General features: G+C 39.2%; 1 protein-coding gene across 3 annotated transcripts; it reads left to right on the top strand.

The window, feature by feature from the left end:
• The first annotated feature begins 19,570 nt into the window (after window positions 1-19,570).
• dnajc10 (DnaJ (Hsp40) homolog, subfamily C, member 10) lies at window positions 19,571-69,009 on the top strand. 3 transcript variants are annotated; one of them, XM_063052034.1, is made up of 23 exons: window positions 19,571-19,676; window positions 27,906-28,281; window positions 35,358-35,520; window positions 35,793-35,843; window positions 37,072-37,154; window positions 37,267-37,398; window positions 37,843-37,936; window positions 38,578-38,655; window positions 39,212-39,255; window positions 40,488-40,619; window positions 41,350-41,439; window positions 41,541-41,654; window positions 43,138-43,252; window positions 44,845-44,972; window positions 46,833-46,949; window positions 51,651-51,752; window positions 51,843-51,998; window positions 57,644-57,777; window positions 59,195-59,248; window positions 60,688-60,835; window positions 65,010-65,132; window positions 65,935-66,048; window positions 67,338-69,009. In XM_063052034.1, exons 2-23 carry the CDS (start codon window positions 28,063-28,065, stop codon window positions 67,347-67,349), a joined length of 2,403 nt encoding a protein of 800 aa, XP_062908104.1. In that variant the 5' UTR covers window positions 19,571-19,676; window positions 27,906-28,062; the 3' UTR covers window positions 67,350-69,009. The 3 variants fall into 3 exon arrangements, with proteins under 3 accessions (XP_062908104.1, XP_062908103.1, XP_062908105.1); XM_063052033.1 differs by having other exon boundaries at window positions 19,624-19,696; XM_063052035.1 differs by lacking the exon at window positions 19,571-19,676 and adding an exon at window positions 20,978-21,247.
• Window positions 69,010-72,089: the final 3,080 nt, after the last annotated feature.

Raw genomic sequence — 72,089 nt, 5'->3', positions numbered from 1 at the left:
AAACATCAATGCCCTTGAACGGGAAAACCTACAAAATGTAGTGGATACAGCCCAGTCCATCACAAGTAAAGGCCTCCCCCACCAACCAAGCCATGCTCTATTCTCGCTGCTGCCATCACGAAGGAGATAGAGGAGCCTCAGGTTCAGGAACAGTTATTACACCACAACCCTCAGGCTCCTAACTTCACTCACCCCAACAATGAACCGATTCCACAACCTATGGACTCACTTTCAAGGACTCTGCATCTCATGTTTTTAGTATTATTTATTACTTCTTATTTATAATATTTTTTCTTTGTGTTTGCACAATTTGTTGCATTTTACACTGATTGTTTGTCATTCTTTACTTGTGTGTAATTTGTCATTTATTTTATTTTTTTATATTTACAGTGAATACCCACAAGAAAATGAATCTTAGATTAGTACATGAAGACATACACATGTATCCTGATAATAAATTTAGAGAAGTCAGGAAATAGCTGACGGCAAGAGACAGGGTTTTCTGAACCCAACAGCTCATCAGGAAGGAGATGGTGCCACACGTATCTGCAGCAGCCAATTAGTCAGTGCCCAACAGACTCTGAAAATGACAGCATACTGTTATGTACCAGCAGCAATAGATTATACACTGAGTCAGGTTTTAATGTTAAAACCACTATCTTTATTAGTAGCTACTTAAAATATAGTAACTTAAATGAAGTAAACAGAAGTTAACAGTGCTATGCATATATACGTGTGCGTATATATAGCTCCCAAATTATCAAGCTTAGGAACAATTCTTAAAGTCTTAAGATGGCAAGTTAATAATATTCAGTAATCCACGAAATAAGTGAGTGAGGGGAGAGATTTGTAATCCAGGATATAATGTAGAGAGTAGGCGATTACATCAAATTCCACAAATTCCCTCTGGGTAAATGCAATAACCGAAGATCTTGTCTGTCGAGCCGTTCCAAAATCCACTTAAAAATATCACCCGGTGACCATCACAGGAATATCGTCTTCAAGTGATTACCACAACACCCCAATTCCAGGTAAAGGGCCAACAAAAGTGGTACCACAGGATACTCCAACAAATCCACACATATGGATTATACGAAGTGACAGTCACACATACTTTGTGCACTACGTGCCGATAATCAACCCAACCTTTTGGGCACCAAAGAGTTCCAAACCATAGCAGTGACAAGCTGAAGTTCCAACAGCTTGTCCAGTCTCAGTCTCTCACTCTCTCTCTGTTTAAGTCCACAGCAGGCGCTCGTAAAGTAACACTCACAGTACAAGCCTGCGTTTCTCGTAACAATGCTCAGACCCAATTTCCTTCTCACAATCCATTCCCCCCCCCAACTAAACTTCAGAGTCGCAAACTGCAGACGGCATAAAGATGCTCCTATAACTTGTTCCCCTTCTCTCTACATGTGGCTGCTTTCTTTCAGGCCTAGAAAGGCTACACTAACAGAACAACAAGGCACTTGCAGATCTCAGCACTTTGCACACTGAACAGTAGCTTGATATGGTGCTTGTACATAATAAATTCCCATCCTCAGAAGTATCATAAGCAAACCAGGAGAAAGAGGATAGCTCAGGAGCTCACTAACTAGAAAGAGATTCCTGCTTTGGAGAACTAAGGATGACTGAAAGATCAGCCTGCACATGAAGGCTACACCATGTTCTGACCGTTGATAGGACTGCATACATTCATGTGAAATGTCAGGGAGTCTGGGGGTGGGGGGCGGGGGGGGGGCAAGTACACAATTTCAACATTTCACGGGATATCTGTGGATCTGAGAATATATTCTTTCCAGCACCAAAAGGATAATGAACATCATTACAACATTTGCACATCCAAAACATCTGTCAGCCGACATTTCAATTCTTCTTGTCTACAAGGTATGACATATGACAGAATGCATCTTGCACATTTAATGTTCACGAAGACCTTCTTTACATGAACTTTAGAACAAACAGATGAAATGAAATAAGTTGTGGGAGGCAAGTGCCCCATAGAGGTGGGTGTGGTGAAAGCAGGGCATCAAATTGTAGACAAGGGAAAATTGCAACCTGGAAATTTGGGTCAGAGCATCAGAAGGAGTAATCACAATTGGATGTGAAGTTGTTGGGGGTGTAGATGTGGTGGATGCAAAAGCAGCAACTCATAATTAAGTGAGAAATTGGAGATACACTGAGGAAGAGCCAAACTGAGGGATAAAGGACCTGACGGAATGCACCCTCAGGTTCTGAAGTAGCTGGAGAGATTGCAGAGGCATTAACAATGATCTTTCAAGAATTGATACATTCTGACATTGTACCAGATGACTAGAAAATTACAGCTATTACTCACTATTTAAAAAGCATGGGAGGCAGCAGAAAGGAAACTGTAGACCTGTTAGCCTGGCATCAGTGGTTGGGAAGTTGTTGGAATTGATTGTTAGAGATGAGATTATGGAGTACCTGGAGGACATGATGAGATGGGCCAAAGATAGCATAATTTCCTGAAAGGAAGATCCTGTCTGACTAACCTACTGCAATTTTCTGAGGAAATTACAAACAGGGTAGACAAAGAAGATGCACTAGATGTGCTGTACTTGGATTTTTAGGAGGCCTTTGACAGTGTCTAATTGGAGCACACTACTGGACTCGAGATGCAAATGGGAATAATGGATTTGTAGCTAAATTTGCCAATGATACAAAGATAGGTGGAGGTGTGGGTAGTGTTGAGGAAACAGAGAGCCTGCAGAGAGACTTAGATAGTTTAGGGGAATGGGCAAAGAAGTGGCAAATGAAATACAATGTTGGAAAGTGTATGGTCATGCACTTTGGTGGAAGAAATAAACAGGCAGACTATTACTTAGGTGGGGAGAGAATTCAAAATGCAGAGATGCAAAGGGACTTGGGAGTTCTTGTGCAGGATACCCTAAAGTTCAACCTCCAGGTTGAATTGGTTGTGAAGGCGGCGAATGCAATGTTGGCATTCATTTCAAGAGGTATAGAACACAAAAGCAGGAATATGATGTTGAGGCTCGAGAAGGCACTTGCGAGACCACTTGCGTGCAGTTTTGGGTTCCTTATTTTAGAAAGGATATACTGACATTGGAGAGGGTTCAGAGAAGAAATATCTCCAAAAATAATTCTAAAACATCTATAACAACTTTTACAAGGGCAAACCCTGAACTTGACAATTGTCATTGCCTGTGAGGGGCCTACTGGGGACAGGACCTTCACACAGTGCTGCCTGTGAGACAGTCTCTAATTGGAGCACACTACTGGACTCAAGATGCACTGGGTCAGCAAGGGAGACCAAGATACCTGGCCAAGCAGTTTCATGCATGTAAATTATTTTGGTGACTTTTTAAAATCGGAACCAATGCAAGGCCACTGACCTGAAGTATTAATATTTACAAGGCTGCAGAGTCAGCTCCTCAAACCTCTCTGCATCTGGCTCGTCTCCTTTAAGCATGTTTCTGGTCACATTTACTTGGAGCACAATATGTGCTGCACTCAAACTGTGCAGTCCATCCAAAATAATGTTCTTCACTTTATCCAAAGGTCTCTAACAAAGCAGGGAAATAGGTCATGAGTTACTTAGCCCTGATTTTGGATGGCCATCCCATTCATCATTGTGACTGCCTTGGACAAGTGGCAAATAAAAAATAAGAATTTTGTTGTAACCTGTGACAACTCAGAAGATAAGCAAAATGTTATAATATGAGTGCAAGAGTTAAGCAACTTGCGCCCCCCCCCCCCATTCCCTGGCATTGTGAACAATCCATGGAATCACTGTCTGAACCGGGCATCAGGAATCTCAGACAGGGACTACCTACATATCAATATACTGGTTTGGAAAATATGCTAAACTGTAAAACTAGCCAGACATTTTAGTTGGTATAGGAATACACAGCTGCATTCATTAAAAAAAAATAGCTAAAATATTTTTGGATACCTCTGATATGAAACCCAGTGTTTCATGTGGCAGATGATCTATACTGTATAACAAGTCACTTTTTATTGTCATTTCAACCATAACTGCTGGTACAGTACACAGTAAAAATGAGACATTTTTCAGGACCATGATGCTACATGAACGATACAAAAACTACGCTGAACCACGTAAAATAACACAAAACTACACTAGACTACAGACCTACCCCGGACTGTATAAAGTGCACAAAACAGTGCAGGCATTACAATAAATAATAAACAGGACAATATGCACAGTAGAGGGCAGTAGGTTGGTGTCAGTCCAGGCTCTGGGTACTGGGGAGTCTGATGACGTGGGGGAAGAAACTGTTACATAGTCTGGTCGTGAGAGCCCGAATACTTCGGTACCTTTTTCCAGATGGCAGGAGGGAGAAGAGTTTGTATGAGGGGTGCGGGGGGTTCTTCATAATGCTGTTTGCTTTGTGGATGCAGCATGTAGTGTAAATGTCTGTAGTGGCAGGAAGAGAGACCCTGATGATCTTCCATTTCGACATCCATGGGTTTAGGTCACCCAGTTCTCTGTTTAAAGTTGTGATGATTTTTATTACCCAGATTTCAATTAAAATTTATAATTCAAACATCAGAAGTGAATTGTCCAGAATGAAAAAAAAATTGCATCAATGTTAGCCTTGTCCTGGAACAGCAATACACCATTGAACACCAGTACATTTTGAGGTCATCACTATTCTCATTGTGAAGTTATGAGGAGTAGTTAAAGTATTATCCTTAACCCACCATTCTCACTTAGTGACATACTCATGTTTCCCCCAATCTTACTTATAGACAACCACAAAAAAATACAAGCAGAACTACTACAGTGAAGAACTTTGGAAAATATAGCTCTAAAATTCCTGTCTCTCTCACATCTGAAGTAACTCATTGTTTATCAGAGTATTACTTTGTGAAATAAATCTATTTTGCAATAGAATCATTCAACACTTGCCTCTTGCATTATCTCTCGAAGTTTATTCCATGGATTTAATACTTCACAAGTTCACTGTTGAACTTAAACATGGATCACTCACAATTCACCTGACCTAGGTAAACAACCTGAGAATTTCTCCATTGATCACATGGAACATGTGGTATTCTCAGTCAAGGCGAAATGTGACAGTGACTGCTTTTTGATTTACACCTCATGATGTACTCATCTTGCAGACTGAGCTCAAACCTGCTCCTGGGACCTGAAAAACCAGTTCATAAATTGTCACACACACACAAAATTTGTTATCCCTTTTATCTACTGACAGAATTCACCTCTATCTTGTCAGTAGTCCAATGCTCTTCTCCTGCCCGACCAAATCTGCAGAGTGGTGAACATAGCCCTGTCCCTGGTCAGCTTGTCACTTCCTTCCTTCCATCCAATCCATCTCCACAGTGCATTGCTTCAGGAAGGCTAGAAGCATTATCAAGGACCACCCTCGTCATTACATTTCTACCTTTTAGAAGATGATACAGGAGTGTGAAAATCTGGGCATCCAGACTGAAGAACAGCTACTTCCCCTCCGCAATTAGACTCCTGAACCAATCACCTCTTTCACATTCCCTTCCCAGTATCAATCTCATTATTTTGCTATTGTTTCTTTAGTATTCTTTGTGTTCTACTTCAGATTGCACTATTCTGCTATTTTGCACTTGTCATTGTATTGTTACATTTATTCTTACCGTGTACACTGTTTACTCTGAGATTCATGCAAGCAAAAGAATTTGACTGCACTCTGGTGTATATGACAACAAACTAATATAATCTAATCTAACCAGTTTTCGATTTATCCTTTCTGCTTCAAAAGCAAACCCTCACATTCTGCTCTTCCGAATTATATGAAGCTTGTAATGATCTAGTGTTTCTATTCACTTTTAAACATAACACAGCTATCACATGATATTTTAGCCATTTTTTCACCAATACTTTTGAGTCCAATTTACATAATTACTTCCCATAATTTAATCCTCCATCCACTCAATTATACTGGTTGCTGCTCTGTTCTTTCACAGTTGCTACACTGCTTTTGAAAACATTAAAAAAAAATTGGTTGTGTATGATGACAACATTTTAGCCAGCTAGAGTGCAGATGACTGGATAACTTCCCTGTCAATCAAACAGGCTTACTATTCTGTGACATTTGATTTTATGAATGTAATTGGTAAGTAATCCTGCTTTAATCTGCATTAACCCATGATGTTTGGTATGCTATGGTAGCGTAGCAGTTAGTGCAACGTTATTACAGACCAGGGCATTCCAGAATTCAGAGTTCAATTCCGTAAGGAGTCGCCATACATCCTCCCCATGGAATGCATGGATTTTCTGCAAGTACTCTGGTTTCCTCCTACAGTCCAAAGATGTACTGGGTAGATTAATTGGTCATTGCAAATTGTCACATGATTAGGTTAGGGTTCATCAGGGTTGCTGGGGCAGGTAGGATTGAAGGGTCAGAAGGGCCTACTCCACTCTGTATTGCTAAATGAATTAAATAGATAGAAGAAATTGTTGTTGCTCATTTCATCTACTCATATAATAGACTACTTACAAAGCAAATTAATTTTGCTCGCTTTATAAAAAACTATTGAGTCATAGACACAGCTCCGACTCCAACTCAGTGGCTGACACACCGTTGGCAATAACCACTATTAAATTATTTTTCAATAAGGACACCCAGATTTGTTTTCCATCCTCATTCATTTCAGTCCAATCAAGTAGTAGCCCCTTTCTGATAGTTTTTTTCTTAATTTGCTAGTTGAAACATTAGTTTGATAAAGTGCCACTGGTATAAACTCAAGAATAAATGCATTGAGACCAGTGTGTATGAAAGGAAAAATTATTTTGACCTGTAAGCTGGAATGTTTTTTTGAGAGTGCAACAAGCAGAATACATAGGAAAAAAAATTACTGTGATGTATTTGGAATTTGATGTGATCTTCAATAAAGTGCCATGCAAGAAATTATTAAACAAAATTACTGTGCACAGTCTGGTAGGTGAAATATTTCTGGAAATTGAGGATTAATGGTGAAATAAACAAGTCATTTTCTGGTTAGAGATTGTAGCTAGCGGTGTGCCACAGTTCAGCGCCTGGTCCCAGATGATCACAATCTATTAATGAATCAGTGATTTTGTAACATATGTTTTGGTGACACAAAACTTGGAGGCAATGAGGAGGATACAGAGAGGCTTCAGGGGCATATGAACAGGTTATTTGAAAGGGAAAGATGTGATTGAATAAAATATGGAAAAACTTGAATGTATCCACTTTAATAGATAAAATATACATTTTAAATAGTAAGAAACTAGGAGGAGTCATTCAGAGGAACTTGGGTAAAGGTAACATTGAGATTCGGCAAACAATCGCAAAGGTAAATGACACTTTAGCCTCAGTGGCAAGAGAATCGGTGTAAAGAGTAGAATCATCTTGTTCTCATTTCATAGACTCCCAGTGAGATCACATCTGGAATATTGTGTAAAAGTCTCTCTTCTACCAAGAAAGAATGAGCTGTGAGAGAGGGAGTACAGAGAAAATTCAACAGATTCATTCCTAGATTGGCAAGTTTGTTGTCAGGACAGATTTGAGTGTATATGCAAGGAGCACTCAATGTTTACAAGATGTGATCTCTGTGGTATATAAAAATGCTTAAGAGATTTGACAAATTAGATGCAACGTTGATATTTTTCATGTCTAAAACCAAAGGTTACTGTCTCAAAATTTGGGGATGACCACTCAGTCGGGAGAAGGGCAGAATCTGTCCCCAAGGGAATAGTAATTTATTTTCAATTATCAACACAATAGCGTAGAGCATTTTGAAATATTAAGGGAATCAAGTGATTAAGGATTAGTGGAAGAAAATGAGTCTGGTGCAAAATAAATTAGCAATTATCTTATTGAAAGGAAGCAAAACATCGTCTTGTGTTCTTACGTCATGATTCCCAGTGCTGTCGGGATAACTGGGCGGCTCACATGCAAGAGACAAACATCAGAAGTACTGTTACTGGATTGTCCCCACAGCAGGTAAACATCGGGAAACTTACTCCACGTAAAGGGTCTGATAACATAGCCATATTTCGAGTTCAAATTAATCTCATTGTCATTTGGTTTTTCGTGTTTTTACGACTCAAAATACTGCTGCGTATTGGACTATAATATGACACCATTCAAACACTTTGATTAAGCAAAGCGGAATCTTTGGCTTGAAAGTTTACCCTGATCGCCAGTAGACGAACGTCTTTTGGGAATTATACCCCCCTCAATATTTCTGCGCTTATGTTCCTCTCGGGGAGTTAAAGCGCTTAGCGGGAAAAAGTGTAGGAGACCGATAGAATATTGTCAAATATAAGGAAATAACATCGAATGATCTAACACATAGCATACAAACGAATTGTCAATGATTTTTCAGCAACCCCGGGCATTATTTTGCCCGATCTGTGAACACGTTTATTCGGGGATTCCACAAAAAAAACCTCTCTTGGAGTTCCGATCTCCCGTCGCCAATGATCGTGATAACGACGGTGAAGATGCTATCGTGATGTTCCTTACCTGTTTGCTGGCTGGCGACTATTCCACAACTTGGAGCAGTATCCCGGGAACTGGAGGCTCTTCTCCTTCCAGGGTCTGCTTGCCATGAGGGACTGAGACATCCTTTCGCTTTTCCGCCCTTCCGTGCCTCCTGAGCTACGGACGGGGCCCGTCTTTCGCTCGGACCCAGTCTAGCGCGAATAGACGATACGGTGCCCATACGGAGAGAAGCAGAGGCTCTGTTGTCAGCTCCGGATTCATCAACATCCACACCGGGCATCTCTCACACTAGACTACCTCAGCACATACCCCTGTGGGAGATGAAACTGTGATCACGGTTCTCTTTTTATTCCACTAATCACCATTAGCCTCTGATAGGTAACCCCTGTTAGTTATTACTGTGTAGAATGTCCTACCCCGCCCCCACCACCGCCAAAATTCATAACGGTCCACTATTATGTCATCTTTTCTCTGCACACCCAAGCATAACTTATTCAGTTGGAACGTTGCAAGAAAAAGGTGAAGTAACGCCAAGCATCATCTGCTCCTACCCTCGTGCGTTAATAAACGACAAATTGCGCACGCAATTTCCCTCAGATAACGAGCTTTTCCAAGGCGTTGCACAGAACATAAAACAGAAAGTTATCCAGGGAAAGGAATTCTCATGCAGCTCGGGAAGGGAGTGAATTGGAAGAGATACTAATCCTGACTGCATTGCTGGAAATATAGATATATGATTCAAGGGTTTTTTTCGCGTTTGTTTTACTTCAGATGATCAAGTGCACCTTGGAGTTTAGAGAGATGAGTTCAGGGTAGCCAGAGATTATTCGCCCGATCTTCAAAATATCCCTACGGGATTTTTAATGCTTTCAGGGACCTACCTGGACATAAGATTCATCCAAAAACAAAATAGACCCTTTAATTTAATATGAGAATGGCTGCAGACATTCAAACTTGATCGCTTTTGGAGATGTGAGAGCGTTGATCACAAATGTACACGTTTAATAAACTTCATGGTTATGGGAAAGGCAGTGGGTGAACTCACTGCTTCATTACCATTCCGCTGCCAAAGTGCAGAAGGGAGTTTTAGTCTGTGTATGTCAGTCATTTCTATAACCACGGTGGAAAGTTCTATGATGGGTAATTTCTATTACATGAAAAGTGGTTCATATAGCTCCACTGATGACGTCTACATAACCATTAATTAAATTGAAAAGTAACTCAATAATTGGTCTCTGTCCAACGTATTATTTTATGTTTTCAATTTCAGGACATCTTGAAAGCACAAAAGGTGCCAGGAAACATCATATTTCTGTTAACGTAGATCAAGAATGATTTGTTGGTTCTATTCCGGGGTTGACCAGCAGGGGCAGGCAAACCCTAAGGGTTTTTTTCAAACTGAATGAACTCTTGTTATTGATCATTGACTGCACATGTTCCCAATTTATGCCTATTTACCCTGCTTCCTGAACCTCACTTTGCTCAGTCTTAAATAGTAATCTTGTAAGTAGCAAGAGCTTTTGATATGTGTGTGTGTGTTTTGTTTTATTGTCCACTTACTGCCTGCTAGTTCTGGATCTTATTTGTGCATCAAGATTTTAATTACTGAATTTGTGTTTGGATTATTGCGTTTTTGACTTGGACTGGTTGCCTGTTTTGTCATCTTGGCTTTTGAATATGCACGTCAGCTCCTGTCTGCAGCGTGGTTTCTACAATTGGGTTCACTCACAATTCTCAGTGGTAGATTGCTGGCCATTTAACCCAGCAACCTGAGTTTTTGATTCCTGATCTGGCCATTTTCCTTACAGATGACTGATGAGCCCAAGTAAGATAACTGCAGACTCTTCCACTGATAGGGCAGGAGGAAACTGATGGGATATTTAACCTGGGGCAGGGGCAGTGAACATGTGAGGCAGTGTGCTTCTTTAATGTTTACCTAGGGCCTTTGTGTACATCTTGTGCATGAATTTCAGCCTCTCATTGCCATCGAAGCATTCCTTCTTCATTTTGAGCACTCTTAGTTCAGAGATTCGGAAGAGTTAGGGTGGATGTTGCATTTCCACAAGCCTTTGAGAACATCTTTGAATCTTCTTCTCTGTGAGACAATCATTTTCTAAGGCAGAATTTGAGCAGCATAAATATTCTTAGAGCAACAAACAATCTAGTGAAGGAGTTCAACCGGTCAACCAGCATCCACTGCTCCTGATTCCAGCAGCTGTGGTCTTCTGTGTATCCTGAATATATCAGAGATTTTGCAGATAGGCATCCAAATAACATGGCCTGCCCAACAGAGCTGTAGGAATGCATACAGGGTCTCAATGATAGGGATGTTGCTTGGAAGAGTACACTGATGGTAGATCATTTGTCATTCAAATTAATTTGGAGGATTTTGCGATTACAACGTTTTTGGTATTTTTCCTGTGCCGTGAGGTGTCCGCTGCAGGTAGTCCAAGTCTCAGAAGCACATGGAATCACTGCTGCACAGGAGATTTTGACTTTACTTCTAGTTTGAGATTTCAGTCTTGGAACACCCATGTCTGAAGGCTGTACTGCATATGATAGTGAGAGATGGGAAATAGCCCTTGTTTTCCAGGGTCTTGTTCAGCAGGGGCAGGTTGGTGTTGGTAACGATTGTAGCTTCTGGTCAACATACTGCATGCATTCAACTTCCCAATTATCTTGTGCGAGAACAAACTGCGAAACAATAGTTACAAATGGCTTGGCTCCACGAACATATGAAGTTAATCATTGACCTAAAGAAGTGTAATTTTTATCTGCTGATTGATACTTAATATTGCTTCTTAACTTGTTTCGCCTTTACAAGGCTGATGATGGAAATGCAGTAACAGTGGATTCTGGTTAATTGGGCCATTGGTTAATCAGGGTATCTGCTTATTTTGGACGACTCTTAAAGAAAAAAAACTAATCAAGAAAATAGCCAGGACTCCCTTTGTTTATTTGGGACATTTTGCCACTTAATTGGGACAGGAGCCTGTTGCTGAACAGCTTCTAACTAGAATCAGTTGCATGAGCTTATGTTGCCATTAGACACTACATCGTGCTGAGAGTGAAGTTTTAAATAGTTGCATATGTTTGTGTTCAAAAAGCAATGATTTTTGTCACTGTAGTTGATGAGATGTAAGCAGTAAGACAATTTGGAACTGTTTTGCTCACTGTAGTTTCAAGCATTCAGGCTTGAAAATGCCAGAAATGGCTAGGAGTAAAAACAACAATTTCACTACTTCAACAAGTTACTGAAGTTATTGACATTCATCTTGAAAGTTACCTTTGGATGCCTCTGGACACACAGCTCTCCCTTGTGGCTACAAGTAGTTGTTTGCATGTGACAGTGACCAGATCTTGGTAAACTGCTTCAACAGGCGGGCTACTAGCTGAGGGTAGCCAGCAGGTCTCGTAGCCCGGTAAGATAGGGACATGCCTGACTCAACATACAAAGACATCTCTGGCAGACTGGGTGGATGAGATTTACAGTGAGATGCAATGGCCAGGATGGCAGTTCTGCAATGCTGTGTGGAGAGCGAAGAGCATGACAAGGCACAGAAGAAGTCACGGTCATCCACTGCAACCAGGGAAGACCCCAGTTGTGAGGTCTGCTCACACTCACTGGACCCAGACTTGCACGATCCAGCAAGTGAAACTGCCCCAATGCAATGGCTTTTCCACTTTTTAAAAACTCTTACACGGGTTAACTGTCATCGTTGGACATGATGGACAACCACCAGAAGTATTGGTAATGTTCTAATTTGTTCTGTATTTCATTTAAATACATAACTTCTTACTCAGTCAAACAGTACTCTTGACTTTTTTTATACCTTTGTAACTATTTCCATGAAACTTCAGATAATAGGGGCACATGCTTAATTGAGCCAAAATATACTCATCCCAATGTGTCCCAATTAAACACAATCCGCCGTATTTCCAATGCATAATTATTGTCTATTTGAATATTAAGGAAATCTAGGCATATGGTGGTTATGATAGGAAAGTGGCATTATGGTAAAACACAATCATATTCTTGTTAAATAGCAGAGTAGGTATGATGGGCTGAAAGACCTACATATGCCTCTGTTTCCTCTAACCATATATTGAGTTTAAAGGAATCAAAGCAGATTGTATTGTACCAGAATAAACAAATGTTTTCAATAAATCTACTTAAAACAAAAGAATATAAATTTCTCAGCTGATATTAGACCTAACGTATGCAAGCAAGCTGGAGAAAATGTGCAAAAGGAATCCTTAAAAATCAGAGTAGCTTTGAATGCCTTGCTCATATCACACACAAGTGAGCCAGAATTCCTATTCCCACATTTCCAGCTGGCATTGCATGTTCTCCAGTCAAGACTGTTGGATATTTTCAGATGTATGATGTACGAATTGAAAGACTGAAAAGGTTTTGAGAGAACATTGGACAAGAATATCAAAATACACTGGAAAATATACTTACGGTTAAGATAGCACCTGCATACAATGCTCTTTTGGGTCGACATCTTCTGGATAGATCATGAAACCATATATTTCACTTCTTTTGTCTTTTATGTTTTTTTTGGTCTTGGATGTGATTCTGGGACTGTTGGAGCCTATGATTTGCAGTTTGGAGAACCTTTGGTTGTTTCAGTCTCCAAGAGGATTCCGGAAGGCAGAGGCAGCATGCACAAACCTCATGGCGGGTAGGCTGTTGGACAGGACACAAGCGAATGTTCAACTCCATTTCACTGATTACAGCTTCCATTGTTTGCCAATTAAAACCATGAGGGAGAATGAAGCATCGAGGTGTATGCAGAGCGTAAGCTCTGACTGCCTGTCTCTTAATTGCTCTGCTAATGGAGAGGGGAGAGCCTGCGGCTGTGCCCAGAGAATGTTACCCAGGTTTTCTGCGTTTTGGATTTGGACTTGGACAGTGGACTTTTTTTCATTCTTGTGGGGTTTTTATTTAATATTCTGTGTTTTTGGTCCAATCTTTCACATTTTTCTGTGCAGAGAGGAGGAATTGGGGGTCAATGAGCCTGTTCTGTTTTTTTTTGTGGGGGAGAAGGGATTTGGGCTTTGATGTGCCTGTTCAGTTTTGTTTGTTTTTTTTTTGTGGAGGAGAATGGATTTGGGGGCTGATGTGCCTGCTCCTTTTTTTTGTGTTTTTGTGTGGGGAGGGGGCAGGTTTGGGGGCTGATGGTAGTGCTGCCTTTATTTTTTTTTGGTTTCATAGCTACCTGGAGAAGAATTTCAGATTTGTTTATTTTGATAATAAATAAACCTTCAAACCTTTGAATAGTTACACTGGATGACAATCAATATTCCTGGCTTAGTGAAAATAAAACATCATAATTAGCTGTTGAAATCACTTGTCAAAATTAAAGTGCCCAGTAATTCTTTGAAAAATATTTAAAGTACTAAACTGTGAGTTGCAGGTATTCAGAAACATTTGACTCCTTTTCAATCTACAGTTGAACCACTAAGAAGGGCTGGTGTGCAAGGAAGTTTGATAACATCTTAACCAGTCTTAACATCATTCATGTGATAGTAATAAGTCTACTTAGAAGTATATCTTTACTTTATTACTCTTTGCTGGTGAAAAGCACACAGAGGAATTGAGAGAAAGGTTTGCTTCTGAAGAAAGCATATTCAAGATTAGTAATAGAAGTGGCTGTGGAGGAGCTGCAGAAACAAATGCCAGTACCTGACATTTGACGATGACGCACTTGTAAATAAGAAACTTCTCTAAACCAGCTTGAGATGGGTAACCTATGTAAATGGATTGCTTCAAATTCCAACAGTTATTGTGTGCGATAGATGAAATAGACATAGGCCAGTTGACACATTGAATATGCTCCAAATGCAGCAATTAGGCTCTTCAGAGAATCCTTAGTATCACACATCACTTAAAAATGTCATGAACTGATTTTGGTCATCATCCTTCGGTAGAGAATGTTTCTTTTTGCCATGATTATTTGTGAACAACAGAATTCTCATACTATATTGAAACTAACAATGCCCCACTAATCATTAATTCAATCTTCTATTTGTCTCGAATTCTTAATTTGACCAGAAGTAAAATTATCTGAACACTGTAATCATAAGAGGAGTGCATTTCCTTTTTGCTGTCATCTTGAAGAATTTTGCTGGTATATCTTTTTTTTAATGAGGCTGAATGCAAAACTGTGGGAGTGCTATGCTGCTGAAGGTGCTCCCTTGTGTGAAGAACTGCTTGTCCACTCACGCAGTTGTAAATGATTCTAAAGCACAATTTTAAATAGGGAAGTTGTCCTCATTGTCCAGTTCAAAGTTCAAAGTAAAATTTATTATCAGAGTACATGCATGTCACCACATACAACCCTGAGATTCTTCTTCTGCGGGCATACTTAGGGAATCCATAGAACAGTAACTGTAAACAAGATCTGTAAACATCAGGAACTGTATCAAACTGTGCAAATGCAGATAATAAATAAAGAGCTAAAAATAACGAGCATGAAATAACAAGATAAATGAGTGTAGTTATCTTCTTTTGTCCAAGAACCTGATGGTTGAGGGGTAGTAACTGCTCTTGAACCAGCTGGTGCCAGTCTTGGGGCACCTGTACCTTCAACCTGATGACAGCAGCGAGCAAAGAGCATGGCCTGGGTGGTGAGGATCTTTGACAATGGGTGCTGCTTTTCTACAGCAACTTTTCATATAGATGTGCTCAATGGTTGGGAGGGTTTTACCTGGGGTGTACTGGGCCAAATTCACTACCTTTTGTAGGATTTTCGGTTCCTTGTTCAGGCCATAATGCAGTCGATATGCACACTTTCCATTGCACATCTATAGAAGTTTGCCAAGGTTTTTAATGACATGCTGAATCTCCACAGACTCCCGAGGAAGTAGAGCCGCTGTTGTGCTTTCTTCATAATAATATTTATATGATGGGTCCAGGACATTCTTCTTAGAAAAATAGAGGGCTATAAGTAACCCTAGGTAATTTTGAAAGTAAGTACATGTTCGGCACGGCATTGTGGGCCGAAGGGCCTGTATTGAGTGGTAGGGTTTCTATGTTTCTAGGACAGGTCCTCTGAGATAGTGGTGCCCAGGAATTTAAAGTCACTGACCCGCTCCACCTCCGATTCTCTGATGATTACTGGCTCATAGACCTCTGGTTTCCCTCTCCTGAAGTCTACAGTCAGTTCGTAGGTCTTAATGACATTGAGTGAGAGGTTGTTATTACACCACTCAGACAAATTTTCAATTTCCCTCCTGTATGCTGATTCATTGCCTCCTTTGATACACCCCATAACAGGGGTGTCATCAGCAAAAAGGAAAATGGTATTGGAGCTGTACTTACCACACAGTCAGAGGTGTAAAGTGAGAGGAGCAGGGGACTAAGTATTCATCCCTGCAGTGCTCCAGTGCTGATGGAGATTGTTTTTGCCAATCCAAACCAGCTGGGGGGCTCTACAAGTGAAGAAGTCCAGGATCCAATTGAACAAGGGGGTATTGAGGCCTAAGCCTTGGATTACTTTAGAGGGGATGATGGTGTTAAATGCCAAGCTGTAGTCAATAAAGAGCATCCTGATGTATACACCTTTGCTGTCCTGATGTCCTAGAGTTGTGTGAAGAGCCAAAGAGACAGCAGCAGGTCTACAGCAGATGCTTCGGTAGGCGAATTGGGGAGGATCCAAGACATTACTCAGACAGCTGATGTGCTTCAACACCAACCTCTCAAAACACTTCACTGTGGATGTAAGTGCCACTGGGCGATAGTCATTTAGACAGGTTACCAAGTTCTTCTTGGGCACCAGTACAATTGAAGTCTGCTTGAAGTAGGTGGGTACCACACACTGCCGAAGTGAGAGATTGAAGTTATCTGGGAATACACCAGCCAGTTAGTCAGCACAGGTCTTCAGTACTTGGCAAAGTACTCCATCCCCACTGGATGCTTTCCTTGGATTTACTCTCTTGAAGGCAGCCCACACGTCACCTTCAGATACTGAGACCAAAGGATCATCAGGAAACATAGTTCCTCCCTGTTCTAGTGATTAAAGTGAGCATAGAAGGCATTCTCAGCAGGCCAGGCAGCATCTATAGACAAAAGTACAGTCGATGTTTTGGGCCTTCGGCAGGACTGAAGGCATTGAGCTCATCTGGAAGTGAATCTCTGCTGTCCCCTACATTGCAAGATTTAACTTTGTAAGAGTTTATGGCAGTCAACCCCTGTCACAGCTGTCATTGACTCCTGTCTAGTATGGAATCTCCACTTTGCCCGAGAGGTTGCTTTCTGGACATTATACCTGCACCTCTTGTAGTATTCTTGATCTCGAGAATTAATTGCCTCTGATCTGGCTCTCAGCAAATTTTGACCACGTTGTTCATCCAGGGCTTCTGATTGGGGAAAACCCTGGACGATTTCATGGGGACACTCTCATCCACAGCTGTTCTAATAAATGACCCTGGTATGGTCATTCAGGTCCTCAGATGAGTTCTTGAACATGGCCCAGTCCGCTGACTCAAGGCAATCCCGTAACCGTTTCCTCCTCCCACCACCCCCTCTTAGTTCTGTCTGTCTGCAGGTAGGAATACAGCCAAATGATCCAACTTGCCAAAATGCGGTCTCAGGAAAGAACGATAGGCATTCCTTATTGTAGTGTAGCAGTGGTCTAGTGTGTTTTCCTCAATGTCTAGTCCACTACTTAGTCCTCACACAACATTAAAGGAAATCTGAAAGCAGATAGTTCTTGGGTGACAAACAACTTCCATTTTTCCAGACATCCTTGATTGTGTCTATTAGTCAGAAAATACACAGAAATCATTCAATATGGTAATCACAACTCCGCCACATTGTAATGAATAGTCTCAAGAATATACAATACTCCAAAGAAGCAATTACTAAAAGTAGGTACGATCTCCAGAAAGCCATTTCACAGGCAAAGTGGTAATTCCTGACTAAACTTGAGTACTATCACCTCTTATAAAATTAAGCAACATAAGTGACAGCAGGGTGTTTTTTTCCAAATGAGCTCAATGTCTGCGATGCTCACTTTCTCTGTCAAAACATGGAGGAACCATCACAAACACCCACCGCCTCTGATTTCAGTCTCTGAAGCCAATGTGCGAGCAGCCTTCAGGAGGGTTAACCCACAAAAAGCAACCAGCCCAGACAGGGTATCTGGCCAAGTACTAAAGACCTGTGCTGATCAACAGCTGGAATTTTCACTGAGATCTTTAACCTCTCGCTTCCGCAGTCAAAGGTACCCACCTGCCACAAATAGGCTTCAATTATACCGGTGCCGAAGAAGAATGTGGTGACCTACTCCAATGACGATCATCCAGAAGCACTTGCACCCACAGTGATGAAGTGTTTTGAGAGGTCAGTGATGAAACATACCAACTTCTGCCTGAGAAGTGGCTTGGATTTGCTCCAATTTGCCTGTCAGAGCAATAGATCCACAGCAGATGCCACCTCATTGGCTTTTCAATCAACCCAGGGCAAAGGTATGAACATCAGGATGCTCTTTATCAATTACAGTTCAGCATTCAATACCATCATCCCCTCAAAACTAAACAATAAGCTCCAGATCTTGGCTTCTGTACCTCCTTGTGCAATTGGATCCTGGATTTCCTCTCTTGCAGACCCCAGTCAGTTCGGATTGGCAACAACACCTGCTCCATGTTCAACATCAGCACAGGAGCACCACAAGGCTGTGTGCTTAGCCTCCTGCTCTACTCGCTTTATACTTATGACTGTGTGGCTAAGCACAGCTCCAATGCCTTTTTCAAGTTTGACAACACCACTGTCAAAGTGGTAATGAACAGCAGATAGGAGAGAGAACGAAAATCTGGCTGAGTGATGCCATAACAACATTCTCTTACTCAGTGTCAGCAAGATCAAGGAGCTGATTATTGACTTCAGGAGAAAGAAACCAGAGTAATTGCAAAGAAAGCACGGCAGCACCTCTACTTCCTTAGGAGTTTGCGAAGATTCGACATGACACCCTATCATTTTTTGATAACATTCTATGGATGTGTAGTGGAGAGTATATTGACTGGCTGCATTACAGCCTGGTATGGAAATACCAATGCACTTTAAGAGTAAGTTCTGTAAGTAGTGGATAAGGCTCAGTCCACCATGGATAAACCTCTCCCCACCACTGAGTGCATCTACATAAAATGTTGTCACAGAAAAGCAGCATCCATCATCAAGGACACCCACCACCTAGGACATGTTCTCTTCCTGCAGCTGCCAATGGGAAGCTGGTACAGGAGACTCAAGACTCACACCACTAGGTTCAGGAAGTTACTACCCCTCAACCATCAGGTTCTTGAACCAAAGGGGATAACTCAACTTGACTTACCCCATTATTGAAATGTTCTCACATCCAACGAACTCACTTTCAAAGACTCTTAAATCTTATGTTCTCAATATTTATTTATTTTTGTATTTTCCCAGTTTGTTGTGTTTCGCACACTGGTTGAATGCCCACATTGGTGCGGTCTTTCGCTGATTCTTTTGTGGTTATTATTCAAACAGATTTCTATAGCTGTCTTGAGTATGCTTGGGTTGAATATGTTGACACACATGTACTTTTATAATAAATTTACTTCAAACTTTTAACAAAGCTAGGAAAATTGTTCGTAGGTACGAAAGCATATACATGGATTTCTGAATTTTATATCATGAGTTAATTCGTAAGTACACGTTGGACATCGGTAAACACAGAACAGTTTGTATGCAAATTGATTTCTGCATTTCCTGTATAGCTACACCTAGAAATACTTGAACGGCTGCAAAACTCTTTGTAAAGTTTTTTAAGAGGAAATCGGAGTAGTTGTATATAAAAAGATTTTCTTTCACGGGCAAGTAGGTTCTGACCGTCTAGTCATTCTTCCTCTTCCGACAGGTGTGATCAGTATTTAGTATTTCAATTAGCTTTTGCGTGGGTGACATGTCCCGCACCAGTTGTCAGTCTCACCCATCGCCGGTGAGGGCTGTTACACCAACCTGCAGCTGTGCGCCATGAGGCGAGTCCGTCGCCCGCTGCCTGGCGCCCAACCATTGGCCGACAGGCACCGCCTCCCTCCACGTGGCGGTCGGCGGTGGGCTGACGTCACTGCCACCGTCGTGCGTGTCCTGGAAATGCATCCGGCGTCCGGCTGTATGTGTAGCGGGTAGATGTGTCCGGGGGGGTAGCTGCGGAAAGGAGATCCGAGCGGCAGGTAGGCAGGCTGGCTGGCGGGTGAGTGAGTGCTGTCTCCCATTATTTAAACATTTATTGCTGGTCTGTACTTTTAGAGGGGGTGAGAGGGGCATTCTGCTCTTGCGGAGAATTCTTTTGATCGCGACGTCTTTCTCCAGTTGGAGGGGCATCAGCGCTGCCGGAGGCCGGCGAGTGAGCCGCTTCATCAGGATTGCAGCCACCCGGCGTCGCTGACAGAGTAACAGGAGAATGCTGGGGACACTTTGCGGGCCGGACGGCAACTGAGTTGGCTTCTCAGCTCAGTCGCCTTTCATCACAACTTGGGTCGATGGGGCTCATTCAATAGCTGAGTGATTGTGTAAAGTATAAACACAGAGCAGGTTCATGCTGCTTCCTCTCAAAGACATGGAACAGTGCAGCACAGGAACAAGCCCTTCGCCCCAGAATGTCTGTTTTGAGCGTAATACTAATTTATTTTGTATCCACGTGATCCGTATCTATTTCCCTGCATAGAAGCTTCTTGAACGCCTCGATCATTCTTTACTATCCCCTGCCACCTCTGGCAGCATGTTCCAGACACCCACTACTCTTTGTGGGTGGGAGGAGAGGGAGAAAACGTCCTCGCACATCCCTTTAAACTTTCTCTCATCTCAAAGCTGTATCTTCTAGTATTTGACACTTCTACTCTGGAAGCTAAGATTCTGGCTGCCAACCCTATTTATGCCTTTCCTAATAACTTCTATCAAGTCTCCCTTCAGCCTTTGATACTGCAGAAGAAACAATCCAGTTTGTCTAACTTTGTAGCTAATACCTTGCAGGCAGCTTCTTTGTAAAGCTCTTCTGACCACCCAGGACTTACCAATTGTTGCCATCAGGAAGGAGGTACAGAAGCCTGAAGGCACATACTCAGTGCTTCAAGAAAGGCTTCTTCCCCTCTGCCATCTAATTTCTAAATGGACATTGAACCATGAATACTACACTACTTTGTTTTTACTATCTAAGCTACATATATATACTTTAATTTAGTTTTTTTCCTATATTTATCATGTATTGCATTGTACTACTGCAAAGTTAACAAATTTCTAGGCATTTGCCGGTATTGAACTTGATTCTTATTCTGAATCCTCTCTAAAGCCTCCACCCCTTCCCACAATGGGTTGACCAGAACTGCAGGACTCTAAGTCTAATATATAAATGAGAACCTCTGTTCTTTCCCTTAGATACATATCCAACCTCCTGTTAAGTGTGTCTACTCTTCACTTCAACCATATTCCATGATAATGTTAAATAATTTTACCTCTTTTTTGCATAGAACTTTGCAGGCAGAATGTGAGTACTGGTTCCAAATGTCTGGCCTCTGTATGGCTCTGCTCAAGCATCGTCATTTTGTAAAGACTGGCTTTCCTAACAGTCGTTTGCTAGTGGTCTTATATTGATCGGAGCTAATTCTGTTCTTTGCAACAAGTCGATGCACGAAGGTTATCCACTCCTTTTGGATACTGGTGGAGAATTATGAGAGGAAGCAAGCTGGATGGAATTCTTGGATAAAAGAAATCTAAAAAACAGATGGAAATGAAATAGAAAAGTAAGGTAGTGATTGACATTTGTCCTTGAAGTTATAATGTCATCACTCGGTCCCGGAGCTGGAAAAGGTGCCAAGAAAGATCAGGAAATCCTGTTTCTGACTCTTATTAGTATTTCTATTTCCTTTCCTTTCCCCAGATAAAAATTGTTGTCATGAGTTTCAGATAATCTATTTGTAAGTCATTAAATGTTTTTCGGTACTGTATCTGATACTTGATTCCCTTTTTTTTGCTCCTCCCCCACAAGTCTTAAAGAGTATGCATCTTGTCTGAATTTATCCTGACATAGGATCTCCACATAAAATACTAACTTCTCAGTCACTGGACTTCTCAAAAAAACCTCCTTTATTAATTTTTTTTAAGTGTATAACAATATAAAGAGCCAGTGTCTATTGGCATAGAAAACAGTTAAATTGTGGATTCTGCTTTTGAACCCAGAAGCCCAGCATATTTTGGTATTAGTTGCTAATGCTTGGATATTTGCATGTACAAACGTTTGTAGTATGCCAAACTTTTTGTTATTAGCTCTGTGAATGTGGATACTTCAGGAAAATACACATTTTTTATGCCTGTTTTAACAGTTCATTGGGTTAGCAGTTGTACAGTCTATAGAATATTTCATGAATGTTTATGAATGTCACATTAGATGAACTCACTGCTTTTTTGTTTAACAAAAGTTGCATCTATAGAAGCCAGTGAGCCCACAGCCATTATGGGCTAAGTAATCTGGTAAAACTGTTTTTCTCTATGTGTCAGCTATTCTTGAGTTGGTGGCCTTTTTGCCTCTGCTTGAAGGTTGGTGGGCTTTTTTCATTCATATTTTAGGATCTTCAGTATACTAGAGGTCACAGTCAACTGTTCATCCTCAATTGCCCTTGATGGCGCTGGTTCCTAGTCTTCATGAACTACGAGTCATTCTAATGACAGGTCACCCAGTAGACTGTTGAAGAACGAGCTGTGGGAGTTAGATCTAGCAATCGTGAAAGACAGGATGTATGCATCGTGGGTAGGGAACTATGAGGGGATAAAGTTTCCGTTCACCTGCTGCCTGTTGTCCAAGCCAGTAACACAGTAGTGGTGGTGGATTTTGGGCACCATTAGAGTACCCTGGGTGAGTAAATGCAGTACATTTTATAAAAGTGACAACTACAGCCACTGTGTGCTGACGATGCTTAGAATAGGTGTTGGGCTGTTGATGGAGTGCCAAGCTAATAAACTAGCTTATCTAGGATGGAGTGAAACTTAGAATTGTTGGGGGTGAGCACATTCCATCATATGCCCAACTTGGGCATCATAAATGGGGAACAGGCCTTGCCATCAGGAGGCATATTGTAGGATACCAATCTCTGACCTACTCTTGTAATTCATGGCATTTATATGGCTGGTCCAATAGAGCTTGTAATTATTATGACCCTTCTCTCCCCCACCCCCCCGCCCCGCCCAGAATATTGATGGTGGAGGATCTGGCCATGGAAATGTCATTAAATGCCAAGTGCTATCTTCTTAATTGGATGCCCAGCTCTTTTTGGAGATTACCTTTGAGAGTCACTTTTATGGCGTCTTTGTTACTTGTTATTTGCCTCTCTTGTTTTGGTCTTGTTCCATGTAGGCAAGAGCTGTTTCATTTACTGAGGAACTGTGAATGAAATTGAACATTCTTAATTCAAACTTCTGATGGCAAAAAGATCATTGATGAAGTAGCTGAAGACATTTGGGTGTAGGACACTACTTTGAAGAACTCTCCCATTAAGTTCTTGGCATTTTACTCTTTGATTCAATTAATCCAAAAAATATCAAACTGTGTTTGTCCTTAAATTTAGATTCTACCTTGTGAAAATATTTTCCCTGTCTGTTTAGCTTGTTCATTTATAGTACTAGTGTTTTTCCCTTTAGAGTTGTGGTGAACTGCTAGCTTGAATAACTCTTGTAGAAATTATGTACTGCAGCTACTGTGTACCTGTGGTTGAGGGATGGGATGCATCAGTGAGTTTCTTTGTCCAGCATTATATCAAGTTTCTTGTGTCATATTGTGCAGATAGTAATACTGAACTGGGATGATAAATTGAACATCTCATATAGTAATTTAAAACATAAATAAAGTTCATTTTTCCACATGAATTGGAACAGTAAGATTAAATGCAGACAATGTTTTCATTTGGGAATTGAAGTCTTGATAAATTTGTAAACATGAGAAAATCTGCAGATGCACTGCAGAGAGTGGTGCGGACAGCTGGCACATCTGTGAATGTGAACTTCCCTCTATTCGGGACATTTACAGCAGTAGGTGCATAAAAAGGGCCTGGTGGATCATTAGGGACTCCAACCACCCCAACCACAAACTCCTTCAGCTGCTTCCGTCTGACAAACGGTGCCGCAGCATTAAAGCCAGGACCAACATGCTACGAGACCACTTCTTGCACCAGGCCATCAGATTTATCAATACACATTGATCTGATTGCATACCTGATTGAACATGTATGCAAAACAATTACGTATACAATCTTGGTGTTTGGGCAATATTCTTTTTTTTCCCTTGTTGCTTGTACAAATTGACAGAGATGCAACATAAAGATTTTTACTCCCTCATGTTGTGAGATAGATGTAAGAAATAAAATTCTGACTCTCAATTGTAAATGCTGGAAATCCAAAGCAACACGCACAAAATGCTGGAGAAACTCAGCAGGCCAGGCAGCATCTCTGGAGATGAATAAATAGTTGACGTTTCACGCTGAGATCCTTCTTCATTGGTCCTGAAACGTTGACTCTGTTTATTCATTTCCATAGATGCTGCCTGCCTTGCTGAGTTCCTCCAGAATTTTGTGTTGCTTTTGATAATTTTGTGTTTGCAGTAAGTAATCCAATGGATTCTGTTCAGTGCTTATTATACAGCCTTACTTTAATAATTTAGGTAACATTGTCAAAATGCTTTGTGTACATTTAATATTTGTATTGAATTGCACAACATTTTTGTTAAATAAGCTAATGCACTCAACTCGTTACTTTCATAGTGAACTTTTTTACTTCATAGAACATGGGCATGTCTGCCAGGTCCAGCATTAATTATCGTTTTCCAATAATCCTTCAAATTACTGATTTTCCAGAGTTTTATTGAGTATTTCATAATCCATTGTCTAGGAAATGTTTTAGTTGTGTCCAAAAGCATTCTGTATTTTGTTTTATGTTAAAAATGATCTTAAGTTGAGTTGTAAGATACCAATCAAAAAAAAAGGTACTGGGATATTTAAATGTTACCCTCCTGTTTAAAGCCAATTATTTTAGTTTTGTCTTTTTAAATGCTCCATACAATATCTGTTGTACCATGAGGGCAAAAGTGTGTTGTCAGTGAAAGTCAACAAGTCATATCAAAATAATTTGAATATATCTACCATAAAATTACTTGGTAACCTGTGTACAATGGAATCATTTTTGCAGAACTTCCCTGGAATAGATAAAGTCTTCAATAGAATATGTTAAACATTCTGAAGTAGTTAGTAACTAGATTTTCACCACTGCCACCTCAAGCATTAATTTTTAAATTTCAATTCCCAAACTGATATTTAGAGCTCCATTTAGAACTTTGTCCTTTATTATTCCAATAGCTTAACTTCAAAACAAAGGAATGTCAATTCTTTGTTTCACATTTAAGCTTATTTACTCTGCAGAGTTACTCTATGTAGTTTCAGATTTGTCCTGGGAGAAGGACACAGGAAACAAAATGGAATTACATTTCCCAGTTTCTCTTGAAACTCTGGTAAATCTGATCAATAAATGAAGCTGGAACACAATTTAGTCCGATTTATTTACAAAAATAAACAAGTTATCTATTAGTGTGTTGTATTTACTGTATTATGACACCATTGCATCTTGCAGAAACTATTTGCTGTCGTTCACCTTCTCACTGGCAAAATGAATCATTTTGTAACCTGATCAGTATGCCATATAATCAACATCACATATGCTGATCAATTATTGCATTACTGTTTGTAGGAATTGGTTGCCTCTCTACCTATATTGCTGGAAAGACTACAGTGACTGCTGTATTGGCTGCAAGCCAGTGTGGGGCATTCAACTTTAGTCACGTTTAACAGAAGAGTCCAGCTTGATGCATTCTTCCAGCCAAGGTTCTTTAGTGTCCTGCATGACTGTAAAAATGCTGTCAGAATACATAAGCTCCTTGTTTGAAATCAGTAATTATGGGGAGTACTAGACTTGTCTCTAGCTACTTTCATCCCTAAATAGAAATAACATGTTTTAAAGTTGAACTATAGACTGCTACTTTTACAATCATAGGATTATTGTGGGCCATCTGGCCAGACTCTTGTTCCTCTAAATGTCATAGAGAAGTTCAGCACAGAAACAGGCCCTTCAGCCCATCTAATCCATGCCAAATCCATTTAAACTGCCTACTCCCAATGACCTGCACTGAGACCATAGCCCTCCATATCCCTACTATCTATGTACCTACCCAAACTTCTCTTAAATGTTGAAAAGGAGATCACATGGACCACTTGTGTTGGCAGCTCATTCCACACTCTCACAACCCTCTGAGTGAAGAAGCTTTGCCTCATGTTCCCCTTAAATCTCTTATCTTTCACCCTTATGGCCTCTGGTTGTAGTCCCACCCGACCTCAGTGGAAAAAGCATGCTTGCATTTACCCTATCAATACCCCTAATAATTTTGTATACCTCTATCTCATCTCCTCTCAATCTTCTACGTTCTAAAGAATACGGTCTTAATCTATTCAATTTTTTTCTTGTAACTCAAGTCCTCCAGACCCGGCAACATTCTTGTAAATTTTTTGTACACTCTTTCAACCTTGTTTGCATCTTTCCTGTAGGTAGGTGACTAAAACTGCACACAATTCATGAAATTAGGCCTCACCAATGTCTTGTGCAACTTCAACATACCATCCCATCTTCTGTACTCACTACATTAATTTATAAAGGTCAATATGCTAAAAGCCTTCTTTATGACCGTATCTACCTGTGAGGCTACTTTCAATGAATTATGTACCTGTATTCCCAGATCCCTTTGTTGTACCTCACTCTTCAGTGCCCTACCAAGGAGTGATATATCCAGATCTTTATATAGTTGTAGCACCAATTAACCCCTGTTATATTCCCTATCTGCACATTTAAAAATTGGAATTTTGTTCTTTATTTCCGGTATCAATTAGACAGTTGTGTCATTATCAGATTCAATGCTAGTGGCTTGAATTGCTGACATCAAAACTCATTTGCTGTCACTGAAGTTACTATTTAACACAAACGTATATTAATGTATCTTTATTTTCATCTCTACTGTTCACAACATCATTGATAGTCAAATTCAGGAGCAATGTTAAATCTTGAAACTTCCTCTGTAGTGTTAATTGTATTGGATTTCATCAATGATCTACAGTCCAATTAAAAGTATTGGTGTAAAAATTATTTTACTGCCACATTAACTATTCAATTATTGTGGTTGTTTTACAGAATATACACAGGCAACACTGGACTTAACCAATTAGGTCAAATATCACACTCAGTGATGTTATGTTTAAAATTTCCTCCTGCTCATCCTTTATCATAATCCAAATATCACAGCAGTCACTAACATTGTATTGATAAACTCATTGCTTTCCTTCATTTTTTCCCATTCTCAGTAGTAGTAGTGCAATCACTCAAGTTGAGTATGTTGTTCTCCTAAGGGGTTGTCTATTGGTGGCTCTTCAGGTGGCCATAGAGACCGATTCGAGATTCTGGTGCAGTGTGGGCAAGAGTAAGTGACTGCTGTCGTTAAACAACAGGAATTCTGCAGATGCTGGAAATTCAAGCAACATACATCAAAGTTGCTGGTGAACGCAGCAGGCCAAGCAGCATCTATAGGAAGAGGCGCAGTCGACGTTTCTGTCCTGACGAAGGGTCTCGGCCTGAAACGTCGACTGCGCCTCTTCCTATAGATGCTGCTTGGCCTGCTGCGTTCACCAGCAACTTTGATGTATGTTGCTGTCGTTAGTGGTCTTTGGTTGTTCATTCTCTCCTTTCACTGCTGCCGCTTGTTCTCTGTGGCACAGTAGACATTGTTCTCATCTAGCACAGCTCTCTCCTGAACAGATTTCCTCCACATATATCTTCACAGTATGATTATACCCTGATAGTTGATGTAAAACATTTAAAGATTAGTGTTCATCTACGCTGATGCATTTCTCTGACAAGCAGGATCTTTGACTAATATTTTTTCTGCTCCCTTGTTTGGAGGGACCAAGGCCAAAGACAATATCATTAAGATACAATTGGTTAAGTATGGGCAGTAATTGAACGGGGAATTTTCTAGAGCACATTGCTGACATGGACAACAAATAGTTGAACAAACAATTTGAAACTCCAAACATTATTTTAATTTTCATTGCTACATAAGACAACTGATTGAATATTGTGTGATGGGGGTAGTGGAGAGGAAAGAAAGCAATCAGTTTACTATCTAACTGCAGAACTGATCGTATAGGTTGAATTCCATCTTTATAAAGACTGATGAGAAAATGTTAAAGCTGCTGTTCCAATCTGTCCTTTTCACATAGAAGTCTATAGTAAGTCTATCGTGCTAATATGTAATTTCTTTGTTTCTTGTAATTGCTGTCTCCAAAGTATGTGAAGGATATAAATGCTTTTTTTTTTGCTTGCAGATTATTTGAAGACGTCTTGAAAACCTGTTGTTAAAACTTGATGATATTGGTACTATTCTAAACGAAGATCAAGAACGATGCTATTAATTTATCAAAACACTTCCAGTACCAGAGTTATACAACAACCATAAAGTGAACTGGAACCTTATTCTTCAAAATGGATCATTTTAATTTTATATTTCATGATTCAAAGAGCTGTAAACAATCTTCAAACAAAGTAGTTCTGTTTCTCTTTATTATAACAGCATTAGCAGTTCTAGTGTGCACTGATGGAGACTACTATAAATTGCTTGGACTGTCTAAAAGTGCAACTAATCGACAGATAAGGCAAGCATTTAAGAAGCTTGCACTCACAATGCACCCTGATAAAAATCCAGTAAGTGGGATGGTTTTGATCCACGGCTTCAAATATAGTGTGAGAGATACCTTGTGCTGGATCAAATATAGAAATGATCTATCAGTTCAGCACTAAAAGAAAATGCAGTGTAATACACAACGATATATCCCCAATTGTTTTTTAAGTAATTTAATGTATCTAGATTGAAATGAGTACTTTGCTCTTGAACTATAAAGTCACTAAATTTCATGCTAGCAACAAGTTACCCTTATTTGACACTCATTGACTTACCTGGTAAGTCTCTACTCAACACTTGTAGTTCCCCAGTATCAACTTTTGTCAAAGTGTTGACTTGATCCTCACTGCCTGTGAAACAGCTAGAGAAAAACTTTGCCCAACCTTCAGGAAATATTAAAATTCAAACAATCAGAAGTCAAAAAGTTAAATTTAAAGCAAACTAAAATATCGGAAAATGACAACAACATTTTAATTAAATGTACTGCCAAAAGAATGCAACCTCCTTTTGTTACTCGTAGCCATTCCTCTCTGTTATAGCTCATTTAGAAACTGCTCAGATCCTAACTGGAGGTGTTCTTTTAGGCAGGTTCCCAACTTGCAAGTGCTGAAGAATTGTCACAGTTGCCAAAACTTTCCTAGATCATAATATTCTGATATCAAAAGTCTAGAGCCAGCCATGTTAAATTTGGCTAATAACTGAATTTTACACATTAGCTATAAAATGAATGTTTAAAAATGCCCCATATTCTATCCAAGATGGAGGCACATGTATCCTAAATGACATCATCATGATGTGATATATCCATTTAGAGAAACATCCACATGCATAATATGAATTTTTAAGGAGAATGGTCATGTTCCTAGCTCGCCATGCATACAAGCTGAAAAGGACTTTTACTTGACATTTGGCTTGTAAAGGTTCAGTGTCTCGAGGTTTTTGTATTTTTTGATATGAGTGAGACTTGTATTAGAAAAGCTTCAGGATCTTCAGGTGAATTAATTTACCATCTCATAGTTCTTTCAAGTTTGGCTCTGCTTCTCTTACTACATCTGGTATCACATGATTCCTCCTTTCTGGATTATTTGGAGTCAAAGTTGATATGTCTTTCACTGCCCATCCTGGAACTAGATGTTACTGTTGATGCCTCATGTCCGAACAATTCTGTCAATCTTCCAACAGATTGTTTCTGTGGAAGTCTGAGAATTCTCGACAGCTGGGTCAGGGCTTGAATGCTATCAACTCTTACAAAATGTAACCAAGCGATCATAAGGCTTCACAGCCTTCTATGCTTGTTTTGACTGTCAAAATTTGCAGAGACCTTCACAAACTCTCACAGCCCCCGATGACTGTGATTTCAGTATCTGAGACTGACGTGAGAGCATCCTTTAGGAGGGTGAAGCCACAGAAAGCATCTGGCCCAGACAGGGTACCTGGGCGAGTACTAAAGACCTGTGTTAATCAGCTGGCTAGAGTGTTCGCCTAATAATTTTTAACAACCTGCCTCAGCAGTCTGAGGTACCCACCAGCTTCAAGCAGGTTTCAATTATACCAGTGCCTAAGAACATGGTAACATGCCTCAGTGACTATCATCTGGTAGCACCTACATCAAATATGATGAAGTGCTTTGAGAGGTTGGTGATGAAACATAACAACTTTTTTGAGCTTTTTTTGACTTAGATCCATTCCAATTTGCCTACCATCACAACAGGTCAACAGTAGGTGCCTTTTCATTGGTTCTTTGCTCAACCCAGCAACTTTTTGACTCTGAAGCTGCATACATCAGGATATTCGTCACTGACTACAGCTCAGCATTCAATACTGTCATCCCCTCAAAACTAACCAATCTAGACCTTGGCCCCAATACCTCTTTGTGCAACCAGATCCTCTATTTCCTCACTGGCAGACCCCAGTCAATTTGAATTGGCAACAACATCTCCAACACAATTTCCATCAACACAAGGTTGTGCTAAGCCCCCTACTCTATACTTCTGACTGTGAGGCTAAGCACAGCTCCAGTGCCATATTTACGTTTGCTGATGACACCACTGTTGGCCCAATCAAAGGTGATGACGTTTCAGTTTATAGGAGAGAGATTGAAAATCTGGCTGAGTGGTGCCACAGCAACAATCATTCACTCAATGTCAGCAAGACTAAGAAGCTGATTATTGACTTCAGAAGAAGGAAACCGGAAGTTCGTGAACCAGATCTCTCAGAATCAGAGGTGAGGAGGATCAGCAACTTTAACTTCCTCAGTGTTATCATTTAAGTGCCATTATGGAGAAAGCATAGCCGTGCCTCTTTATTAAATTTTTGAAGAACTTCAGCATGATATCTAAAATTTTGACGAAATCCTGTAGATTTCCTATAGATGTGTGCTGAAGACTGGTTGCATCATGGCTTGGTATGGAAACATTAATGCCCTTGAATGGAAAACCTGACAAAAGATATTGGATATGGCTACATCCATCACTGGTAAAGCCCTCCCTACTATCGAGTACATCTTCAGGAAGCACTGTCACAGGAAAACAGCATCCATAATCAAGGATCCCATCCTGCTGTAATCAGGAAGAATGTATTGGAGACTCAAGACCAACACAACCATGTTCAGGAACAGTTATTGCTGCCCAACCATCAGGCTCTTGAACCAGTGAGGATAACTTCACTTGCTCCATCACTCCAGCATTTTATGTCTGTTGGTCACTCCATCATTGATCTGTTGCCACAACCTATGAACTCATTTTGAAGAACCCTTAATCTTGTGTTCTCTACTGCTTATTTATTATTATTATATTTGCATAATTTGTTCTATTGTGCACTTTGGTTGTTTGTCCTTTTGGTACAGTCTGCTTCTATTATGTTTCTTGTATTTGCTGTGAATGCCCATAACAAAGTGAATATGAGAGTTGTATGTAGTGACATGTATGTACTCTGAACTTTGTACTTTAACTTCAGTCTCTCTAAACGTTCTCATTTTTTTTTTACTGTTTCCTTTAAGATCCACATTTGGCAAGCTTTTATCACCTGCCAACCTGTAGCATAAACAGTTTGCTTTGCTATTACAGTTGGGATGGTACAGTAGAGTGAATATTTGTTTCACCTGTTACTGTTTACATGCTCTAGACCTATGTCCAAATCTAATTGACATGCTTCTTAACACAGCTAGAGCCAGACACTGCAATCTCTCTTTCTGGGCTTTTCAACCCTCTTGCTATGTTCTGCTTTGCTGTCAATTATTGTCTTCAATAGTGAAGTGTTCTGTGTTTACCTTGCCAAGTTTATGTGCTCCTTCATTTCCTGCGCTAAAGACTCATCTGCTAAGGTTCAAATGACTCTGAGTGAATATTCCCAATTATTCTGATTTTAGTTCCATTTTCTGAAAGCTCTATTCCATTCAGAAGTCTCTGTGTCTTTTCTGGTGCCTCCTCTCCTGAATGATCTTCAGAGTGAATATATTTTTGCTTCTGACCAAGGTCTTTGGTCCAAGTTCTTCACCTTCAGTTCGTTCAGAGATTTGACATAATGCACCAATTTTGTTTCAGTTACTGTTTTATCAGCTTTCTGCATTCCTATTTCCCTCGTCACAAGTGCTAACCATTTGATCAACTGCATCTCTTGGTACCTGAGATGACAAGAAGACTACTATCAGCTGCATTCTCTGGTTTATTAAGTACCTTAAATGAATTCCTATTGCTACTAAAGGGAAGAACAATGTAGCTACTTTTGACTTATTATCTTGTTATCCCATTTCTATGTCTGCAACTACGTACTTCGCCTTCAAACTCAATAAATGCAGTACCTTATTTCTCAATTATCTGCGGTAGCTGGTATGTTCATGTCAATGATTTCTTCAAAAACCTCTTGCAATCTTGTACAACAGATTGTTAATGAACTGTGCTCCATAATCTAGTTTTCTCTGAGAAGAATAGTTCCACTTTGCCAATTCCTTTTGTGTGTCTCATCGGAATGCTTCCATTGCCATCAGTGATCTTTGTATTTCTTCAGTCTCAAAGTCTGCATGGCCAGACTTCCAGTTACTATTCTGCTGACTATTACTGATTTCTTAAGGGAAATAAAGTGTTCAGTACCTCTTTCAGTTCTGTGAACTTCTTCCATTTGTTCAAATACCACACAGGTAATAAAAGCACTACCTGCCCAGGATCTCATTTTTCTGAACTTTATTCAAATTTAGTTCTTTTCATGGGGATTCTATTCTTTGCCTAGTATTTTGCAGTCTAAGTACTTTCCCAAATTTTAATAGCTTGCAAAAAAACTAGTAATTATGAATACTTATCCTGATATTCAATTGATGATCCATAATCAAAGATTTCCAGCTAAGACTCAAGATGCATTCTCACATTTGTAGTTTAGGTTTACAGTAGCATTCCAGTTGTTTGACAGTCTGCTGTTGTGTTCACTTGCTTTGGGTGTAGATTTACATTGACAATAGTTTGTTTTGTTTCTTAAACCCACTTGGATTGTCTACTGCGATTGTTGGTCAGATATTGTAAACACACCCTTTTCACTAATCTCTCTTGACTATCTGCATCTATTTGGGATGCTCGTGGTAGCTGCCATCTGAATTTACTCTCTTCTCTTCCTCCTCTTCTTCTTCATCCTGAAAGTTAGTGTTTCATCCCTCAACCTGCAAACAGATGAAATGTGCAAGCACACTAAACACTTGGTCACTAAAGGGTCAAATACAGGAGTAAAGTACAATTCTGTGGATCATAGTTGGAATGTTTTAGAAGAACTGGCTACCTAGATATTGACTGTTCCATGCTGTTCTGTCCTGAGGCACTGTCACTGAGTGCTGTAATTATTTCCTGCTTATTCCATGGATGTAGGTATTTGACACACAGCGTTAAAATGTCCATCAATTTTGTTCCACAGAATTCCTCAATTGAATTGACTTTATTTCTTACATCCTTCAGATACATGAGGAGTAAAAATCTTTGTTACATCTCCACCTAAGTGTGAAATTTATAGTAATTTGTTTATTAAAAATAATAGCTGCACCAAACCTTTGTCTGCATTTTCCTAAATTTAAAACACTTCACAATCTTTAGTGATTGAGGATTGTAATGCTCATTCAGTTTTTGAATTACTTGTCATGAGACATCCTGACATTTAGAGGATTAAGCAGATCCAATAGTATTTGTTACACTTATGATTTGACATCTGTCAGCAGAATTGTTGCCTTCCTTTCCCCAACTTTTGATTGTGAAGTGGGGCATCTTTCCTACTCATGCTGTAAGAAAATATCCCCATCCTTTCCTTGTGGCTGGTGAATGTTTCAGAAGCTCTGTTTTAAGGGCCCTGAACTTGCATTGTAGACATTTGACACTGCAGCCTCCCTGAGCTGACTTGTACTCTTTCCTACTATTGCTGGTGAGCTCCATGCCTGTCCCTCTGCCAAACAATGCCTTCCACTGCTGCTTTAAGTCAGTTTTGTGTTGCTTTGATTCACCATGTGCCAGAGGATTCCTTTGCATTTGTGGTTCTACAAACTCAAGCTGTGTTAAGTGCAATATAGTTTTCTGTTGACTTTGTTTCTTTTCTAGGCTGGTAGTCCTGTGCTACGTTGAAGGGCCAGGGCCAGTGATGTTAAAATTAGGGTATAGCTACACAATATCTACATATAGTCTGATCAGACAAGACAGAAAACAAAGTTGCACTCGTACATACTGAATGGCATCATCATCACAAGATCAGTCTGTTTGAAGAAGCCCTCCCATACATACAGCACGAGGAGTCCAAAATCAGAGTACTGTTAAGAAACGCTGAAGAAAGAATCATCATTTTGCTGCATGAATATGCTTGAAATGCAAGTTCAGTGGTCCTTGAATGAGAAAATGCTGATTCATCGCTATCCTGATTAATCCAGACTCTTAGACCTTCTGCGTCAGAATTAAATATCATCCTCGTGTTACACAAAATTAATAACCTGCACTTTTTGGTAATCTGTCTATTGGAGAAACTGAATTTGTTATTGTCAAACCTGATGAATGTTTACCAGATCCACAATTGTTAGTCCATAAATAATGTTTCCATCCTCCTTAGCAAGTATATGAAACCAAACCTGGTTGTGCCCAGCCTTGGAACTAGACCTAACCCCATGATGATTTGGACCACATTGCAGTTTTGTTTCATTCAGTCAGGGTTTGGAGATGTTAGTGTGTCAGCATTTATTGCCCCTGAACTGAGAAAGCAGTTAAATATAATGGTTGGTGTGAAGTCACAAATAGTCTAGACTGAGCAAGGATGGCAGACTGCAGGATGTGAGAGATGGATTTTGTAACAATCTAATTGTTCTGTTACATTTGCTATCTAAAATAAATAAATTATATTTAATGATTTAGATTTAAATTTAAATTTTCCAGCTGCCAGGGATGAATGGTTGAGAATTTTCGTTATGAATCCAGTTAGTTAACCACTCTGCAAAGTCATCAGAAAGACCAGCATTTGGCTTCTCTAAAAATCTGGTAACTGCCCTTCCTTCAGCTGAAAGGAAACTTTTATTACCTCAGAACTTAACTATGCCGATGTTAAAAAATCCGTAACTGTTAGGTTTGCACCAAATCCTAATAATCCCCATGTTCGTTTGCCTACATTGGCTTTGAAATTGGCATCCATGTTTTCAAATCTCTATATGGTCTTACCCTTCACTTTCCTAGTTATTTTCATATTATATGGTGTTCCAAAAAAATCTGCATTTCTCAAATTCTAGATTCTTGGTCACTCCCTAATATTTATTTCTATTATGGTGACTGTTCCTTCAGCTTCTGAGGCACTATCTTTGCACTCTATCCTTAAACCTCTACACTTTCCCCCTCTTTTTTTAAAATACTAACAACCTATTTCTAAAAATAAGCTTATTTGATATTCTCCTAATATCTCCTTAGATGGCTTAGTAGAGGATTATGTTGTGGTTAGGTCCATCAAAAGTAATGCGTGAATAGAAGCTGTTTTATTAAATGAGCTCGTTGCCTGGTCATATGATGTTTGCAGTTTTCAAAAGAAAAATTGAAATGCTGGATTTTCTCAAACAATCATTATTTCTGAAACAGTTGCATTTTTCACTTTCCTGTCTTGGCAGAATAATCCAGATGCACATGACAACTTTTTGAAAATAAATAGAGCATATGAAGTTTTAAAAGATGAGGATCTTCGGAAAAAGTATGACAAATATGGTGAGAAAGGCCTGCAAGATCACCAGGGTGGCCAGTATGAAAGCTGGAACTTCTATCGTTATGATTTTGGTAAGAAAATATATTTTATTTGTTTATTTCTATAATGCTGAATCATTTCTTCTGAAATATTTAAAAACTTTTTTTTCAAGGGAGTGTTACATGGAAGAAACTTTTCACTTTTATTGTGTATCCTCTATTTAATTCTCATAGAATATTGATGTATTTGATGCCATTAATACTAAGATGACAGCATAATACATTCAACCTTTTTGTTAGTTTAGATCAATAACTACAAAGGATATCTTAAATTTATTTTCTCCCATGCCCTTTATTTCTTTTAGGTATCTATGATGATGATGTTGAAATTGTAACATTGGATAAAGAGGACTTTGGTATGTTTGTTACAGGAAATTAGTTGTGGAATAGAACCCATATGGAAAGCTTTGTGCCTTATTTGTTATAATTAATTTTATTATAATAACTTCTGTGTAAACAATATAATATCTCTTGAGATCTGTTGCATATGCGCTTACCAGTTCTTTTCAACCAAATTTTAATGTTAGCTGTCCAACATGTTCAGATTTGTTTGTAATGTTTTGGACTGTTTTTATCAATTTTTAATTTAATATATGATGTGATAAATTATTTCCAAAGTTGATAAGTTCGCCCTTCTTACTTTTCAATGCTGGAAAGTTAGCAAAAGTATTGAAAATAAAATCCATATTTTGTCACCATGAATGCAACATGCTGATCTGAAAATGCTGAAAACTTTCAGCAACAAGTCATTCAGTCCCCATGAAATAGACACAACCGAACAATTTTAATACTCAGACTCATTTGTATTCTGCTGTAGGTTGCTGGAATTTGATGCCCATTTTTTAACCTTTATATTAATTATTTTCCAAAAAACAATCATTGCTGAGGTCAGCCATATAGCCTATGGCAAACTTCTAATAATGTCACCCTGTAAAATGTTTATTAGGAGATGCTATATTCAGATCAGCATGACTTAACTTCAGACTTGCTCTCAGCAACGTACACAAGGTGCTGGAGGAACTCAGCAGCCCCGCAGCTTTCTGACTGAGTCTAAAGAAGGGACCGTTTACTCTTTTCCGTAGATGCCGCCTGGCCTGCTGAGTTCCTCCAGCATTTTGTGTGTGTTGCTTGGATTTCCAGTATCTGTAGATTTTTTTATTGTGTGTGGTTCAAACTTGCTTTCATGGGGAGGGGAATGGAAGCAACCAATCTACTAATTTGGTTTCTTAGACACAATCAAGTTTTACTTTCAGAATTTCTCTTGGTGTACTATGGGGTATTTCTGGGTTTACTAATTCTCACAAACCTAATTTTTTAAAATAATTTGTTAACCTATAATAAGTTTTGAGTATCTACATAAGTTAGCTTTTTATCATTGGGCAAAATCAAAAATATCTTCTTACATTTCCATCACTCCTAAAACTTTAACAAGTATGAATACTTGCAATAGCCTACCAAGAAGATATTGATCAAGCTGAAGTCTTTCTATTAGTAAAGTTTCATACTCTGATACCTGACAATCTAAATGCTTTAACTATTTCTATATGGATGAGTTTAATTGTGCTGCTTTGTTTTGCTTAACAGATGCTGCAGTTAACTCTGGAGAGTTATGGTTTGTAAACTTCTATTTCCCTCGGTGCTCACACTGCCATGATCTGGCACCTACGGTATGTTTAATGCCATTGTGATCACACTTACTAAAGCTAATGTCTTGAACCTTATAATGTTCAATTTTCATAGTATGTTTATGAAAACTTGCATTATTTTTCCACTTCCCAGTGGAGAGAATTTGCCAAAGAGATGGATGGAGTAATCCGCATAGGAGCAGTGAACTGTGGGGATAACAGGATGTTGTGTCGTTCCAAAGGAATCACCAGTTACCCAAGTTTATACATCTTTAAAGGAGAAGGGGTAAGAATTAAGCAATATTTTTCAACATGCTTTGGCGTTTGGCTAAGTTGATTAACTAAAGCTGCTCTAGTTTGACCCATGTTAAAACATAAATCATATTAATTTTAGGTAGCAAAAACAAGTGGTTTCAAGTATAAAGTTTAATTGTTTTGAGAAAGTACTCGTTATGCATGATCTATAGTACTATGGTTTGGCTTGGCAAACACGAGAAAATCTGCAGATGCTGAAAATCCAAAGCAGAACACACAAAATGCTGGAGGAACTCAACAGGTCAGGCAGCATCTATGGAAATGAATAAACAGTCGATGTTTTGAGCCGAGACCCTTCGGGATTGGTTAGGCTTGAGATTTTTTAACAATATTTCAGGGTGTATGAAAATAAAATGGATTTACTTGGAGCCATATCTTTAATTATTAGGCTAATTCTTAAAATGATATCTCTTAGAGTCCAGTGAAATATTTTGGAGATCGCTCCAAGGAGGAACTTGTTAAATTTGCCATGAAGTATGTCACGAGCCAAGTGACAGAATTATGGACAGGTAGGTACTTGATCTGACATAAAAAGAAAGCTAAACTATTTTCTTAAGTTCAGAATTAGTCCTCTGTATCCTTAAAATTGATTTTCTTCACCCAACAAAGAATAGCTGAGGTCCATTATGTACAATACAGGCAACCTCCTTGTTCTGGTATGGAATGGTGGGGGGGAAATAGTGTGGGGTGTTGAATTCTAAGACTATCTGTTTTCGTAACACCGCCACATAACTTCCATAGAGAAACGCAAATTAAAATTTTTGTTTATTTATGTTTAAACATGTTCTGTAAGGGCAAATTTTATTCCATGTGAGTAGTGATTTGTGAATTTTGTAAAGGACAATTTCCATTACCCAAATGTGAAGGTTGCCTGTATTTCTCTGATGTGACTAAATTTAGCCTTTTCAGCAGAGACTTTGTTATATTTGTTGAAGATTCTGGAAAAACTGAGGTCATTAGCAGTCTTGTGCTTCAGATAATGTTTTCAGGTCAGAATGCGATGATGCAAAATTTGTTACTCATTTATAAGTAGAAACCAACTAGACAAGGTAGTTGAAAATGATAAATGCCACTCAACTTTATCAACTAATATTGAAATTTAGGAATGTTCAGTGTTGTTTTAACCATAACCTTAATTTCTTGTTGGTAGGAAATTTTGTAAGTGCTTTCAATTCAGCATACTCTTCAGGGATTGGATGGCTGGTCACTTTCTGTGAAGAAATAGGAGGTAATAACAATGTTTAATTTCATGCGTTTGGATCTGAGGCTTGCTGGTATTGAATAATGGAATTGGATATATTATTTTCCTTTCACTTGATTTTTCTGACTTCCTTTAAGTCCAGTATCTGAATTCCATCCATTATCAGAACTGTACCACACACTAGTCAGACCTTAAACTAGGAGGCAACAAACTGAGAACAATGATCGCAGCATGCATGACTGTAAGAGGGTGGATGGGGCGGTGGTGGGGCCTGGAAATCTCAAATCAAATACTGGGTGTGGTGCAGTGTTAAGTGCTGCATGAATGAAGGAAAGTAAATATGGATGGAATAAGTAGTGAAAGATGACATTAACGTCTTGGATGGACAAGTAAAGCAGAACTATAAAGCACTTGAATACAACAGGGTGGTTTGAATAATTTAATGTGAAGGAGACCAATAATGTGTGATTACAGTACTTTGAGTTCTGCTGACAAGGTCTGGAAAGTAAAATGTTAAACCCATGTACCATTTACCACAGTCTACAGAACATTTATCATAACAAAGCCTCTTTTTGTATTTTAGATTGCTTGTCTTCACAGACCCAGCTTAAGCTAGCTGGAATGCTGGTAAGTGTAGTGTTACAAAATTAATACTTGATATCCTATGTGCTCAATGCATTTATTATTCATCAATATTATTTAGGTTTTCTATTCATTGAAAGTATACTATTCCCACTTGCCTTTTAGAGTAATCAAATTTGTGGTTAATTTTAAAATGATCTTTATTGACACTAATTTACCAGTATAAGGTTAGTCCCCTTTTGATGAGAAGTTCACTGTTTATTTTCCTGCAAATCAGCTGGAGAAAATTGTCCATTTTCACTTCTGACTACTGTGCAGTGAATCTTACTGATTGTTTAATTAACATTAGGTAAAAACTAAATTAGTATTACCATAAAATAGCATCTATCTCAATAGACTAGCAAGACTAATCTGTTTTAAACTTGTAGGTGAAGTGTGGCAGTAACCATTCATTAGTAATACCTTCAAAAATGAAGGAGACATATTCAATAAATATTTGTAGCCAAATGTGAACCTAAAGTTTGTACTTGTTGGACTTGTAGTTAGTTAATTCCCAGAGCTTTTCGTCTGCTCCAGTTTCATCCCATTTATTCTGTGAACAAATGAGTTACAGTTTTTTCATTCTTTATGGTTTATAAGTGAAGAACCAGCATTTTTTTGTGTTTTGGTTCTCTATCATAAAATGTTTAGGTAAGTTCCAGTAAATGCTGTAAGAATATTCAGTGAGCATTCCATAGTTGAAAATGTTCCTCTTTGTTGACGCACTTAACCCTTGCATGTCATTATGAAATGAAATCGTGGACTTTCATATTGTGGAAAGGTGTTAGCCTAAGTGAAGGCCTTAGGGACAAGAGACAGAGTTGCCTGAAATTCTGTTGGATTTGGTTCAGATTTGAAGAGTAGCTATATACCAGCCATTTCTGCTGTCCATTATTTAATTGAACTAAAAATTGATTTAAAAAATCACAGCTCCTGAGCATGGTGATATGGGTTAAATCGCATTTTAGAATTTGTGTAGTATGTCTCGCCAAATTGTATGATACAGATTTGTGTTAAAGTTTCCACACTGGGTATCAGTCAGCAGACATGGTAGTTCCTTATATAGGAGGAAATAGTCCTGTTAACTGCTTTTAAATTTGCTTTTGTCTATAAATGTGGAAGAAATATTGGAGTGTTTATGCTTAAAGTTGAGCAATCTTAGAACAAGTGCATGTTATTTTGATATAAACCCTTTAATATTAGATATCAAGTCCAATTTTAATTTGTTTTATTCTTAGGAAGGCCTTGTTAAAGTAGGCTGGATGGATTGTAAAACTCAGGCTCAACTTTGCAAAGACTTAGAAATAACCACCAGTACAACACTTTATTTTCCGCCTGGTTGTACTATTGACCAGAAAGACAAAATCTTGGTATGTATTTGTATGTAAAGTGAGTTTCCTGATTGTTGAGTGTTCATACCTTCAGACTTGACCGCTATTATCATCATTTCGGTTGATCTTCAGCAGCCTCAAAGTCAATGTTTGTGACACATTCAAATGTAAATACTGCCATATTCACATGCTGTCTCCACAGTATTACAGCTCTTTCAACTCCTTTTGATCTTGTATTCTGCACATTTGTCACCTTTCTTGGTGAAGTACAGGATCAGATTAATGATCTTTCAACACGTTGACCCTGGGAAACTCTTAAGTAATCATCATTTGCTTATGAATGGTATGCTATCCTGTTAAAATTGTAGCTAATCGCTTTCTTATTTGATAGATTGATCCTCAGAGCTCAGATTTTGCTCCTGCAAAGGTTTGTTGTAATTTACATTTCGCACTTACATTACATCCTACATTTTACATTGATTATAATGACTTAAAATGGAAGTGGAGAGATAATTAGGATAATAAAAGTGCATAATAATGCATCGCCCGCAGCATTCCATACTTGCATCGTCAGTACATTTTCATGTGTACTCAGCAAGTGGCTATTGATCTAGATGCTGCACCAATAATCTAAGAATCAAGAAACCCCCTCTTGAGAAGAGCACAAATTAATGTGTCTTGCATGCAATCTGTAAATTTATTTGGGAATTCTTTTGTAAATGTTTTTTTAAATGTTAGTTTTTTAAGAAAAGCATTTTTTTTCCCACAGTCTCTCCATAGCCTGGATGCCAGAGAAATTTACACTGAGGTAATGCAGCATTTGCCTGATCTGGAGAAGCTCACGGAACATTCTATCCAGGTATTGCTGAATGAAACTTGGAATAATTATAGAGTGAATGCAATATTGACATAATCAGCAAAGAAACAAAATCAGCTCAGTATTCTTTTCTTTTACACTAGAGCAAATTAGCCCATCATCGATGGCTGGTTTTCTTTAAATTTGGTGACACAACAGAGACTGGTGAATACGAGTTTAAAAAGTGTAAGACTCTTCTACAAAGTGACAACATCCAGGTACAGCTGCTCAAATCAACTTAAGTGTGTCAGTGAATGTACAATTTAACTGCTGTTAGGGCAGTGTAGGAACAGGGTGGTACAAGGTCATGAGGCCCAGATTTAATGTCAAGTCTGTGGGTGAATTATTTGATTCTCATTAGCATTGTAGGAGCTCTGTTTACAATTAGCCTTGGTAGCCCTGCTATGTGAAATTGAAAACTACCATTTTTGTCTCACTATCATTTTACTTCCACCACTAAGGATTGATAATTGAATCATGCTTAAACAATGATATTATTTGCAGCTCAAGAGGGCTGCCATGCTCGCAGTCCAAGTGCATATCCAAATAATGGGTAAAAAATTTAATTTCAGACATTCAGGCACAATTATGTTCCTTCTTATTTTTGCCATCAGGAATGATGCAGTAAAATGATTTTACAAACACAATCACTTAACATTTGTTTCGGTTTCAAGTGATTTAGATGAAGTTTGCAGATGTATGCTTTAGAAATCTTCAATTTATATGCATTTTAGTGTTGCCATTGACTGAAGATTGTTGAGTTAGCAGTCTTTCCTCTCCCCAACCCCCACTTAAGATAAGGAATCTCAAGGCCAACCACAAATTAATGGATTGATAGGTATAATGGAATGCAGCAGACATAGTCCAGAAGAGTTAATGTGGACATTGGGGAACTGGGATTCGTAGGTACTGATTTTAGGATCTCATTCCATTAAATATGATCAAGGTGGAATAACAAAAGAACAAATCTTTTGTTTTAATCCAGATCTAATGAAAGTCTGACAAATGTTTAGTGCAGTCTTTTGAAGATGTCATGTGGTACATTTTTAAAATATTTCTTTGCTGATAGAAGCAAAATTTTAATTTCTTTTTGGCCAATTGACAAATGTGTTTTATTTTGTGGGAGGTTGTGGCTATCAGTTTTTATTGTTTATTCATTTTTGAAGAATTGTGTGTTAGGTTTGCTCCTCGGCTGTGTGTAAATGTTCTCAGAATTAGTTTCTTTCACTGTTCCAACTCCTTTAGCATATAGCTCATACGTTACTCTAAATGAATTACTAAGATTTTATAACTGTACTAAGATGCTAGATCTTCTTGTAGTCCTTAATATGGCACTGAATCTGGCAGAAATGTCCAACTAGTGGTCACGTAGTCAAATAGCCAGCAATTTGCTGAACATAATAGGCATCACTGCTGAGAATACTCCAGCCAGCAGCCAAAATCTTCAGGCATGGATGACAGGATTTAAGATTGCTTAATATTCTTTCTTAATAGTGAACTTCAAGTTGCCATTGAAAAATCAGTGACTGCCTCAACACATTAAAAAAAAGCATACTTATAAGCTTCATATTATAATTTCCTGTCATTCTGTTTAAGATGGAGATTTGTATTTTTTTTTAAGATTGACGAAAGAGAAGTTCCTAAAATTGTGGCATACGCATGAAATAAATACTTTGAACACTAATAATGATCTATTTCTAGGTTGGAACTTTTGACTGCCATGCAGGATCACGTATTTGTAAGAATCTCTATATACACCAGCCTTGTGTTGTAATATTCAAAGGCAGCGGAACACATGCCTTTGAAATTCATCATGGTAAGGGCTTATATAGGTCATAATGACAAGAGTCAAACAGTATGGAAACAGGCCATTTGGCCCATCAGGTTCAAGCTGAACAGTGCACACGCATCATATTCCAGCACATGGCCCACAGCCTCTGAGTAATTCAACACACCTCTTAGCTGTTGTTAATGACTCTGCTTTCACCACTTCCTCTGGCAGTAAATTCCAAGTACTTATCATTCTCTCTGTGAAAATGATTGTCTTCGTTTCCTCAAAATCTCTTACCCCTTACTCTAAGTTTATGTCTGTTTATTGTATTGATGTCTGATAAGGAGAATAGAGTCTTGCAATCTGCCCTATCCACATAATTTTACATACCCCAATCATGTCCCCTCTCAGCCTCTCCACTCTATGGAAAACAGACCTTGCTTTTCCAATACCCCCTCATAAAAGTGCTCCATCCTGGCAGCATCCTGATCAATCTCCTCTGCATCCTCTCCAGTAATATGATACCCTTTCCCTAGTGTGGATAGCAGAAATGCACTCAGTACTCCAGCTGAGGTCTGATCACTATTTTGTAAAGTTAGCGCATAACCTCCCTATGCTTGTTTTCAGTGTCCAACTAATAAAGGCCAGCATCCCATATACCTTCTTAACCACATTATCTACTTGTGTTGCCACCTTCAAGATCTTTGGATTTGCATGCCAAAGTCCCTCTGTTCCTCAATACTCCCAAAGATCTTCCTAGCCTCATTTACACTCACAAATTACATTACCTCACACTTAATTGTATGAAATTCTATATGTTCTCATGTTACATAGGCAATCCTAAAAATGAAATGTTCCTCATTTTTGAGTGCCTTTTATCTACAAGTTTTTCTTAACTATGCTTGACTATTTCTGAATGTATTTTATCTATGGCTAGAAGTAGGTAAACACTACAAAGTATGTTTTTTCTTAATGGTTTGCATTGTGTTGCATTACTTTGACTTAGTGGTAGAGTATTTATCACATATGAATTGATGTTACATTCCAGATTTCCTTGCATAATCTGTAAGGACAAACATTGATGACTAAACAAAATCCTAGCAAAAGGTCAAGATCTCAGGAAGGGACAAAGTTGTACATTAAGGGCAAACTAAGGTCGTTTAACATCCTTAATTCCTTGTGAAAATGAAGTAGACAATTATGGTTCCCTTTCTGGCGAGGCATTAAATCAAGACCCTATCTGCCCTTTTGGGTGGGCATCTAGCATTCTGGGCAGAAGAGCAAATTATACATTTGGAAAACAACAAAGATTTCTCTTCGAATTGCTGAACAAAGTTACCATTTTAACTCATGAACGAAAGACATTAGCCATGTACCTCATGAATGTTGCTGGAGCCTTGGCTGCAGAATGACATCAAATGCACTTGAGAAGTAACTTATTGGAAGTGAATTATCTTTGGGTTTCCTACATTATAATATAATGCATTTATAACTTCTACAAAAAAAGTCCTCAAGCTAGGCTGTCTTTTCTCCAACTTCATCATTCTCCCACTAACTATACAAATTAAATATGAAAACTAATTCTTTCCTGATTTATGGTTTCCATTAATATTATTTCATCTATGTTGTACCTTAAGGCAAAAAGATTCTATATGACATCGTGTCCTTTGCTAGAGAGAGCATCAGTGCACCTGTAATCACTTTAAATCCAAAGAATTTTCCGAAGAACCAGAGAGAGCCTTGGCTTGTCGACTTCTTTGCACCAGTAAGCACCTTCTTGCTTAACCACAGTGTTTGTTTGCAGAGTAATTTCATGGACTGTAACCTTCTTGCTCCATCTTAATGAAATCCAATTTTCCCATCATGTTTACCATAAAAATCTCATATATATTTGTGATCGGAGTAGAGAGAATCAGAAAGGAAAATATCGAACAGATTACCTTTTAAGTAGGAAATTTCTGTGAAGTCAGCAGTATTGCAAGACTTTTTTTAAAAAAATAAGGTAGAAGACATAAATCATTTAAGATAAAATTACATCCTCTTTTGAGATTAGTTGCCTATTCCATTTCTTGACTCGTCTATCCCTATGCACTCTCATATCTTTTGTCATTTAATCTCTTCCCTGTCTTGCAGATCTGTCTTCTGATTCTTCTATCTCTGCTGTACTCCCTCTGCATCTTTAAACCTATATATTAGGAATGAAGTAGTACTTCTAGTTTTCTCACTACAGATCCTGCCTGATCTGTTGAATATTCTTATTACAATATAGAGGACCTTTACTCTGCATTGTGGCAGCATTACCTACATATAAGTTGATGCTTTATTTTTAAAATGGCTTCTTTAGATGCAACACATTTGACCACTAACAGATATTGTATAGGATCATTCCTTAGCACTTGTAGAGAATTTTTTTTTAAATCTTCATTTCTACAATTATTTGTAAAACATGTTAATGTAACAGCCACTCTTATTCCCAAAATGGAAGAAACTTTTCTGTACTTGGTCCAACCTGTCTCATGCCTATGCCATGGCTGCACTTAATCTGCACATTCCCTAGTTGCAAACAGTTAGTGTACAGTAGAAGATAAAATGGCCTAATTCTGCTCCTATATCTTATGGTCTTATTTGACCTCCGAACATCTTCAGCTTCTGCATTACACAGTAGTGAGCAATAGATGGGCAGTGGCTCTTTCTGTTACATATCACTGCAACAAAACATGATTGACAAGAAAGATGAGGAAAAGTGCTTCTATTTCAGAATAGGTAATACCCCATCCGTTCCCATCCCACTTGATTTGTAAGTCTGTGTCATGATAGAAACAAAGTTAAATGTATTAAAAAAGTAGTAAGGCTCATTTATGAAGCTAATAAATAATTAGTAATAAAACATAATTTGCATCTTATTGCTTTACCTGAAGAAGTGCTTTAAGACTTTACAAGGATTTCTAAGTGCATGTATGATTTTTACATGTATGTTTTGTAAAAGTATACAAGGATGTTCTGTGGGGTAATATAATCAACAGAGACATGCTGGTTTTAGTTTCATTCTCTATAATTAAATGATGTACATTGTACTCAAAATATGTTTTATCTCTAGGTTGTTCTTTAAGCTTCTACAACCAAATACGGCAAACAAATTTTTGTTATCAGTTGCTAACAGTCATTGTATGGAAAAAAAAGTGATGTTTACTTTCCCAGTATGTTCCTCGTACCTAATAGGGTTGTGTATGGTATAATTAAGGAAAATCAAATTTATCAACTAATTTGAGTCCTCATGACACAAAAAAGAAATAACCTTATAAATTTGAGGAAGCTATTGAAATATATTTAAACATTACAAAGTTCCCATTAATTTTCTCCTATGAATGAGTCCATGTTAAATCAAACAATGTTTGATATGATGCGAGATATTACAATGGAGAAAATAATTGCATGTTAAGCGAAGGGTAATTCATTAAATTCACAAAAATTCACTAAAAATGTATGAAAAATTATGACCATAATGGATCATGTCTATCTATTGCATGTGTGAAGCTGTAAAACAGTACTACTGGTGTCATATAAAATGAAATATATAAATGTATTTGTGATTCAAAGCTAAAAGGTATCACTTTCTCATTTCTAGTGGTGTCCTCCTTGTCGAGCCCTTTTGCCAGAACTACGTAAAGCTTCCAAACAGTTGGTTGGGCAACTTAAGTTTGGAACATTGGATTGTACAATTCATGAAGATTTGTGTAACAAAGTAAGCACAGGCTTTTTTTTGTATTATTTGACACTTACAGAGTGCCTCAATTGCTTTGAAAGTGCGAAAGAAACCAGGGTTAATTTTTTTTTGCCAAAGGACAGCGTTTTAAGGTAGATAGAGACAGAGTATATCAGAATGAGATTTAATTGCTATGGAGGCTAGAATGCACCTTATGATCGTAGGAGGAGGAGCAGAAATGCCAGTGAAGGACAGAGATTTATGGCCAGTTGCAATAGCAATATGATAGGATAGAAAGGGTCAAAGCCACACAGGGCTTTAAGCAAGAGGTGAACATTATAAATCTGATTTACTTGGGGATGCATTTGGAATAGTGATGCTGCCTATACTGTTGGGTATTTCCATTCAACAAAATTCAGAACACTGTAGGAACTCAGTGGGTTAATCAGCATCAATGGAGGCAAAATGTGAGTGTTGGTGATGAAGGTCAAGGTTTGACATCAAGATTGAAAGGGAAAAGGAAAGATTGTCAATATATCACAGTTAATGGGGAGGGGGTGGTGGCGAGTGGTGGGAGAAAGGGAATAGAGGCTGCTGAGTGATAGGTGAGGAGGGCATGATGGGCTGATGAGAAAGCATCCAAAAGGTGTCACCTGAGACAATGTAACACTTGCTATTTCTTCACGGGACTTTCTCCTACATTTCTGTTCTAGTTACTGGTATGAGATTTTAATCAATAGCCTGTTGACCTAGACAGGAGACTACACTGCTAAACTGAATAGTAGAAGGTGTCATCAAAGGCCTCAAGGAGCTTGAGAAAAGATTGCTGTCTGTGATTTTTGATGAGAACTGATGCATGGTTATCAAAGTGAACCAAAATGAAAGGAGTTGGAAGAGAGGCGGGCAAAAGTCTGATGGATTGCATGTTCAAATATCTGCAGAGGAAAGTGGGTTAGGGATTGATACAATTCTTTGAGCACAGAGAGGTTGAGGGTAAGTGTTCCAGGAGGGAATTGTTTTATTATTGTCAGATGTACCAAGGTGCAGTGAGAAATGTGTCTTGATCACTGTTTATAAAGATCAATTTATTACACTGTGCATGGAGGTAGTACAGAGAAGGGGGAGTGCAGGCAGACAATACGACGTTAGATCATAACGAAGTAGACAGAGGTCAAGAGTCTATCTTAGCGTACTATGGAATCATTCAATAGTCTGAAAATAGCAGGGTTGAAGCAGTCTTTGAGCCTGCCAAGCATGAATTCAGGGTTTTCTATCTTCTGCCCGATGGGAGAGGGAAGAACAGAGGATAGGATAGATGGGACCTTTGATAATCTTGGTTGCTTTACTTAGTCAGCAAGAAATGTGGACAGAGTGCATGGAGGGGAGACTGGTTATCTTTGATATCCTGAATTATGCCAAAAACTCTCAGCAGTTTCTACCAGTCAGCGGCGGAGCATTTGTCACTCCAAGCTATGATGCATCAAGAGAAGATGCTTTCTCTGGTGCATTGATTAAAAATTGGTAAATTTTGAGAAAGACATACCAAACTTCATTCGACTCTTGTGGAAGTGAGGTGTTAGTGAGCTTTCTTGGCTGTGGTGTCTCTAAGTGGTTGGACCAGGACAGGCTGTTGGTAATGTTCACTCTCAGGAACTTCAAATTCTCAATCCTCTCAACTTCAGCACCATTGATGTAAACGGCAGCATGTGCACTGCCTTCTTCCTGAAGTCAATGACCAGCTCTTCTGTTTTGCTGACATTGGTGGAAAGGCTGTTGTTATGCAACTATGTTACTAAGCTCATCTCCTTCCTGTACTCCAACTCGCCATTACTTGAAAGTTTGTATGCAAACTTATAGATGGAGCTGGATCAAGACTTGTTCAAGTAGTCATGAGTGTACAGTAGAGTAAGTGGCTGAGGTTACAGCCTTGTAGAGCACCAGTATTGAAAATAATCTTCGCAGAACTATTGCTACCTGTCATTACTGATAGCAGTGTGTTGGTCAGGACATTGAAGATCCAGTTGCAGAGAGAGGTGTTGATACTCAAATATCAGGGATTGCCAATGAGTTTACTTGGAACTATAGGATTGAAGGTAGAGATGTAGTCAATAACTAGTCCAACATAAAAGTTTTACTGTCTAGATGCTCCAAAGATGAGTGTAGAGCTTGGGAGTTGGCATCTGGCATAGACCTGTTTCATTGAAAGGCAAATTGCAGTGAATCAAGGTCATCTGGAAGGCTGGAATTAGTAGGAGCCTTGACCAGCCTGTCAAAGTACCTCATGATGGTAGGTATCAGAGCCACTGCATCATGGTCATTAGGGCATGGTACCTTGTTTTTCTTTGGTACCTAGATGATAGTGGTCTTAAAGAAGGTGGGATCCTCAGATTGAAGCAGTGAGAGTTTAAAGATGTCTGCAAGTACTCTTACAGTTGATCTGCACAGTGCCACAGCCAGGTACACCATCCATGCCAAATGCTTTCCATGGGTTCACTCTCCAGAAGACTGATTGTGCACCTGCAATGGTGACTGTGGGTTTAGGTGCACTGGAGCCTGTTAGGGTGGGTGGCAACATAACAATCCCCTTCTGTTCAAAATGTGCATAGAATGCATTAAGCCCATTGCGAAGGGATGTGCTGTTGCTGGTGATGCTGCCCAACTTTGGTCTGTAGCCTGTTATAGTGTATAAGCCTGCCACGACTGATGGCTGGTCTAGGACTTGAAATTGGACTGTAATTGTCTCTTGGCATCTCTGATAGCTTTACAGAGGTTATATCTTTATTTCTTGTAAACAGTCATAGTTATTTGATTTGGATGTTTTAGTCCTAGACTTCAGTAGGTAGTAGATCTCCCAGTTTATCTGTGTTTCCAGTTCAGGAACACCTGGATTGTCCTCTTTGGAACATGGTTCTCAACAAACTTGTTGATAAGTCTATGACAGTTGTGACAAAAATCATCTAAGCTGGAAGCTGAGTCTTTGCACATGGACTATTCTACCAACTTAAAGCAGTCATGTTGAAGTTCATCTGCCCTCATACCAGCGCTGTACGACTTTCAGTACCAGATCTTCATGTTTCAGCTGCTGTTTGCATGGAGGGAGCTAAGCCTAGTGGTCTGATCTACCAAAGTGTGGATGGTAGTGTAGGGGTGGAGGAGTGGTTGGCTCAGTAGGTGTCTTAGATGGTTGTATAGCAATGGTCCAGGGTGTTTGAGTCTCGGCTTCATATCTGTCTGAGGTGAGATGTAGACAGCCGTCAGGATAGCTTGAAGTGAGCTCCTGTGTCAGGTAGAATGGGTGACACCTCATTGTTAAATATTTGAAGCAGGGTGAATTGGAACTCACCAAGAACATCATGTCCAAGCACTAAGAGGTGTTAAGAAGCCGACCCCTCTACTTTAACTTTACCTAGAGATACTCTTTGCCACAGCAAGTGAATTGAGAAGTTCTCAAGTTGTATGGTGCAGTCAGATGAAGTATGTGGTAAGCCATATTTCAGTGAGACATAATACACAGCAGTCTCTCAGTTCTCTCTTGTAGTCCTGTGTTACCTTAGTTCATCAACTTTTTTTTCAATGGGATGTCAGTGAGTACTATGCTGGGCAGGGGGCTCTTTCGTGTTAAAACCCTTCTGGGGCATAGGCTGCCAACAGCAGCTAGCCAGAGTCCTCTGTCCTGAGCCAATCTTTCAAGTTGTCCTCAAGTTTATCCCATCTTCAAAACCTGGGCCTCTGTACCTCCCTCTGCGACTGGATCCTTGACTTCCTCATCAGGAGACCACAGTGTGTGTGAATTAGAAATAACACCACCGCCTTGCTGATAATCAACACTGCACACCTCAAGGATGCATGCTTAGCTCACTGTTCTACCCTCTCTACACCTACAGCTGTGTGGATGGCACAGCTCAAAGGGCATCTGTAACTATGCTGACAACACAATGACTGTTTGCGGAATTTCAGATGGAGGGGTACTGGAGCAAAAGCGACCAGCTGGCTGAGTGGCGTTGCAGCAATAACCTTGCACTCAATGTCAGTAAGATCAAAGAATTGATTTCGACTTCAGGAAAGGGAAGTCAAGGGAACACACATAAGTCCTCGCTGAGGTATCGGTAGTAGAAAGGGTGAGCAGTTTCAAGTTTCTGCATGTTAATGTTTAGATCCTGGGCCCAACATATTGATGCAATTATAAGGAAGGCACAACAGCCTCAAAGAGGTGCCGTCCATCGTTAAGGACCCCATCACTCTGGACATGCCCTCTTTTCATTACTACCATTAGGGAGATGATACAGGATCCTGAAGCCACACACTCAATGTTTCAGGAACAGCATCTTCCCCTCCACCACTAGATTTCTGAATAAGCACTGCTTCATTATTTTTTCCTCTCATTTTGCACAACTTAATTTATATACAGTATGTATAAAGGACCTGAATTGCCACCTGCACTAGAAGGTAAATGACTGCTGAAGGACCTGGAAGACCTGAAATGGATTCAACTGGCCTGTAAGTGATGATGTAAACTTTGAAAGGCCAGTGAGCCAAATAGTCCTGAGGCAGGAGAGAAAAACCTTGTCAACAGGTTAGGGAATAGCTGGGGCTCTGAAGGCGGATAGCCATGGTGAGTTTTGGAAATGAAGTGATGGAGGTAACTAAAGAGAGAAAAACTTTTTATACAATAATATGTCTGGGAAATGAGGCTTGATTGGGGAAGGAAAACTCAGGATTAATAATTTTGTTTCTTTCCAGCATGGTATCCAAGCTTATCCAACAACTTTGATATTCAACCAGTCCAATGTTCATGAGTATGAAGGCCATCACACAGCCAATGAACTTTTGGAATTTATTCAGGTATGAAGCTTTTATGCAAACTGAATTTGTTTCAGTAATTATTTTAAGTTAGCTAATAAATTTTGTTTTGTTATTTTTATTTACTTATAGGATCTCATAAATCCTTCAGTTGTTACACTGACACCAGAAAACTTTGAAGGATTGGTTATAAGGAGGACACAAGATGAAGTCTGGATGGTGGATTTCTATGCTCCATGGTGTGGGCCTTGCCAAGCGTTGATGCCAGAATGGAAGAGGATGGCCAGGGTAAGTAAAGCACCTTTATTTTGCACCTGCCAAAGGGTTAAATTAGGCTGTTATAAACTCATCTTCATTCAAATAATGCAGGGGGTAAAATACTCAGCTTCAAACTACTTGAACCCAAACTTGGTTGAATTTTAGATTATGAGAACACTCAGTCCTCTTTTATTGAAATTTAGAAATGCATGCATGCATTAAGACAGCGGCCCCAACCACCGGGCCGTGGACCGGTACCAGGCCGCAAAGCATGCGCTACCGGGAAATGATTTGATTTGGCGATATGAGTCAGCTGCACCTTTCCGCATTCCCTGTCACACCCACTGTTGAGCTTGAACGCACGCGAGGTCGTTACCTGCGCGTCATCCATGTCAGCGCGGGAAGGAGATCAACTCCTTGAGCTTGCAAATGACGGCGGGTTGAGAAGTATGTTTGATATAACATCTCTGCCGGAATTCCGGATCAAAGTCAAGGCTGACTATCTTGAGATAGCCACGAAAGCACTGAAAACGTTGCTTCCATTTCCAACATATCTCTGCAATGAATGCAACGAAAACTAAATTGCGGAATAGACTGGACATAAGGAACCCCCTTCGAGTATCGCTGTCTCCCATCACCCCTCGATAGGACCATCTTGTTGCAGGAAAACAAGCCCGGGGCTCCCACTGATTCTGCGATATTGGTGTGTTGCAATGATTTTATATGTCCATACAGGGAAAATATGTGCTGTGTGTTTAATATCCAAACATTACTTAAAATGTTATGATGCTATTGACTTATATAACCGTATAACAACTACAGCACGGAAACAGGCCATCTCAGCCCTTCTAGTCGGTGCCGAACGTTACACTCACCTAGTCCCACCGACCTGCACTCAGCCCATAACCCTCCATTCCTTTCCTGTCCATATACCTATCCAACTTTTCATTAAATGATAATATCGAACCTGCCTCTACCACTTCTACTGGAAGTTCGGTCAACACTTACTTCAAGCTCTCCTGTCCCCACCTGATAACTGAAGTAGCTGTGGAGATTGCGGAGGCATTAGCGATGATCTTTCAAAAGTCGATAGATTCTGGCATGGTTCCGGAGGACTGGGAGATTGCAAATGTCACTCCGCTATTTAAGAAGGGGGCAAGGAAGCAAAAAGGAAATTATAGACCTGTTAGCTTGATGTCGGTGGTTGGGAAGTTGTTGGAGTCGATTGTCAAGGATGAGGTTACAGAGTACCTGGAGGCATATGACAAGATAGGCAGAACTCAGCATGGATTCCTTAAAGGAAAATCCTGCCTGACAAACCTATTACAATTTTTTGAGGAAATTACCAGTAGGCTAGACAAGGGAGATGCAGTGGATGTTGTATATTTGGATTTTCAGAAGGCCTTTGACAAGGTGCCACACATGAGGCTGCTTAACAAGATAAGAGCCCATGGAATTATGGGAAAGTTACATACGTGGATAGAGCGTTGGCTGATTGGCAGGAAACAGAGAGTGGGAATAAAGGGATCCTATTCTGGTTGGCTGCCGGTTACCAGTGGTGTTCCACAGGGATCAGTGTTGGGGCCGCTTCTTTTTACATTGTACATCAACGATTTAGATTATGGAATAGAGGGCTTTGTGGCTAAGTTTGCTGACAATACGAAGATAGGTGGAGGGGCCGGTAGTGCTGAGCAAACGGAGAGTCTGCAGAGAGACTTGGATAGATTGGAAGAATGGGCAGAGAAGTGGCAAATGAAGTACAATGTTGGAAAGTGTATGGTTATGCACTTTGGCAGAAAAAAAAAACGGGCAGACTATTATTTAAATGGGGAAAGAATTCAAAGTTCTGAGATGCAACGGGACTTGGGAGTCCTCGTACAGGATTCCCTTAAAGTTAACCTCCAGGTTGAGTCGGTAGTAAAGGCGGCAAATGCAATGTTGACATTCATTTCTAGAGGAATAGAGTATAGGAGCAGGGATGTGATGTTGGGGCTCTATAAGGCGCTGGTGAGACCTCACTTGGAGTACTGTGGGCAGTTTTGGTCACCTTATTTAAGAAAGGATGTGCTGACGTTGGAGAGGGTACAGAGAAGATTCACTAGAATGATTCCGGGAATGAGAGGGTTAACATATGAGGAACATTTGTCCGCTCTTGGACTGTATTCCTTGGAGTCTAGAAGAATGAGGGGAGACCTCATAGAAACATTTCGAATGTTAAAAGGCATGGACAGAGTGGATGTGGCAAAGTTGTTTCCCATGATGGGGGAGTCTAGTACAAGAGGGCATGACTTCAGGATTGAAGGGCGCCCTTTCAGAACAAAAATGCGCAAAAAAATTTTTAGTCAGAGGGTGGTGAATCTATGGAATTTGTTGCCAGCTGGGCAGCAGTGGAGGCCAGGTCATTGGGTGTCTTTAAGGCAGAGATTGATAGGTATCTGAGTAGCCAGGGCATCAAAGGTTATGGTGAGAAGGTGGGCAGTGGGACTAAATAGGATAAAATGGATCAGCTCATAATAAAATGGCGGAGCAGACTCGATGGGCCGAATGGCCTACTTCTGCTCCTTTGTCTTATGGTCTTATCGCTATATTCATGCGAGAAAAATCTGTGCTGTGTGTTTAATATTAAATTCAATAGATAAACACTTTGAGCAACGACATTGAGTGTATTAGTCACTTATCACCTATATTGCAGTCGTGATTAACACCCCCCCGAACAGAATCGCCAAAAACAATTTGCAGAAAAGAAATCAGCACGAACACGGATGTGCAAGTCACGCATGCACACTGGTGCCCGCGCAAGGTTTCATGGTCATTGTAGTTTTTCTCAGGGTAACCCCAACGTTTTGACTGCTACTCTTGTCCGTTGGCAACCCTATCCCCCACCCCCCCCCCGTCCGTAGGGCAAAAAAGGTTGGGGACCCCTGCATTAAGAAATGATACAATGTTTCTCCAGAGTGATAACACAGAAAAACAGGACAAACCAAAGACTAACACTGACAGAACCACATAATTATAACATACAGTTACAGCAGTGCAAAGCAATACCATAATTTGATGAAGAGCAGACCATGGGCACGGTAAAAAAAAAAGTCTCAAAGTCCTGATCAACTCCCGAGTCCCCAATAGCAGGCGGCAAAAGGGAGAAACTCCCTGCCATAAACCTCCAGGCACCGACAACTGCTGATGCATTGGAAGCACCCGACAACAGCAACACTGAGTCCGTCCATCCAAAAACTTCGAGCTTCCGACCAGCCCCTCTGATACAGCCTCCCGAGCGCCATCCTCTTCTGAGCACCTTCGACCTCACCCCAGCCGCCAGAACAAGCAAAACTGAGGATTTGGAGCGTTCTCCTCTGGAGATTCTGGACCACACAGTAGCAGCGGCAGTGAAGCGGGCATTTCAGAAGTTTCTCCAGATGTCCTCTGTACTCTTACGTCTGTCTCCATCAAATCAGAATTGTGCACAGTACCCTACTTGACAGAATACAGATATCATTCACCGGAGAGGCCGCGCGCGCTGCGTCACGTCACTATCTTCTCCTCCTCCTCACGTTTAATATGTGATACTAAGTTATTTGGAAGTAACTTTCAAATTAATTTCTAATGATTTGAAGCAATCTTAGCTTCATTAGGCTATTGCCTTCATTTTAATGTGACTCACACAATGAATTGCTTTTTATTTCACGCTTTATTGCTATTAATTTTACTTTAAAAATATATGAATGTAGTAAGTTACAGATTTTGCACAACGTGACATTAGCACTGGTTGAATTTTTAAAATTTTGCATTTATGGAAACTAATATGTGCTGGCCTTAGGTCCGGAATACTTGTGCAGAATTGTGTCACATTTGCACCAGAGGCTCAACTATTCTATGTCGTAAAGAATCCAAAGAAGTGCAATTTTGGTCCGTTAATGAAAGGAATGACATACTTGAGCAGATACAGGAAGAAATAGAACAATTTAGTTGAATTTATGTCAATTGCTTCATGGTTAAACTAGTTTGAAAATGCCATTTTTTTAAAACAATAAACACAAGATTCTGCAGATGCTGGAAATCTTAAGCAACCCACCAGAAAATACTGGAGGGACTCAGCAAGTCAGGGTGCATTTATGGAAGGGAATAAACAAATGTTTTGTGCCGAGACCCTTCATTGAGACTGAAAAAGAAGGGACCAGATCAAGAAGGTTGCGGGAGGGGTGTTAGAGGAAGTAGTACAAGCTGCCAGGTAATGGGTATGTTACTGATATAACCAGCACAAGTTAACGAAAACTTGAATTACTTTAAACATAACATAACTTCTATGATAAACATAATGACATTATTGAAACTCGAGAGAGAGAAGAAAGAAATGGTGAAGTACTGTAAAGACTTTTCAGGTTGGTTCAGGAGCCTGATGACAGAGAAAAGGCTCTTGTTGAAACTTGACGTGTGGGTCTAAGTGGCAGCAGGGAGAGAGGGCACAACCTGGATGGCAGAGGTGCTTAATGATGGATGTCATCTTCCTGCAACGTAGTGTTTTGTAAATGTCCTCAGTGGGCCATCAACCTGTTAAAATTCATTTTGTCAAATCAGTGTAAAATCAACCTAATAAATTAGTTCTCCTGAGATTTGGATTGAACTGAAGATATGAGTAGTAACCTTTCTAAAATATGTATAACTATCCTGATGGAATAAGTGAATGAACTAAGCATCCTGATCATCCGCACCCCTCTGAACAATTATGATTCAAAAACAGACATTTGATCCCATTTATGTCAGTCTCAAAATCAACAATGGTATTCTTATAATGTACAGATCTCTGACCAGTTGATACAGATGTCAGCATCTACTCATAAACAAGAGAAAATCTGCAGATGTTGGAAATCTGAGCAACACACACAAAATGCTGCCTGGCCTGCTGAGTTCCTCCAGCATTTTGAGCATCTACTCACTGGCTGTTTTGCATATCATTGAAGGCACAAGCAATGCACATAAAAGTTGCTGGTGAATGCAGCAGGCCAGGCAGCATCTCTAGGAAGAAGTACAGTCGACGTTTCAGGCCGAGACCCTTCGTCAGGACTAACTGAAAGAAGAGCTAGAAGAAATTCCAGCATCTGCAGATTTCCTCGTGCTTGCGTCACTGAATGCACAGTTTGTTTCTTTTTCCCCCTTAAAATAGAGCATAATAATGTTTCAGAGCATTCTCTGACAACTGTCCTGTAACAATAATAAGAATGTGTAGTTGTTTGAAAGCCTAAGATACAAAAAAACTTAGTATTGGATATTACAGGAATGCTGCTCAGATATTCTGCATTGTGGATGCACCAAAAGACATAGTGAGCCAATTAGTATACAGGATCAACAGAATTAGCTTTTTCTGTGTTCTGAAGAAAGAGCATTTCTAATTGCACATTAAGGATTTGCATATATTTAAAAAGTAGAAAAAATAAGGAGGTGACCTAATTTCCAATTTCGGTCCAAGATAGACAAATCTGAAAGGCTTTGAAGACCTTGTGTTGTAGACAATAAACTTTATATTTCAATCCCTCCTGGTAAATTAGGTTTAAAGTGTAATTGTAGTGTATGTAACTTAGTAAGTACAACACTCAAACTTTTGTATCCAGTAGATTTCACAAGGCTCAATTTTCCCCAAATTATTTGAATACTAATATGTAGCTGGCTTCTCTTTGTAGATGCTAAATGGAACGGTCAAAGTAGGCAGCATGGACTGTCAGAAGTACTATTCCCTGTGTCAGAAAGAAAATGTGCAGTCCTATCCAGAGATACGACTCTTCCCACTGAACACTAATAATGCTTATAAATACCAGTATGTATTATTAAAAGCTTCTTTCCTTATGTATTTTACAATTATTTAATTCATAGTTAATTTAACCTCTAAGTAATGGCTTACACGAAAGTTGCATATTCTCATAGTTCCTTAGGTAGAAAGCCTACCTCTCTCAAAGCATTCCCATCACTTGCATTTCTCCACTTATTTCTTAATAATCTGCTCTCTCTTACAACTCCATTAATCCCTGCTCCTTCCCCTCCAACACTCTGTCCTACCACTGACACGTAGGGTAACTAACCTACTAGCCAGCACATCTTTGGAATATGGGCAAAAATCAAAACACCTGAAGGAAACCTTGTGGTCACAGGGAAAATGTACAGCCTCCACACAAACAGCAGAGGTCAGAATCAAATCTGGTTGCTGTTGCTGTGAGGCAGCACCATTCCCTGTCATGCCACCCCAGAATCACTAATCCTTTATCTACTTCTGCCTCAGCTGCCTTTTTAATTCTACATTTCTGCTAACTTTGAGCATGTGATCCAGATGCTTTGTATGTCTCATTACCTGCCCAAAATTACAACATATTTACATGAGGGATTGGAAAGCATAGCAGATTGGTAAACAATCATTGTGGAAATTTTAATTGAAGCCTGGCCAGTAACATGATGTTGATTTTTTTTTCTATTCTGTAGAATGTGAAATTTGCTAATTATTGTGGTTTTAATGGTCATGCTTTATTGATTATGTCTTGTTCTTGCTATTAGTGGCCAGATCCAGAATATATAACTGCCAAAATTCAGTATTAAATGAATATTCCCTATGAAGATTGGTTGCATTTGGAAGTAGATGCTACACGAGAGTTGCATTTTAATTCTACATTAAAGAATCTTCACCTATCTTTAAATATTTACCCAGCAGGGGATCTTAATGAGTTAATTATGGAAACAGTACATAGCAAAATTGATGGTCAAAGTTGATTAGTTTTTTCGAACACAAAAGCTACTGTGGGGTTTAGTAGACTGGTCGATGGGAAGCACGCTGTGATTAAATACATTTAAGGTGAATTAAAGATTATGAAATATTGCATTGGAGAGGTCAGAGATTGCAAAAATATAGCCTTGAAACAGTTAACGTACTTGGAAGCAAAGCCTCGGAACAGGTCAGTGGTCTAAAGACATTGTTAATATAGAAGGAGCAATGAAATTAAATATGGGCAAACCTCGAGGATGCATAAATCTTTGCTTTAGTAAATCACTCGTGAAATCCTAAGAGAAGATTACTGGGAATACTTGTGATTAAAGTAATCTTGGGCAGAAATGACTTTGTAAGTCTTTGGTGGTTGTGTCAAGCATGTTAACCAACAATTTTGCCAGGAATTGTTTTGATTCTATGGTTAACTGCAATTATTCTCAAACTCTTGAATTGAGTAACAATTTCATATTTCTTCTTGCAGTAGCTATAATGGTTGGTCCAGAAATGCGCAGTCTCTTGGGTCTTGGGCACTCAGGTAACTTTTAAAAGATTAGTAAAGGTTACCTTCTCTTGTCACTTGTACATTGAAATTTGCAGTGAAATGCATCGTTTGCAACAAATCAAATCAAATCAGTGAGGAATTACTGGGGAGCCCGCTAGTGTCGCTACGCTTTTGGCACCAATATAGTGTGCCTACAACTAACTGATTTTACCGTACATCTGTGGAATGTGGGAGGGTGCTGGATCACCTGAATGAAACCCAGTCGGTCACAGGGAGAACGTACAAACAACAGAGGGAAGTGAATCTTACAGTTAGAGCTGTACAGCAGTGCATTAAACACTACGCTATGCTTTCAGCACCAGCTGTAAGGTCAGAGTTCAACTCCTGCTTAAGATCCTATAGGATGATTTTTAAAATTGATACATTCAAATATTTATTCATTTGGAGCTGACTAATGATCATGGATTGAAATGTAGCACTTCTCCGCTTCAAAATAACAGATGAAACAAGCTCACGATTGTCCTATTGTATTTAAACAAAAGACATTTAAATTTCAAAGAGACCTGCTTTTCTGAGATAAAAATGTTAAAAATTTAAGCTCATTTTAAAATTGGACATATTTAATGAGATATGTACCACAATATTCATGAATTATGTCCAGAAAAAAAAGTTACAACTACCTTACAAATTATGAGTGACCACACTACATTGAATGAATTGATGAAGAATATACTGTGAGTGCTACAAATCTAAAAATGCTAAAAAGTACATTATTTCTAAAACTAAGATTTTAGAATTCAGAATTCTGATTATATGTTGTGAAAAGCCCAGTTTGTAACACTGTTTCAAGAAAAATCCATTGGAAGTGCTCAATTCTATATTTAAGAGGGGAGTATCAATTTTTTGCAATATAAAGCATTATGAAAGTTATGGGGCCTGGGCTATGAAAAGGAAAAGCTAGTGATTTGGTAAAGAGCCGTGGTCAAGTAATTGGGAATTCTATATTTCAATCCAAATTTATAAGTGATTTTAAGGAGAATTTGTTGAAGTATTTTAAAATCATCAAGAACTATGGGGTAGATGTGGATAAAATGGATTTCTTGGGAAAAATCTTCAAAGGGTCACAATTTAAATTAGAAAATATGACAAAGTAAGGTGTTACTACCTTCTCTTGTAAGGTTGTGGAAATCTAAAATTCATTTTGTAGAAGAATTAATGGATGATGGACTAACTGAAAAGTAGGATAGGTATATTTTTATTAAGGGTGTCATGGGGTGCACATTAATGGAGTTGACATGCAGTTCAGGCATAATATCACTGAACTTGCGAAAAGATTGGAAGGGTCCCACTATATCTTATGTTTTCATGTAGATCTCAACACAAAGAAGTTAGTGGGAAATGTCATTGGTGTAAACTGCTAAATACTCTAGCTTTTAATTGATCAACTTTCATTTGACTTTTTCTTTATTCAGATTTCTTCCTCAAACCTCCATAGACTTAACACCAGAAGACTTTAAAAACAAAGTATTAAAGGGAAAGGACCACTGGGTGATTGATTTCTATGCACCCTGGTGTGGCCCCTGTCAGAACTTTGCTCCAGAGTTTGAACTTCTTGCTCGGGTAAATATCTTGTTATTATGATGTAGTAACCTGTGTTTCTTCTTGTTTACCATTTTTTCCAAAAGTAGTGTTCAAAATTTGTGTGACTACATCTTCTTTTGATAAAATGTGGGAAGATATTTAATCCCCTTGTCAGACATCCCACCCTGCAAAAACTCATTTCAGGGATGTAGCACCATCAATTTGCGGGAGACTTCCGGGAGAGGTGGGATGTCTGCAATAGAGTAGCTCCTTAGCAGCTGGCCAGCTAGTTTAAATAACGTTAGCTATGCTAATGAACGAATGACACCTGTTAAACTCACCTCAACATGTCTTTTACAGTCAACTGGGCAAAAGAAAAGTCACTGTTGCAAACAGCGCGGTGAGCAACACTGTCATTATTTTTGACCCCTATTAGGCAGGGGTACACTTTAGTGTAGTCTGGGGTGACGTATGTTTTATATTTTCTTTTTTTGGAACACTCTCCCATGGCACGCTCTCGCTCGCTCTCTCGTGGTTGCTCTCGCTTTCTCTTTTGCTTTCTCTCTCTCGCACTCACTCGCTCTCAAAAAAATTGATTTCCGTGATATTGTATATAATTTGCGGGCATCAGGGAGCCACTATTAATATGCGGGAGACTCCCGGAACTTGCGGGAGAGGTGGGATGTCTGCCTTGTCATTCAATTGATGCAATGAAAAGGGGGTCAGAAGATTGCAAGGATGGGTTGCAAGTTCTGTATTCACCTAGACTCTTGATAAAGACCATAAGACATAGCAGCAGAATTAGGCCATTCAGCCCATTCCATCATGGCTGATTACAGGCATTACTATCCCTTTCAACCCCATTCTCCTGCTTTCTCCCCGTAATCTTTGACGCCACTATATAGAAAAGTACATTACCAGAAAGGCCCTTCGGAACAGAATCATATTTATTATCACTGACATAGACTTATAGGAAAGTACAGCACAGAAACAGGCCCTTCGGCCTATCTAGCCTGTGCCAAGCCATTTGAACTGCCTACTCCCATTGTCCAGGTCTTGAAACTTGTTGTTTTGTGGCAGCAGTACAGTGCAAGTTATAAAATTACTACAAGTTTCAATAAGAAGAAAGTAGTGCAGAAAACGAGAGCAAACTGGTGAGGAAGTGCTCGCGGGTTCAGAAATCTGATGGCAGAAGGGAAGAAACTGTTCCTGAAATGTTGTGTGTCTTTAGGCTCTAGTGCCTCCTCCCTGATGCTAGTGATGAGAGGGGGGCATGTCCTGGATGGTGAGGGCCATAGTGATGGATGCCATTTGACAACGTCCTCAGTGGTGGGGAGGTTAGTGCCCACCTCAGAGCTGGTTGAGTTTACAGTCCTCTGCAGTTTTCCTCCATCCTGTGCATCTGCACCTCCAAACCAGACGGCAGTGCCACCAGTCAGAATGCTCTCCATGGTACATCTGTAGAAACTTGCTAGTCTTTGGTGACATCCCATGATGTCTGTGGTGACCGTGATGCCAATCTAAACTGCATATCACAAGATCACAAGACAAAGGAGCAGAAGTAGGCCATTCGGCCCATCGAGTCTGCTCCGCAGCTCCCCCATGAGCTAAACCATTCACCTGCCTGCTCATTGTCTGACCCTCCTGTTCTAACATTTTCTGAGCTGACAAGCATTACACAGACCTGTTCCTGTACCTGTTTAATTCCCCTCAGCTCAGAATATGTTAGAATATGAGGATTCTGCTTTGCCTTTACTTTAGTGATGACCTTTCACCTTTTTATTGACTACTTTCATTGACTAGTAATAAAGGATAAAATCTGTTTTTTCTTCAATGTGAATTCACAGTGCCTTGAAAAAGTATTCAGCCCCTGCAGCTATTTTCACATTTTACTGTCTCATTTTCTAAGTTTAGAATATATTTAAGTAAGAGCTTTTGAGCTAATCTACAAAACAATGCATCATGTCAAATCAAAATTCCAAAAGCAGTCAACAATTTACTAAAGATAAAAAAAAAAATTGTAAGGCTGAATAAGTATTCATCCCATTTGTAATAACTATGCTAATTTTCCTCAGATGCAATACCATATACATTATCTTACCAACTCACCCAATATGTTGATGTAGAAATTTGGAAGATCACATGAATAAATATACTCTTCCTCTGTAAGGTCCAACAGTATGGTCGATATTCAGCAGACCAAACCAAAATGAAAATGAGGCAAGTTAGGGAAACGATAATAGAGAAGCACAAATCTGGGGAAGGGCACAAGGCCATCTCAAAGGCACTACACATACCTCGAACTCAGTGCAGTCCATCAGAAAAAGTGGGGAAAAATATGAAACCACAGCAACAAAACCTAGATCAGGCCACCCTCTAAACTTAGTTATAGGAGAAGAATGGCACTTGGTAGGGAGACTACTATAATGCCAACAGTCACTCCGAGTGAGCATTCACCCAGGTCTGGGATGAAAACTTACAGCCCTCAGAGCAGAACATTGAATTTAATCGTTTCTTGTTTGTATCAGCACCATTCAGTTTCAATGAAAAGTATTCAACCTGAAAAGTTAATTTCTGACCTGCTGCACTACATATTTATTTTTATATTCTTCTAGTTACCCAACATAACATTTATGTATTGCACTGTGCTGCTGCAGCAATGTAATAACTTCCATGGCATACAGTTACAAGAAAAAGTTTGTGAACCCTTTGCCGTCACTTGGTTTTCTGTATTAATTGCTTATAAAGAGTAGTGTGATCTTCATCTAAGTTACAATAATAGACAACACAATCTGCCTAAATTAATAACACACAAACAATTCTACTACCTCTCATCAATACTGAGTACACCATTTAAACAATCAGAGTCTGGGTTCTAAAAAAGTATATATGAATATCTGGAGTAGTGCCTTCTACAAAAGCTATTTGGAGTCAGGTATTTCTATCAATGAGGTGAGATTGGTGCTGTGGGTTGTAGAGGTGCCTTGCCTTATATATCAAAAAAAGACGTACAAAGTCAGGTTACTGACAGAGCCTGCTCTTCTCAAGAAGATCTCGTTATGTGCACCATGCCTGGATGAAAACAATTTTCAGAGTACCTTAGAAAAAGAATTGTAGGGATAGATGAAGCAGGAAAAGGCTACAAAAGCATTTCTTAAGACCTGAATGTTAATCAGTCCACAGGAGGAAGTTCAGTATTGTTGCAGCTCTCCCTAGGAGTGAGCATCCCGCAAAGATCACACTAAGAGCACAACGTGCAATGCTGAAGGAGGTGAAAAAGAACCCTAGGGTAACAGCAAAAGACCTGCAGAAATCTCTAGAGCTTGCTAAAGTCTCTGTTCATGTGCCCACTATAAGAAAAACACAGAACAAGAATAGTGTTCATAGAAGGACACCACAGATGAAACCACTGCTCTCCAAAAAAAAAAATTAATTGCTACACATCTCAAGTTTGCAAAAGACCACCTGGATGGTCCATAATGCTTCTGGGACAGTGGTCTGTGGACAGTTGAGACAAAAGTTTTGCAGAAGTGTACATTGCTATGTTTCGAGGAAAGGGGGCACTGCACAGCAACAACAAAACCTCATCCAACTGTGAAGCATGGTGGAAGGAGCATCATGGTTTGGGGCTGCTTTGCTGCCTCAGGCCTGGACAGCTTGCAATCATTGAGGGAATAATTCAAAATTGTATCAAGACATTTTACAGGAGATTGTCAGGGTAACAGTCTGTCACCTGAAGCTTAATTTACGGCTGTTCATGCAAGGAATCCCATAAATATTAATGAACTGGAATAGTTTTGTATGAAGGAATGATCCAACATTCCTCTACGCCGCTGTGCAAGTCTGATCAGCAGCTACAGGATACGTTTAATGGAGGTTATCGCTGCTAAAGGAGGTTCTACCAGTTATTAAATACAAGGGTTTACAAACTTATTCCTGCCTGGACTGTGAATCATTAAACAATGTGTTCAATAAGGACATGAAAAGTACAATTGTTAGTGTGATAATAGTTTAAACAGATTATGTTTGTCTATTACTGTGATTTAGATCAAGATCAGTTCACATTTTATGAGTAATTCATGCAGAAAACCAGGTAATTGCAAAAGGTTTGCAAACATATTCTTGTAATTGCAGCTAATCATAAGACAAACTTACTATTATTAGAAAGAGGGCGAATTATTGTTCATTTAATCTAAATGTCATTTTCTTTCAGGCATTCAAAGGCAAAATAAAAGCAGGAAAGTTGGACTGTCAGAATAACCCACATACTTGTCAAACTGCTGGTATCAGAGCATACCCTACAGTTAAATTCTATCCTTTTCAAGGAGAAAAAAAGGTACTGAATTGTTGGTCTGAGGCATCGCACAACAGCCATCAAGAGTTTCTTCACCTGAAAAGAGTTTTGCTTAGCAACCTATTGGAAATGCAAGTTGACCATAGGGAAACAAGGGCAATAAGGCAGCTGGGCAACAAAGATTGGGACCTTTGGCATATTCTCTGTAACTGTTGAGATTTGAAGAAGCAGGAAGGAGGTAAATTAGTCAAATAGTAGTATACAGAAAGTACAAAGAGATATCAGATTAATAAAATTGGAGAAAATGGAAAAAATGTAATATTTGGGATTTTTGAAATCTAATAACTTAGTTTAGATGAGAATCAACATTGGATGTTTCTATTTTTTTTTCAACTTTCTGAACCAGAGAATTGATTGGTGTTGCATAACAAGTTATTAAATTAATACTTGCTCTATTAAATTCCAGCTCCAATATTCTGCGAAGAGTTTACTTTTAAGCCAGGAATAATATGCCATCTGGCAAAACCAAATGGAGCAAAATAAACAAACTGCTTTTCTTCAAGTTCTGTGGTCAAAACAGAAAACTAGTTAATGAAAAACTGCTTACAATGAGCCTAAATAACTTGTTTTGCCCTTCATTGTTTATTTTTAAAGGTTTCCATTTTGATGAACAGTCTTTCATGATTTGTTGAATTTAGGAATTTGCATTATCAAGAGCTATGATATAAATTGTTATTTGAAATGAAAATTACAAATTTATAAACACTACCTGGTCATTAATGTTCTATCCACACTTTTTCATATACAGTTTTGCATAATAAATATGTAATGCTTTTCTTTGCAGAAAAGTGCTACAGGTGAATATATAAACAGCAGAGATACTAAAGTGATATTGGAGCTACTGAGAAAAAGGTTGGAGGAGCTGCAGCCAAAGATAAGCACGATTTCAACTGAAAAGGTAATCTGCTTTTATATAGTGTAGAATAGATTGAAATGCCTGCACCACCTGAACTCAAGGTTAATTTCTTTTGAAATAATCTAACATTTCTACAGACATTTCTTAGGAGTGAATTTTCTCATTACTTTTCTAAAAATGAAAAGAAACCACACTAATCTGAAAATGATTTATAATATTTCATCTTATCCGCATTGATAATTACAATAGAAATTAACATTTATCAATGGTTCAACATAAACAAATTGCTGGAGGATCTCTGCAGACCAGGTAACATCTAAGGAAAAGAGTACAGTAGATGTTTTGGGCCGAGGCCCTTTAGCCAGTCCTGCCTGAAACATCTTTTTCCAGAGATGCTGCCTGACCTGCTGAGTTCCTCCAGCATTTTGTGTGTGTTGCTTGGATTTCCAGCATCTGTAGATTTTCTCTGGTTTGTGATTTATCATTGTATCCTTATTTTACATTTGTATATAATGAATTGCGAAGTGAAAATAAATGCAACTTGTCCTAACTATTTGTAAGTTTATTTTAATTCTGTAGCCTTAACAGTCTTGTTACTGTACTGTGGAACATAGAAACTTGTATATAGGCAAGAAAATTTAGAATGAGAATGGACCATTCAGCCAATTGAGCGACTATATACAGGAGTTTGTATGGAATATAGACTTTCATAGATTTTCTCCAAATTATCGTATTTCCTGAGTGAGAAATAAATGATTGATTTTAATAGATTTACGTGTTCATTCATTAAGTGAAATGTTGTATGATGTGAGTGACCATGGTCTTTCCATGACTATGATTGTGCTTGGCAAGAAGTAGTTTGCCATTGCCTTCTTCTGGGCAGTGTCCTTACAAGACAGGTGGTCCCAGCCATTATCAATACACTTCAGAGATTGTCTGTCATCATTGGTCGCATAGTCAGGACTTGTGATATGCACCAGCTGCCCATCTGACTATTCACCACCTGGTCCCATGGCTTCATGTGACTCTGATCGGGGGGGCCAAGAAGGTGCAACACCTTGCCTAATGGTGACCTGCAGGCTAGCAGAGGGCAAGAACCCCTTGCATCTCCTGTGGTAGAGACTTGCCTCTACCCCACCCAATCTACTTATTAGTTGAAACTAAAGCAAAGAGTGTGCAAATGATCCTTTATTTAAATTGTAATACTTAAACTTGCATTTGTTCTTTTGAAGAGTACGCCCCATGTATTTTTATTGCAATTTGCTCTACAGGTGTTTAGTTGTTAAATATTCTTTTATTCCTTGTTGGTTATAATTCTTTTTATTTTTCAGGATGAACTATAACATTGATGCACATTTCTCTCTAGAAGTGGTAATGTCAACAGGAACTCTGCAATAACATCAACAAATAATGAAATTGTATTCTGTTCTGGTCAAGGAATACTAGATGAAACTCTTACTGAAAACTAGGTTATTGACCCATAAATGACTTCAGCAGAATGATGTTCACTAAAAGCAATTCTCTTTGGCAACTTTCTGAAGAATGCATTGATACCTCATTATTTTGGCACATATGTCAGTAACATTTTTGTGTATGATAGTATTTTACAACTTAATGGCCTACTATATTGAAATATTTCTGAACTGTTTTGAATATTTAGTATATTAAGAATATCACTCCATTCGGTTAAGGTGATAAGTGAATTGGGAAATTGGAATATCATTTTCCCAACTGTGTCTGCTGTACTTTGGTTTGTTCGTGCAAGAAGTTAAAGGAATCACTGACTATATTATGCACTGATGTAAATGATGCAAGGAGGACTGCTTTGTTTGTAAAGGAAAATGATTTATGCATGAATTCTAAAACAATAATCACTTGAGGTCTGGCTTACAAAAAAATAGGTGACCTACTATGTCCTATATGTGTAACTTAATTTGGAAAATACCTAATTTTTCAATTCTTAGTGTACTGATTCAGTGAATAGTATGTTTGAATATTGCAGGTTAGTGTTTCATTATGCTGGTTCTGCTGAAACCCATTTAAATTTGTACACATTCTTTTGTACCTTGTAGGTTTTGTGGAATTGGATTTACCTATGTAATATTGGTGAAAGAATTTTACTTAGAAGCTAGAGTAAAACAACCTTGTAAATTTAATAAGAAATACATTAATCACTGACCATTTCCAAATGTTTCTCAGTGGTAATGCATTATCTGTGCTTCATTCTATTTAATCCTGTCTATTTTGATAACTGACAAGCTGCTAATGCATAATACTGTACGATTATGAATTGTCAGATTGTATTTTGACTACAATATTGGATCATGTGAGATGGTTTTCAGTTGTTTAATAGAAGAGTTGAACCTTTATTTCTTGCCGTGCAAGAGAATCTCAACTATGCTCTATGTGTGATAGCTTGAATTACGGCTTGCCATAGCATAATTGTAGATTTAAGGTTGGAAGGAAGTGATCAGACCAAATTTGTTACATTTTATGCAAACTCTGCTGATGTAATTTTCAAAATGACTTCTGGCTGTTTATTTTAACACAATGCAGCCGCTCTTCTTGAATAAGTCCCATTTTGTATTGGACAAACACTAAGAAATGAATTTTTAGCTATTTTGTGAATTGTATTTTTACATTTTCAAAGTAATTTGTCTTACTCCCTGGGTCGTCTTTAGTTGAATGTTTGACACATGCCTTAATTCATTTATGGTGTAGGGTTAGTTAGGTCAAACCAGCAAATACATCAAAAAAAATTCAAATATGAGCTGTTTGGTTGATAAGTAGATTTGAGAATTTCTGTGCTGTTAAAGTGGTATTAAAGAAATTTTTTAAAATCTAGTGAAAAGTTCTGCATTTATTCTTTCAGGAGGCAGATAACCTATCACAGTTTTAGTATTGTCTCTTTACACAGATGTTCAGATAGAACAGTTATAAAACGGTTAAGGTATTTTGTAATTCCATTTTCAATGGTTTCTAGAATTGTTACAACTTAATAAAGCTGGAATATCGTTCTTAAATATTGATTCCTCATTGAGCATTCTGCATCAGATACAGACTAAAAACTCTAAGGTGGCTAATTAAAGTTCAAAGTAAATTCATTTTCGAAGTACATATGTATGTGTCACCTTATATAACCCTGAGATACATTCACTTGTGGGCATACCCAATAAATCCAATAACCATAGTAGAATCAATGAAAGTCCGCACCAACAGGGCAGGCAACCAGTGCAAAAGAAGACAAATTGTGCAAGTACAAAAAGAAAGGATCAGTATAATAAATAGAGAACATGAGGTGAAGAGTCCTTAAATCTATAGACTCAGTGAGTCCTGAGGTTCCTGCATCTCAGGTTCCCAACCTTTTTTTTAATGCCTTACCATTATCCAACGGGAACACAAAATAATCTGCAGATGGCGGGGTCAAAGCAACACTCACAACACGCTGGAGGAACTCAGCAGGTCAGGCAGCATCCGTGGAAAAGATCGGTCGAAACATCAACCGATCTTTTCCACAGATGCTGCCTGACCTGCTGAGTTCCTCCAGCGTGTTGTGAGTGTTGCATTATCCAGCAAGTATGTATTTCCCAGGTTGGGAAACCCTGCTATGCCTTCTTCCTAATGGCAGCAGCAGCAGGAAGAGAGCATGACCTGGGTAGAGAGTGTATCTGATAATGGATGTTGCTTCCCTGCAACATAGCTGTGTATAGATGTGTTCTTTACCTGTGATGGACTGGGCAGTATTCACTACTTTTTATAGGATTTTCCATTCAAGGGCATTGGTGTTTCCATACCAGGCTGTGATGCAGCCAGTCAATATACTCCCCACCACACATTTATAGAAGTCTGTCAGTTTTAGGTGTCAAGCCAAATCTTCACAAACTCCTAAGGAAGTAGAGGTGCCGCTGTGCCTTCTTTGTAATTTCATTTACGTGCTGTGCCCATGACAGGTCCTCTGTAATGGTAACACCGAGGCATTTAAAGTTGTTGACCTTGTACCTCTGATTTCCCTCCCCCCCCCCCATGAGGACAGCTTCTTGGCCTGCTGACATTGAGTAAGAGGTGGTTGTGGCATTGCTCAGCCAGATTTTCAGTCACACCTTTGATTCAGCCAAGGACAGTGGTGTGTTGTCAACAAACTTAAATATGGCATTGGAGCTGTGTTCAGCCACACAGTCATGTGTAAAGCTAGTAGAGCAGGAGCTAAACACACAGCCTTGTGGTGCAGCTGTGCTGATGGGGATTGTGGAGGAGATATTGCTGCCAATCTGAACTGACTGGGGTCTGCAAATGAGGAAATCAGGATCTGATTGCACGAGGAGCTATTGAGGCCAAGGTCTTGAAGCTTTTTGATTAGTTTTGAGGGGATGATGGTATTGAATGCCGAACTGTAGTTGATAAAGTGCATCCTGATGTATGCATCTTTGCTGTCCAGATGTTCCAAGGTTGAGTGAAGAGCAAATGAAATGGCATCTGCTGTAAACCTGTTGTGACATGTGGCAAATTGGAGCGAATTCAAGTTGCTCCTCAGGCAGTTGATATGTTTCATCACCAACCTCTGAAAGCACTGGACACAAGTGCTACTGGGCGATTGGCGTTGAGGCAGGCTGCCACTTTCTCCTTAAACCGAGTATAATTGAAGCCTGCTTGAAACAGGTTGGTACCTCAGGTTGCTGAAGTAAGAGGTTAAAGATTTCATGAACACTCAAGCAACTTAATCAGCACAGGTCCTTAGTAACTAATAAGGAGATTATAGTCACTGTTTTGATTTTATGATTTTCATTTCCCCCCAGAACTAAAATTTGTTTTGTAGGGGAATTGAGTTTGGTTTTGGAAGCTATTAAAGCTACAGCTCTCTATTCTTGGGTTTGCAATGGACAGTTTTCATGGATAATGTCAGCATAACCTGTATTCCAAGTACTGTATAGAATAATGCTTCAATCTGTATTTGGCCTCAAGCACTTCCATTTGACCATCCTGCGCACAATTCCCTGGGCTTCACAAATATACTGATATATTACTAGTTATGAACATTGAACAGTACAGCACAGTACTGGCTCTTCAATTCACGATGTTGTGTCAACACTGTAACCAACTCCAAGATCAATTTAGTCCTCTCCCACAATGCCCTCTATTTTTCTATCATCTATGTGCCTATTCAAGATTCTCTAAATGTCCCTGGTGTATCTGCCCACTCTTATTAACCTTTCCCACCCTGGGACAGCTTCTGGCTGTTTGCCCTATCTATGCCTCTCATCTATCATGTACACCTCTTTCACGTCATCTTTCATTCTTTGCTCCAAAAAGAAGCTTGCTCACTCAACCTATCCTCATAAGACATGATCTTTAATCCAGGCAGCATCCTGTTATATCACCTCTGTAACCTCTCAAAGCTTCCACATTCTTCATGTAATGAGGTGACCAGAACTGAACAATAATCTAAATGTGCTTTAACCAGTTTTACAGAGGTGCAATGTTACCTCACTGCTCTTCAAGTTCAATTTGATATCAATCCTCCAACTAATGAGGGTCAGCGTGCCTCAACCACCCTAACAATTTGCACAGCATCTTTGAAGGATCTGTTGGTCTGGACCCAAAGAATCCTGCCATTAACCCTGTATTCTGCCTTCAAAGGTTCATCCTTCCAAAGTGTATCACTTAACACACCTGCTGCGTTCACCAGCAACTTTGATGTGTGTCACTTAACACTTTTCTGGATTAAGCTTCATCTGCCACTTTTCAGCCCAGTTCTGCATCCTATCAATATCCTTTCTACTCTATTCACAACTCCACCAATCCTGGTGTCATCAGCAAATGGGACTAGAACTTCTGGGAGTCCTGACTGAGATATTTTCATCAAAGCCACAAGTAAGGTAGCAGTGACTGAAATAGTGAATGTTATGCCTTTAAGAAGAGCTGCAAAGTCAAACCTGGGAGCAGTAGACTAATAGGTAACTGAGGGATAAGAATACTGAGTTAACTTGTTGTGTGCAAATTACAAAAAAAAGGCTGAGGGCTAATTGCAAGCTTCCTGAACTTAGTTCCATTTACATTAAGAACTGAAGCCTAGTTCTTGTTAGAGT

Source organism: Mobula hypostoma, chromosome 6, assembly GCF_963921235.1.
Source record: "Mobula hypostoma chromosome 6, sMobHyp1.1, whole genome shotgun sequence".
NCBI lineage: Eukaryota > Metazoa > Chordata > Chondrichthyes > Myliobatiformes > Myliobatidae > Mobula > Mobula hypostoma.
The sequence above is the reverse complement of the archived record's forward strand: the minus strand, read 5'-3'. Positions and strand labels throughout refer to the sequence as shown.

Excerpts from the sequence above, each read along its gene's own strand:
- dnajc10 (XM_063052034.1), top strand. The coding sequence starts at position 28,063 with ATGGATCATTTTAATTTTATATTTCATGATTCAAAGAGCTGTAAACAA. Across the intron at positions 35,521-35,792 it reads CTTCTATCGTTATGATTTTG|GTATCTATGATGATGATGTT; the intron begins GTAAGAAAATAT and ends TATTTCTTTTAG. Across the intron at positions 44,973-46,832 it reads TTGTCGACTTCTTTGCACCA|TGGTGTCCTCCTTGTCGAGC; the intron begins GTAAGCACCTTC and ends TCTCATTTCTAG.